Genomic DNA, 72,089 nt, shown 5'->3' with positions numbered 1-72,089 from the left:
GGTACGTCTTGATATGGAAGATTTTGGCTAGCTTTTTGATTAGCGAGGATGTGAAGCATGTCCCTTGATCAGTGAGGATAGCTTTAGGACTACCGAACTGGCATATGAATGAATTAGTGAATGCTCTTGCGACGTCCTCGGATGTGGCTTATACAAGTGGAACTGCGACGGAGTATTTGGTTAAATTATCCTGTATAGTGAGGATGTAACTGTATCCTTTATGCGTCATTGGCAAGGGTCCAAGAATGTCTAGGGACACCTTATCGAATGCGTCTGAAGGAGTGTCTGTGATAACCATTGGCTCCTTATTCTTCATCCTTACTAGCTTGGTTCGCTGGCAGCTTATACAGGATCTAACGTAATCGGTAATTTCTTTTTTCATGTTTTTCCAATAATACTTGTTCCTGATTCTAAGGTAAGTTTTTCTGATACCTTTATGTCCTGCGACTGGGCTTTCATGATTTTCCCTAATTATATTTTTCCTTTCCTCTTTAGGTGGAATTTGGACCGTTCCTTTGCAGATAGTGATGTTGATATTAGAGTCTGCAAAGACTATCTGGAGAATTGCTTTTAAACCCTGTCTATTTGGCATGCTGCACTCCTGGATTCCTTTTTGGAGTAATATTTGATGAAGAATTTTAATTTTCTGTGGTAATGTTTCTCTAGATTCTACTATCATTCCAAAAATTAATCTATTTTTGATTTTATATTGCATGATGTTACTTTGTGGTTTAGAAATTTTAATCTTTTCATTTTCCATAAATTGTCTTGATTGTATATCTTCTGGTTGTCCTTCTTTGTTAAGAAATATTATTGCTGTGCCTTTTTTCATCCATAGATGGTCTTCGGTTTCTTCTATTTTTAATATAATTGGTTTATTGCTGATTATTTTGGGTTTTATTTGTTTAATTTTTGGTGGTTGATTTTTTTCTTTTTTAATTTTGATGGGTGTAATCGGAGCTGATAGAGTATCGCTTGAAGTCTCTTTTTCTATTTTTCTTTTTAGTACTGAAGATCTTCCTCTTGTGCTTGAAGAAGAATCGATTTTAGGTGGTTCTCTGAAAATGTGTTTTGGTATAATTGTTTCTTCGTTGTATTCTTCTATTTCATCTCCAATTATTACTGGTTCCCTATTTATAGGTCTTTTCTGTGGAATGACATATTTTCGATCCTGTGGTGGTTGATGTACTTCTACAATGACTTGCTGTTCATTAGGTCTTCTTTTCTTTTTGATTTCTTCAGAGGAATATATTTTTGGATTTAAATTTGTTCTTTTTCTTGGTTTTGGTGGCTCTTCAGATACATCTGTCTCATAATATTGAGATTCATCTGAGCTTGTATAATCCTCTTTTACTCTCTTCTTTGTTGCGTTGTCCTCTTGAGAAAAACTTCTTTCTCGTATCCTATCTTTCCGATATTTTTTCCTTGTTTCGAAGTCTGAGGAATCGTCTCGTGGTCGTGTTAAATGTTTATGGCTTATTTTCCTTTTCTTAATATCCCGTGAACTAGATGAAGTTGTTGGCCTTGGTCTTCTAGGATATTGATGCCATTCTTTCTTCTTTTTGTGTTCTTCAGACTCAGTCGTAGTTGTTGGTCTGAGTCTGGTAGGATACTGGTGTGATTCCTTTTTCTTTTTGAATTCTCTTGATTCTGACGTGGTTGTTGTTTGTCTTGGGCGAGTGGGATATTGGTGCCACTCTTTCCTTTTCTTGTGTTTGCCCGATTCTGAAGTGGTCGTCGTTTGTCTGGGGCGAGTGGGATATTGGTGCCACTCTTTCTTCTTCTTACGCTTCTTTTTTGACCCAGACGTAGACGAATGCAGCCTCTTAGCATGTATTTGCAGGGCGTTTATATCTTCGATTGGATTTCTCGAAAGAGCGTCAGCGTTTATATTTTGTTTGCCTGGTTTGTACTTTATTTCATAATCGTACTCGCTCAATCTCAATTTCCATCGCATGAGTCTCGATGTAGGATCTGTGAGACTATTTAGCCAGATCAATGGTTTGTGATCTGTAATTAGATAAAACTTCCTGCCAAATATATATGGTCTAAAGTGATTTACTGCAAATATTACAGCAAATAATTCTCTCTCTGTTGCGGAATATTGCGTTTCCGGCTTATTCATTACTCTTGAGGCGTAAGCTACTGGCTGATCCTTTCCTATCTCTCCTTGACTTAGGACTGCTCCTACCGCTGTTCCGGATGCATCAGTGGTTATATTAAATGGTCTCTCAAAGTCTGGATATTGCAGGATCGGTTCTTCGCATAGTACATTTCTCAAGAATTCGAAGGCTTGCTGCTGTTGGCTGGACCACTCGAATTTTTGTTCTTTCTTCGTCAGGTCGGATAATGGCTTGGCTATCTTAGAGAAGTCTTTAATAAAACGTCTGTAGTATCCGCACAATCCCAGAAATTGTCTAATGTTTTTGACAGTCTTAAGAATGGGGAACCTCTGGACCGCTTCAACCTTTGCTGGGTCAGGTCTTACACCGTCTTCTGTAATTATGTGACCCAGGTACGCTACTTCTTTCTTCAGAAATTGGCATTTGTCAGGTTGCAAGCATAAGTTTGCTTCTCTGAGCTTTGCCATCATCCTATTGACTTTGGTTTCGTGTTCTTGTAACGAACTTGCATAAATTACAATGTCATCGATGAACACGAATAGCTCCAGTCCTTGCAGTCCGTCTAGGACGTTATTCATCAGACGTTGGAACGTAGCTGCAGCATTTTTCAACCCAAAAGGCATTCTGTTGAATTCAAAGTGCCCAAATGGTGTCGAAAATGCCGTCTTATGCTTGTCTTCTGGGTGCATTGGTGTTTGATGAAAACTGGACTTCAGATCAAACACGGAGAAGTATTTTGCGCTTCCCACTTGATCCAGGATATCTGTAATATTGGGTAGTGGATAAGCATCGCTGATTGTTTTTTCGTTTAGCTTTCGGAAATCAATCACCAATCTCCACAATTTGTTTCCCTGTGAATCCTGTTTCTTAGGTACTATCCACAAGGGGGAGTTAAATGGTGACGATGAATGTTTAATTATTCCTTTCTCAAGGAGATCATTTACTTGATGATTGATTTCGTCTTTTAACGCATGAGGATACCTGTATTGTTTAACATTTACAGGCATCTCATCCGTTGTGATGATTCTATGGTAGATTTTATTTGTTGCTGGGAGTTTATCTCCATCTATATAAAATCTGTCAGCGTGCTCTTTTACTATATCCTCTACATTGGCAAATTCTTCTTGATTTAGATAGTCTATCTGTAGTATCTTTAGAATCTTTTGGGCTCGCTCAGGTTCTTGGTGGACTGCATCTTCATCTTGTGGTGCTTCTTCATATTGTTGCAGTTCAACAGCTGGCATTTCAATTTCTATATCTTCTGCTCCAACGTTGATTGCGTATAGAAATGCTATGCCATCCCGGTTCGTGACTACAGCATTCCCCATATATAGTTGTGGGTGAAGTTGCAGTTTTGGGACAAAACCGGTTTTTATTTCTGTGTTTGACACCTTTATGGGTATCATGGTTTTTGTCCTGGATGGTATTACTACTGCTGGTTGTCTGAACGGTATTATATTGTTGTTTACGATCAATATAGATTTAGCGTAATTGATGCTAGCTCCACTGCTTTTAAAGTATTCCGTGCCCAAAATTCCGTCTTGTTCAATTGGTAATTCTTCAATGATGTGGAAGATGGATTCTGTCTCCAGTATTTTTACTTTGATGTATCCTGTAGTGTAAATGGAGCTTTTAGTTATCCCGTTTAATTGAAAAATTATATCTGTATTTATAGTTATTTTATTTGAGATTGCTTGTTTCTTAATTATATTAATGTCTGACCCTGTGTCGACCATGAATAACGCCTTTTGATTTTTGAAGTTTTCACTTAATAGTTCGACACTGGGAGACTTATTTATCTCTCCTAAGTTCAGGTATAAGTTCGCTTTCTTACGTACCTGTTGTACTTGTGGAGTTTGCTGGAGTCTTTGACTTTTGACACGCTCCTGATATGCTTTCTTTCGGCACTCTTGAATCGTATGGCCGATGTTTTGGCAAAATTCGCAAATTGGCGCTCTATTTTGTGTCCAATTTCGATTCTGCCTTGGCATAGGTTGATTCTTGTGGGCTTGATTTGGCTGCGCAAAATCCTGAGGGACCCCTGGTCTTCCTTGCTGGTCTTTAAACCAGCAGGTTTCCAAGGTGTGCCCGGACCTTTGGCAGTGCTGACAGTATTTTGCTGGCCAGTGGGCCCTCGACGTGGATTGTCTTTGGAACCTCTGACTGCAGCATACACTGGTATTGTGCCCATATCCGTAACAATTGTTGCATTGTTCGGCTGTAATGAATCCTTGTGGTAATTTAACCTTCGTTAGGTTCTCTATGCTCTCAGCTTCTGCTAGGATTGCTGCGCTTATTGCATCTTCAAGACTGTCAAAATTTTGATTTCTCATTCGACTATATACCTCTTGTTTTAAACCTGTCAGGAATGCTCTGACGGTATTTGTTTCCGAGGATTGGTTGTATCTTTCAACCTGATCTGGGAACTCCATCTCGTTGCAACTCTTGATCTGTATCAAGAGTCCCGAAACGCGGCTGCCGTAGTCTACGACTGCCTCGGTCGGCGCTTGTACCATCCTTGCCATATCGCCACATAGCTGCATTGAAGTGAACAGCGGGGCGAAACGAGACTTTATTACGGCAATTAATTCTTCAATAGTGTCGTAGTCTCCGTTTTGTACCACTCTTGAAGCTTGCCCGTAAAATTTGTTCTTGATCAGCTGCACCAATCCGTACTCAGCATTTGGGGAGATTATATTCTTCGCCTTAAAACAGCTCTTTGCAAATTGATAAACAGGTATATTGCGGCCGTTGAATGCTGGTACGATGTCCGCTGCATCACGAATGCTGATCGGTCGGCTTCCTTCGGTTGATCCGCTGGCTGATGTGCCGGCTGGTATATCGGCTGTTCCGTTGGGCATCTTGATGTTTGCTTATTAACATAGTATATGTATATATGTATAACTCTCTATATCTACCCTACTATATTTTTTTTTTTTTTTTATTTCTGTCTTTATTTTATTCTAGGCTTGACCATTAATGTCCGCAGAGATACGATTTTCTCATTACCACTCGAACAATCCCACCGCTGCCACCAAAATTTTCTCTTTTACTATCTACGTGTAACGACCCAGTGATAGGTACGTCACTGCACCGACGTATAGGGAGAGCGGTTCCCCAAGAAGGCGACTCGTATGAATGAGAATAGGGATTATAGGTTCGTGTGGTGTGCGGTTAAGGAGTGAAATCCAACATTAATGTATCAAACTAAAATTATCTTTTATTTAAGTAAGTAAATTAACTATAATTGCTCTAAGTAAGTATAATATTAAGTATAACAATAGGTACGGCTATAATATGAAATACAATAAGAAATTATAATAGGTACGCCCTAGATAATGAAATACAGTGCAAAATATATGATTAGTGGTTAGTAAGTATTAACGCGACTTGATCTTCGAATACAGCCAATACTCTGTACAATTTGCCAAGTTACACTAAGTACTGGAAAACTATATTCTAGTAGCTTGTATGATACCTTCGGACACGAGCGGACTATACCTACAGGTCGCAATCGGTTTCTGGTCTAGCCAGAGCTATGCTAATACAGGCCTGCTCAAGGAGCTCCGCTCCTCGCTAGCTCTTTACACTTGAACGTGTGGCTTAGTATTAGCACGTGTTCAACACGTTGCGTACCATGAGTAGGGTGTCCACAGATCCGAACTCTCGTACGTTGCTACTGAAAGAGAAGGATAGAGCTAATCTCGCGCTCTATAGTTGCCTAAGCAATTCAGCGCAAGCTTTTCCTCTACTTCCAGAGTATTGTCTGCATCTGACCGAAGCCAGGGAAGATCTGATCTGACTCTGCGTGGAACGCCTCTATTTATAGTCAGATTCTGCTGACTTAGCGCTTTTTTTTATTATAGGGTTCCTCTGAATTTCTGGAATTCCCCATCACGTGACGGCCGAGCACCCCTGCTCCTTAGTCTACGCGATCACCCTACTCTAGAATCTCACCCCACCGCGAGATCATCGGGGTTGCGCTGGCGCGTATGCATTCGTTTGTCGATCATTTATCGATAATCTATTTACCGACCGACTTACCGACTAATCGCTTATCGACTTATTCAATCAGACTATATTATCGATTAATGAAATTTATTTATTATAAGAAATATAATACAAATCAAACTAATTACTTTTTTTATAAATTCAATTAAACGTAAAAATTAACTTAACCATTTTGTACAACATTTAAACTAAAAATAAATTATAATAATAATAATGAAATGAAAAGGGTGCTGGGTCTTCTTAGCGGGTCGTTACAGCTTCCCCCGTGCGTTTGTCTCTTGTCCTCAAGAGACTGTGATTGCATCTTCTGAGATGGCAAAGGGCGCAGCGGCATTTCTCTTTGCTGTTCCTTGGGGATGCTGATAGGACTCCAAAGTAGCGAATAACTTTTCCATGTTTCCTTCTAGGGTCCTCTTTTTGTAACCGTCTGTATGCTTGCCAGTCGAATTCTGGTATGTCGATCACGTCTAACCTCCATCGTGGTGGTGGTGGTGGTTGCGGTGATTTTATTTTTTCTTGTACTGGCATCTTTGAAAATTTTGTAGAAAACAAATAATTAATAAATGAAATAAATTATTAAAAGTATAATTCTACCTCTTTGACCTGTTCTAATGCTCTTCTTAATCTTTTTAAACGTTCGCGTCGTCCTGCGCGTCGCACCATTTTCGCTCTTTACAAATTGAATGTAGCGGTGCGTGCGTAGCGTCGCTTTGTATAGCTTTCTTTGTTGCTCTTTGTTTCTATCTCTTTCTATCTTTTTTTATGCTAATATGGTGGACTTGCGATTCTGCGCATTAATAAATCGAAGGAAATGAAAATGGTTTAGGATTACGGAATAAGATATGCTCATAAGGTTTAACAAAAAGGATTTATTTATGAAAAATTATGGAATAATGCATGGATTAAATTAATTAAAGAAAAGAAGAGAAAAAAAAAGAAAAATGAACTGATCAGGGATAATTGGCTAGAGTACTTAAATAAAATGTTTCCTGGTCTCCCGCAGGTACCAGATATCCCTCATTGAAAATTTCAAAGGTTTCCGGATCAATAGTGTTCATAGCCTGCAAACATGTTGCACAGGCCATAGCTGGTCGAGTCTCGGCAAATTGGAATCCGCACCTAACGCAGGTTGTTTGTACGAGCCCCTCATTTCTTTGTATAAAATGATGTGTACCGATATGGACCCAGTGTTTTTTATTAACGGGGTGCACATGTAGTGCACAAGTTGTACATATTCGTCCCATCTTCAGATCAAAAACATATTCAAATGCTATCGTCTGATCCTTTACGTACAAGGCGTCTATTACATTTGCTGTCTGTTGGACCATTGTTCTGTAAATGAGAATTATTGCTGTACTATAAAATATTAAAATTGTAAATCTCATTGTCTATGCTTACTCTTCTTTTATTAATTTTTCTTTCTTCTTCTTTCTTTCTATCTTTTTTTTTTATATTTTATTACGTGGCGTCCTTTCTGCGTACCTTGCTTCTAGCGTTCTATGCGCAATATGGCGGTAGGTTTAAAATTCTGTATCTGCGCATGCGTATGTTCCGAAAATTATATAGATTGTCGTATCGACTTTTATTTTTGATTCGCGCTGTAGATTGGTCGATAGGCCCTCTTTAGTCGATCTTTGTGTACTATCCTAGTCTTTTTGGGACCTATCTGCAATTCTATGTTATTTTTTTCTATGTTTCTTAAAACAGTGTATGGCCCAGTATATTCTTTCTGTAAACTAAAAATAAATTATAATAATAATAATAATGAAATGAAAACGGTGCTGGGTTTTCTTAGCGGGTCGTTACAGTACTATATCTACATTCGATATAATGTAATATACTGATTCATTCCCACAAATCAATTTACATTTAATAACAATATCATTAGTCCTATATCTACATTCGATATAATGTAATACACGGATTCATTCCCACAGATCAATGTGCATTTAATAACAATATCATTGGTACTATATCTACATGGAATATAATGTAATATACTGATTCCTTCCCACACATCAATGTACATTTAATAACAATATCATTGGTACTATATCTACATTGAATATAATGTAATATGCCGATCCATTCCCACAGATCAATGTACATTTAATAACAGTATCATTAGTACTATATCTACAGTAGATATGTAATATACATTTACAAACAATGCCAGTATTATTATATCTCCGTTGGACATAATGTAATAGACTGATTCCTTCCCAAAGATCTATGTACATTTAATAACAATATCATTAGTACTATATCTACATTCGATATAGTGTAATATATTGATTCATTCCAACAGATCAATGTACATTTAATAACAATATCATGATTACTATATCTACATTAGATATAATGTAATATACTTATTCGTTCCCACAGATGAATGTGCATTTAATAACATTATCATTAGTACTATATCTACATTAGATATGTAATGTACATTTAAAAACAATATCATTATTACCATATGTACATTAGATATAATGTAATATACTGATTTCTTCCCACAGATCAATGTACATTTAATAACAATATCATTGGTACTATATCTACATTGAATATAATGTAATATACTGATTCATTCCCACAGACCAATGTACATTTAATAACAATATCATTAGTACTATATCTACATGAGATATGTAATGTAATATACTTATTCGTTCTCACAGATGAATGTGCATTTAATAACAATATCATTGGTACTATGTGTACATTCTATATAATGTGATATACTGATTCATTCCGACGGATCAATGTACATTTAATAACAATATCATTGGTACTATATCTACATTCGATATAATGTAATATACTGTTTCATTCCCACAGATCAATGTACATTTAATAACAATATCATTAGTACTATATCTATATTAGATATGTAATGTACATTCAATAACAATATCACTAATACCATGTCTACATTAGATATAACGTATAATACTGATTCCTTCCCACAGATCAATGTACATTTAATAACAATATCATTGGTACTATATCTACATTCTATATAATGTAATATATTGATTCATTCCCACAGATCAATGTACATTTAATAACAGTATCATTATTACTATGACCACATTAGATATAATGTCATATAATGATACATTCCAACAGATCAATGTGCCTACATTTAATACCAATGTCGTTATTACCATATCTACACTAGACATGATGTAATATACTGATTCCATCCCACAGATCAATGTACATTTATAAACAATATCATTATTTCTATGACTACATTAGATATAATGTCATATAGTGATACATTCCAACAGATCAATGTGCCTACATTTTGTACCAATGTCGTTATTACCATACCTACACTAGATATAATGTAATGTACTGATTAATCCCCACAGATCAATGTACATTTAACAACAATATCATTAGTACTATATCCACATTATATATGTAATGTACATTTAATAACAATATCATTAGTACTATATCTACATTATATATGTAATGTACATTTAATAACAATATCATTATCACTATATCTACATTATATATGTAATGTACATTTAATAACAATATCATTAGCACTATATCAACATTCGATATAATGTAATATACTGATTCCCTCCCTCAGATCAATGTACATTTCATAACAATATCATTGGTACTATATCTACATTCTATGTAATGTAATATATTGATTCATTCCCTCAGATCAATGTACATTTAATAACAATATCATTATTACACTATCTACATTCGATATAATGTAACATACTTATTCGTTCCCACAGATGAATGTGCATTTAATAACAATATTATTAGTACTATATCTACATTAGATATGTAATGTACATTTAAAAACAATACCATTATTACCATATCTACATTAGATATAATATAATATATTGATTCCCTCCCACAGATCAATGTACATTTAATAACAATATCATTAGTACTATATCTACATGAGATATGTAATGTACATTTAATAACAATATCATTAGTCCTGTATCTACATTCGATATAATGTAATATACTGATTCCCTCCCACAGATCAATGTACATTTAATATCAATATCTCTATTACTAAAGCTACATTAAATAAAATGTCACATACAGATTCATTCCCACATATCAATGTACACTTAATAACAATATTATTGGTACTATATCTACATTGAATATAATGTAATATGCTGATTCATTCCCACAGATCAATGTACATTTAATAACAGTATCATTAGTACTATATCTACAGTAGATATAATGTCATATAATGATACATTCCAACAGATCAATGTGCCTACATTTAGTACCAATGTCGTTATTACCATATCTACACTAGACATAATGTAATATACTGTTTCTTTCCCACAGATCAATGTACATTTAATAACAATATCATTGGTACTATATCTACATTGAATATAATCTAATATACTGATTCATTCCCACAGATCAATGTACACTTAATAACAATATCATTATTACTATATCTTTTTTTTTTTTTTTTTGTAACGAGGGGGGAAAATGCTTTATGCAGACCGGGAATGTGTTCAGCCGGTACTGTGGGACTCTAATTGTCTACCCACTAAAAACCCAACCTCGATTTCTCTTTCTAGGCGCCGATAACTCCGCCCCCGGAACCGCTGTCCAGCATTTCGTCAGGGGGGGTTACCTTCAGTGGCTGTCGGTCGCTTGCGGTATATGTTCACCCATATTTTGTTTATGCGCTGTTTGAGCATTTGATGTCTTGAAGCAAATCCACTGGTCTAATTAGTTAATATGTCGCCAGGAGTAAAAATAATAGTAAAGTATATAAAAAGCTAAGAAAAACACCAGTTTACGTAGTAACACTAATAATTAACTAAAACCACACAATTTTCATTACAAACTAACGCGGGGAAGAGGGGTATTTACGAAATATCTCCCTTGCTTCCCTCAAAGCAGCTTCTATTTCAAACAATCACGAAAACAAAAAGAAAACTGAAATCGTCGCTGAAAACTTATGATAAAAGAAAAAACAAAAATTCGCTGCTTCAGGGGTTTATATAGGACAGCAAAAACTGAGTATTCTGTTTCTTTTCACAGAAGATTTTGGAACAGTTGGGGGAAGCGGAAGTACAGGACTTATCTGTTGGGCCTCACAATAGACCTTTCGCACGCTTCTTTTTCTTCAAACTCCTGACCAGGAAATCCAGGACCTGAGGCTGAGTGTCTGGGTTTTTTAGCATAGACAGGAAGTTCTCTGACGCGAAATGGCCTCCAATACTAGCTCTAAGTGTTTTTCTTTCCGGTTCCCAACGTGCACAGTGGAAGAGAAAGTGACTGGGGTCATCCGCTTCTCCTGGGCAATACCAGCATATATTGGTGGCTTGTTTCCGGAATTTTTCCAAATAGGTACCGAAACAGCCATGTCCTGACAGAACCTGTGTCAGGTGATAGTTCAGGATTTTCGGTCCCCAAGGTAGCCATTCCCTGATGTTTCGTATGAGGCTATGCGTCCATCTACCCTTGGTTGAGATGTTCCACTCATTTGCGACTTTGTTACTAGCTCTTCTCTTATTTCTTCCCTATCTGGTACGTTAACCTGGTCTTCTTGGTTTTTAAGCCTGTATAGTTTCTCCCTTTCCACCACTAGTAGGTCTAACGGTAGCTGCCCCACTAGGACACACACAGCATCAAAAGAGGTCGTCCTGTATGCCCTTGTGAGCCCTAGTAAGGCGGTCCTCTGAGTACTACGTAGAAGCCTGATGTTTAGCTTGAATTTCAGGGCCCGGGCCCATATAGGGGCCGCATACATAATGACCGACTCTATCACCCTGCAGTAAAGGGTTCTCACCACCTGGCCCGCCCCTGCAGCATTTGGCATTAGTGGCGACAGGGTATGTATATACGTGTAGGCTTTGTCGGTGACCACTTTCAGATGTTGTTTGAAAGTGGAATTTGTTTCCAGGGTCACACCGAGGTATTTGGCTTCTTTCTTTGTCCATATTTGTGTGCCTCCACAACCAAAAATTAGCCCATTTGGTACCTTTCTTCCGGTAAGTAAAATGGACTCCGTCTTATGATGCGCCAACGTCAATTTTTCGGCGTCATACCACTTCGTTAGTTCTTGTACGGTCAGGCTAGCAATCTCGGTAATTTTGTCTAGGTCCTTTTCAATGATCATGATGGCAATGTCATCAGCATATCCAATTAAGTAGACATCTCTTCGTAATTTGATGCGTAGCAGTCCATCATACGCCATATTCCACAGTAGTGGCCCTATAACGGAACCTTGGGGAACACCTCCAAACACCTGGAAAGCTGTCACCCCCTCTGCGGCATCATATGTAATCCATCGATCATGCAGGTAATTTTTTATGAAATTTGTAAGCTTAGGGGGAAATTTTCTGTGTACTATGTCCTTTGTGATACTTTCCCAGGTGACCGAATTGAAAGCATTTTGGACATCCAAGAGCACTAGTAAACAGTGCTTCCTCTTCCTGCGGGCCATGTCCCAGAGATTTTGCACACACGTCATGGTATTCAGGGTGGACATCCCTTTTTGGAAGCCATACTGGTTTTTTTCAAAATCATGGTTTCGTAGCGCTGTTAACAGTTTCTCCTTCACCACGTATTCCAACATTTTCGCCACGCAGGAGATGACCGATAGGGGGCGGAAGGCCTTCTCTGGGGCGGTATTGTCTGTTTTACCCTTTGGGATAAGAACAAGTCTACCCGTCTTCCATTTTGCAGGCCAGTATCCAATCTTGTAACAGGTATTGAACACTCTTTCAAAAAATCTGGAGGCGCCAATCCCCATCTTTTTTGCGGCCGCAGATGGCACCCTATCAGGGCCCGGCGCTTTTTTTAGGCTTTAGCATTTTGGCTGCATCAATTACATCTCCTTCTGTAACGCTTTCTTCTTCTAGGTGTTCCTGCTCCTCAGGGACTAAGCAGTCTGCTGGGTCATCATTCATTCCCTCAGTCGGCATCGTATCCCTGGGTGAAAGGTAAGTAGATTCCTCCACTTTGTTTTCTTCGGGTGCCGTGGTGATAAATAGGCTCTTTACCACTCGTATTATGCCTTCTTTATCTAATTTTTCAGGTGGTGTTTTCTTTTTCAGGGTACGGATCACCGTGGCATAGGGTTTTCCCCATATATCATGATCCACGGTGTCTAGCTATTCTTTCCAGCAGTCTTTCTTGGCGGTGCTAATAGCGGCACCCAAACTCCTCTTAGCCTCTTTGTAATCTAAGAGGGCTTTTCTCAGCGCCTCTGGGTCGCCTTTGCGTTTACAACGGGTGTACTTTCTGCGGGTCTTATGTGCCTCTGCCCTCTTTCGTGCGACCTCCTCGTTCCACCAAGGGACCGATGATTTGAAATTTGACGGGTTTATCGGCTTACCGGTGCATTCAGTCACCATCCTCTTCAGATCTTCGAGGAAAAGGTCTACTTCTGCACGCGTGTCTACTGCAGGTAAGTTTTCAAAGTTTCCGTTTGCATACTTTTCTAGGAATTTCTCAACTAGTTTTTCAGCATTTATTTTTCCAGGTACTAGGTCAAAAGGTGAGACATTTGCGCCAGTAGGGCCTCTCTTCACATTGAACACGTGTTTGAGGTAACGATGATCTGATGCTGAGAATTTAACTAGCACAATACTGTCCTTCAAAAGATCTAAGGAAGGCCTATTACACAGAACGATGTCTATTTTTTTTTTCTTTTTTTGACCCTGCTCCCCTGTCGCAAGTATTTCCCCCCCTGGTAAGTACAGGTGTCAGTTCCAGGTTGATACAGAGTTGTTGTAGCATCCTACCTCTCTCACACCACCTATCGGAGCCTCAGACAGGTGATTTTGCATTAAAGTCCCCCGTAATAACGAGATTTAACTTCCTTAATGATGACAAGGACGTGTGGAGAACAGCAAGGTAATCTTCAAAATCTTTTACCGGAGCATTGGGTGATGCGTAACAGCTTCCGACGTAAAAGTCACCCATCCGTATAATTATAAACCCTTTCCCGGAGACTACGGGCATAATGCATCTATTTTTTTTCAGGCCTCGCATAGTTACCCAGATAGCTGCCCTCTTCGTTGGGTCAGTAAACCAATAGTCGGGGATAGAAGTGAAGGGCTCTGTGACCGCCACCACATCCACCTCCGTTTCTTCTGCTGTGAATTTTAACAAATCATTTTTTGCTCTGCAGTGGTTCATATTGATTTGTAGGATCTCAATTTTGCCTTCTGATTTTTAGTGCCTCCTTGTACCTTGGACATCTAACAGAGGCCGCAATATGCATCAACATTTCCTCCGGAAGATTATCCTTGAGGCATAGCCTACATCTTGATTGGGCACTGCATTCACGCATTTGATGGTCTGTGCTACCACATTTTCTGCAGAAGCCTGTAGCATTGTTTGCATTCTTACGATTACTCGCTATATGTCCAAACTCATGGTATCGAAAACATCTAGTCAGTCTGGGTATCTCCTTCACCATGACCACCGTCCAGCCTATTTTAATTTTAGCTTTTTTAACTAATTTCAGCATCACTGCTGCCGGGCCTTCCACAATGGCCACCTTATTTTGCCTGGGATCTACCCTCAGGACTTTAATTTTTACCTCCGGAGACACGTTTCCTAGTTCTTTCATAATTGCTGCTAGGATTTCCTCTCTATCCACGGAGGGGTCAATGCCGTTCAATTCTATGTCCATTTTTTGCTGAAGTCGTGCTACCTCGACCTCAGGCCTTAGTTTCTCATCTATATTATTCTTAAAACTTTCAAGGTCCGCGTTCGGTGTGAACTCAATCAGCAAATTACCTGCTCTGGTTTGCTTGACTGATTTAACCCCTTCGGGAGTTGGCCCAGCTGCTTCCTTTACTTTTCTCAGGATATCCGCGAAAGTAGCTTCCTTCCCGAAACGTACGGCAATCGCCTGAGGTCTTGAGGGCCTTCTACTTGGGTTATTACGCATGCCGGGTTTATTTACCTGGTGGCAATTTTCACCAGTTCTATTTCGTTGCCTTTCTGCAGCCGTTTTCCTTTTCCTTGGTTTAACCGTCTCCCAGTCCGAGTCTGTTGCTTCGGTTGCTTCAGATCTGGGTGTGCCCATAGTCACTATCCTATCTCTATGGCCGCTTTTTAAAGGCACAATGGCATTTAGTTGCATCTTCGATTTCTTCTCCATGTTTTCGATAGGTGGGGTAATATCTTTCCTCTTCTGCCTTATCCCGGGTAGAGGTGGAAAAGCTCTTTCAGATTCGCCCACCGTTTGTGTCGCTATGTTTTTATAATGCTTTTCTCTTTTTTTTCCAGGTACATCCATAGGAGGATCCAGCCCAGATGTCATCGCACCGGGATTGGTAAGTAGCTGTCTCGCTTTTTCCTTATCTTTTCTTTGTGTATATTGTGTATGTACACACCTATGGTCTCTGCCGCTTTTTCCAGGGCATTTCCCATATTTATATAAGTCTCCTTCATTTTTGGAGCTACATCACTACTCTTTAACATAACATTTTTTATCGTTGAATTATGGTCCAGGATGGTTCCTATCATACTCGACAGTGTTTCCAAACAGATCTCCATCTTTTCTTCTAACGTTAGAGTTTTTGTCTTTTCTTTTTTCTTTTTATTTTTAACCCCTAGGTTTACGCCACCAGTGGGGATTAACTCTTCCTCCTCGTGGCCGGTAAATTCCACTGAGTCCAATTTCTGTTTGCTCAGGTCACTTGGGATGTACTTCCATGAGGGGGTACGTTCCATCCTGGGCTTTGTATAGAAAGGGTCCGCTTCTCTTTGTGAACCGAGCTGTGGTTCTTCACTTTCGCCTGACGCTGGTAACTTTGCAGGGGCCTGGCGGCTCACCACCTGCGATGCACAGTTGTTTGATGACGACTCGGGAGGGCCTGTACAGACACCACCCACCGAGCCGGTACTGGAGATACCGAGAACTCCTGCACCGTAAACCTTTTTCTCTTTGTTTGTACTGTTCATATTTGTTAGTTCGTAGAAATGTCCCAAAAGAATAGCCAGTGTCGTCATGGTAATTAGCCGTCCAAGTAACACAAAAAACCTGTATCCAATACCGTAAGAACTTATCTGTACAGATTTTTATCTTTAACAACTTTATTTTACCTTTTACCGCTCGAAAACAGACACTCTTAGTCGATATCGGTTTCAGAAGATAAATTACCGCTGATGGCAAAGAAATTTTCGCCGTTACCGACCGCCGGTACAGCAGCTATCAGGCGTAAATACGTTATCAGCCGTCGAGTTACCGACCGTCGACAAGGAAGGTAACCACCTTACCAGTCGTTGCCCCACCACATGCGGGGGTATCGAGAGCCCCATCTGCCTACTGGGTTGCTATGAACCCCAGCTACGTCACTGCCTACGTCACTTCGGAATTCGCGATATATATCGAACTATCGAAAACTAGGATGATGAAATTGTTTCCGGAATCGTGCAATTATTTCATCATCTTCTTTACAGCTTCAAATAAAATTGTAAAAACTCGAATTTAGAGTTGTTTAATGGTTCCAATTACAGGTATGATCACCCCGCGGCCGGTGGAGTAGTCGCGGGTCATGTACGACTTTTATGGAAGGAGTTATAACAGATTGTCCGCATTCCACGTGTCACTTTCCGGCACGAAAAACACTGAGCCCGATTTACCGTCGAAACAAATCACTTTCTGAAGTTAAAGTATGGCCACCTCTAAGTTGCACTACCCGGTCACTTATGATCAAAAATTTTCCAAATCGAAGCACTTTTTTCACCGAAAAACGATTTAAATTAGACAGAGCTCACTCTCCCACGTCTGCTCACGTTCACGTCGCGGCACGCCCTCCATTATTATTACTATATCTGCACTAGATATAATGTCATATACCGATTCATTCCCACAGATCAATGAACATTTAATAACAATATCATTAGTACTATATCTACATTAGATATGTAATGTACACTTAAAAACAATATCATTATTACCATATCAACATTAGATATAATGTATGATACTGATTACTTCCCACAGATCAATGTACATTTAATAACAATATCATTATTACCATATCTACATGAGATATAATGTAATATATTGATTGCTACCCATAGATCAATGTACATTTAATAACAATATCATTAGTACCATAGTTACATTCGACATAATGTAATATATTGATTCATTCCCACAGATCAATGTACATTTAATAACAATATCATTAGTACTATATCTACATTCGATAAAATGTAGAAGGAATATCTCGGAATATGTCCGTGAGGCCCCTTCCCTTGAGCTAAATCTGCAAATATCTCGGAAACGATGCGAGCTATGGCAAAATATCAAGGGACCTTTTTTGTAGAGAATTAAGTTTCCTACTTTTTATGTTCTATGATATTTTTTGATCAGATGCGTAGTTCTCGAGATATATCAAGATATTAAAAGGTTCCGAAGCCGCTTCAACATAATAGAGATACAGAAACACCGTGGCCCCTTTCTGTGAGATAACTCTGCACTATTGCGTGCTGCAAATGCCAGTTCCAGCTTAGCTGTGCAGAGAAGCACAACAAGAACAAGAAATATCTCGGAATATGTCCGTCAGGCCCCTTCCGTTGAGATAAATCTGCAAATATCTCGGAAACGATGCGAGCTATGGCAAAATGTTAAGAGACCTTTTTTGTCGAGAATTAAGTTTCCTACTTTTTATGTTCTATGATATTTTTTGATCAGATACGTAGTTTTCGAGATATATCAAGATATTTAAAAGTTCCGAAGCCGCACCAACATAATAGAGATGCGGAAACACCGTGGCCCCTTTCTTTGCGATAACTCTGCACTATTGCGGGCTGGAAATGCCACTTCCAGCTTAGCTGTGCTGAAGAGGAACAGCAAGAAGAAGAAATATCTCGAAATATGTCCGTCAGGCCACTTCCCTTGAGCTAAATCTGCAAATATCTCGGAAACGATGCGAGCTATGGCAAAATGATAAGAGACCTTTTTTGTAGAGAATTAAGTTTCCTACTTTTTATGTTTTATGATATTTTTTGATCAGATGCGTAGTTTTCGAGATGTATGCAGATATTTAAAAGTTCCGAAGCCGCACCAACATAACAGAGATACAGAAACACCGTGGCCCCTTTCTTTGAGATAACTCTGCACTATTGCGAGCTGCAAATGCAACTTCCAGCTTAGCTGTGCAGAAGAAGAACAACAAGAAGAAGAAATATCTCGAAATATGTCCGTCAGTCCCCTTCCCTTGAGCTAAATCTGCAAATATCTCGGAAACGATGCGAGCTATGGCAAAATGTTAAGAGACCTTTTTTGTAGAGAAGTAAGCTTCCTACTATTTATGTTTTATGATATTTTTTGATCAGATGCGTAGTTTTCGAGATGTATGGAGATATTTAAAAGTTCCGAAGCCGCACCAACATAATAAAGATACAGAAACACCGTGGCCCCTTTCTTTGAGATAACTCTGCACTACTGCGAGCTGCAAATGCGAGTTCCAGCTTAGCTGTGCAGAAGAAGAACAACAAGAACAAGAAATATCTCGGGATATGTCCGTGAGGCCCCTTTCCTTGAGATAAATCTGCAAATATATCGGAAACGATGCGAGCTATGGCAAAATGTTAAGAAACCTTTTTTGTAGAGAATTAAGTTTCCTACTTTTTATGTTCTATGATATTTTTTGATCAGATGCGTAGTTTTCGAGATATATCAAGATATTTAAAAGTTCCGAAGCCGCACCAACATAATAGAGATACGGAAACACCGTGGCCCCTTTCTGTGAGATAACTCTGCACTATTGCGAGCTGCAAATGCCAGGTCCAGCTTAGCTGTGCAGGAGAAGCACAACAAGAACAAGAAATATCTCGGAATATGTCCGTCAGGCTCCTTCCCTTGAGTTAAATCTGCAAATATCTCGGAAACGATGCGAGCTATGGCAAAATATCAAGGGACCTTTTTTGTAGAGAATTAAGTTTCCTACTTTTTATGTTCTATGATATTTTTCGATCAGATGCGTAGTTCCCGAGATATATCAAGATATTTAAAAGTTCCGAAGCCTCTTCAACATAATAGAGATACAGAAACACCGTGGCCCCTTTCTGTGAGATAACTCTGCACTATTGCGAGCTGCAAATGCGAGTTCCAGCTTAGCTGTGCAGAAGAAGAACAACAAGAAGAAGGAATATCTCGAAACACGTCCGTCAGGCCCCTTCCCTTGACATAAATCTGCAAATATCTTGGAAACGATGCGAGCTATGGAAAAATGTTCAGACCTTTTTTGTAGGAAATTTAGTTTCCTACTATTTATGTCCTTTGATATTTTTTGATCAGATGCGAAGCTTTCGAGATATATCGAGATATTTAAAAGTTCCGAAGCCGCACCAACATAATAAAGATACAGAAACACCGTGGCCCCTTTCTTTGAGATAACTCTGCACTATTCCGAGCTGCAAATGCCACTTCCAGCTTAGCTGTGCAGAAGAAGAACAACAAGAAGAAGAAATATCTCGAAATATGTCCGTCAGGCCCCTTCCCTTGAACTACATCTGCAAATATCTTCGAAACGATGCGAGCTATGTCAAAATCTTAAGAGACGTTTTTTGTAGGAGATTAGGTTTCCTACCATTTATGTTCTATGATATTTTTTTATCAGATGCGTAGTTTTCGAGATATATCGAGATATTTAAAAGTTCCGAAGCCGCACCAACATAATAAAGATACAGAAACACCGTGGCCCCTTTCTTTGAGATAACTCTGCACTATGCCGTGCTGCAAATGCCACTTCCGGCTTAGCTGTGCGGAAGAAGAACAACAAGAAGAAGGAGTATCTCGAAACACGTCCGTCAGGCCCCTTCCCTTGACATAAATCTGCAAATATCTTGGAAACGATGCGAGCTATGGCAAAATGTTCAGACCTTTTTTGTAGGAAATTTAGTTTCCTACTATTTATGTCCTTTGATATTTTTTGATCAGATGCGAAGCTTTCGAGATATATCGAGATATTTAAAAGTTCCGAAGCCGCACCAACATAATAAAGATACAGAAACACCGTGGCCCCTTTCTTTGAGATAACTCTGCACTATTCCGAGCTGCAAATGCCACTTCCAGCTTAGCTGTGCGGAAGAAGAACAACAAGAAGAAGAAATATCTCGGAATATCTCCGTCAGGCCCCGTCCCTTGAGCTAAATCTGCAAATATATCGGAAACGATGCGAGCTATGGCAAAATGTTAAGAGACCTTTTTTGTAGAGAATTAAGTTTCCTACTTTTTACGTTCTATGATATTTTTGGATCAGATGCGTAGTTCTCGAGATATATTAAGATATTTAAAAGTTCCGAAGTCGCACCAACATAATAGAGATACAGAAACACCGTGGCCCCTTTCTGCGAGATAACTCCGCACTATTGCGAGCTGCAAATGCCAGGTCCAGCTTAGCTGTACAGAAGAAGCACAACAAGAACAAGAAATATCTCGGAATATGTCCGTCAGGCCCCTTCCCTTGAGCTATATCTGCAAATATCTCGGAAACCATGCGAGCTATGGCAAAATCTTAAGAACACTTTTTTGTAGGAAATTAAGTGTCCTACTATTTATGTTCTATGAAATTTTTTGATCAAATGCGTAGTTTTCGAGATATATCGAGATATTTAAAAGTTCCGAAGCCGCACCAACATAATAAAGATACAGAAACCCAGTGGCCCCTTTCTTTCAGATAACTCTGCACTATTCCAAGCTGCAAATGCCACTTCCAGCTTCGCTGTGCAGAAGAAGAACAACAAGAAGAAGAAATATCTCGGAATATGTCCGTGACGCCCCTTTCCTTGAGCTAAATCTGCAAATATCTCGGAAACGATGCGAGCTATGGCAAAATGTTCAGAGACCTTTTTTGTAGGAAATTGAGTTGCCTACTATTTATGTTGTATGATATTCTTTGATCAGATGCGTAGTTTTCCAGATATAGCGAGATATTTAAAAGTTCCGAAGCCGCACCAACATAATAAAGATACAGAAACACCGTGGCCCCTTTCTTTGAGTTAACTCTGCACTACTGCGAGCTGCAAATGCGAGTTCCAGCTTAGCTGTGCAGAAGAAGAACAACAAGAAGAAGAAATATCTCGGAATATGTCCGTGAGGCCCCTTTCCTTGAGCTATATCTGCAAATATCTCGGAAACGATGCGAGCTATGGCAAAATCTTCAGAATCCTTTTTTGTAGGAAATTAAGTGTCCTACTATTTATGTTCTATGAAATTTTTTGATCAAATGCGTAGTTTTCGAGATATATCGAGATACTTAAAAGTTCCGCAGCCGCACCAACATAATAAAGATACATAAACACCGTGCCCACTTTCTTTGAGATAACTCTGCACTATTCCGAGCTGCAAATGCCATTACCAGCTCAGCTGTGCAGAAGAAGAACAACAAGAAGAAGAAATATCTCGAAATAAGTCCGTCAGGCCCCTTCCCTGGAGGTATATCTGCAAATATCTCGGAAACGATGCGAGCTATGGCAAAATGATAAGAGACCTTTTTTGTAGAGAATTAAGTTTCCTACTTTTTATGTTCTATGATATTTTTTGATCAGATGTGTAGTTTTCGAGATGTATGGAGATATTTAAAAGTTCCGAAGCCGCACCAACATAATAGAGATACAGAAACACCGTGGCCCCTTTCTTTGAGATAACTCTGCACTACTGCGAGCTGCAAATGCGAGTTCCAGCTTAGCTGTGCAGAAGAAGAACAACAAGAACAAGAAATATCTCGGGATATGTCCGTGAGGCCCCTTTCCTTGAGATAAATCTGCAAATATATCGGAAACGATGCGAGCTATGGCAAAATGTTAAGAAACCTTTTTTGTAGAGAATTAAGTTTCCTACTTTTTATGTTCTATGATATTTTTTGATCAGATGCGTAGTTTTCGAGATATATCAAGATATTTAAAAGTTCCGAAGCCGCACCAACATAATAGAGATACGGAAACACCGTGGCCCCTTTCTGTGAGATAACTCTGCACTATTGCGAGCTGCAAATGCCAGGTCCAGCTTAGCTGTGCAGGAGAAGCACAACAAGAACAAGAAATATCTCGGAATATGTCCGTCAGGCTCCTTCCCTTGAGCTAAATCTGCAAATATCTCGGAAACGATGCGAGCTATGGCAAAATATCAAGGGACCTTTTTTGTAGAGAATTAAGTTTCCTACTTTTTATGTTCTATGATATTTTTCGATCAGATGCGTAGTTCCCGAGATATATCAAGATATTTAAAAGTTCCGAAGCCTCTTCAACATAATAGAGATACAGAGACACCGTGGCCCCTTTCTGTGAGATAACTCTGCACTATTGCGAGCTGCAAATGCGAGTTCCAGCTTAGCTGTGCAGAAGAAGAACAACAAGAAGAAGGAATATCTCGAAACACGTCCGTCAGGCCCCTTCCCTTGACATAAATCTGCAAATATCTTGGAAACGATGCGAGCTATGGAAAAATGTTCAGACCTTTTTTGTAGGAAATTTAGTTTCCTACTATTTATGTCCTTTGATATTTTTTGATCAGATGCGAAGCTTTCGAGATATATCGAGATATTTAAAAGTTCCGAAGCCGCACCAACATAATAAAGATACAGAAACACCGTGGCCCCTTTCTTTGAGATAACTCTGCACTATTCCGAGCTGCAAATGCCACTTCCAGCTTAGCTGTGCAGAAGAAGAACAACAAGAAGAAGAAATATCTCGAAATATGTCCGTCAGGCCCCTTCCCTTGAACTACATCTGCAAATATCTTCGAAACGATGCGAGCTATGTCAAAATCTTAAGAGACGTTTTTTGTAGGAGATTAGGTTTCCTACCATTTATGTTCTATGATATTTTTTTATCAGATGCGTAGTTTTCGAGATATATCGAGATATTTAAAAGTTCCGAAGCCGCACCAACATAATAAAGATACAGAAACACCGTGGCCCCATTCTTTGAGATAACTCTGCACTATGCCGTGCTGCAAATGCCACTTCCGGCTTAGCTGTGCGGAAGAAGAACAACAAGAAGAAGGAATATCTCGAAACACGTCCGTCAGGCCCCTTCCCTTGACATAAATCTGCAAATATCTTGGAAACGATGCGAGCTATGGCAAAATGTTCAGACCTTTTTTGTAGGAAATTTAGTTTCCTACTATTTATGTCCTTTGATATTTTTTGATCAGATGCGAAGCTTTCGAGATATATCGAGATATTTAAAAGTTCCGAAGCCGCACCAACATAATAAAGATACAGAAACACCGTGGCCCCTTTCTTTGAGATAACTCTGCACTATTCCGAGCTGCAAATGCCACTTCCAGCTTAGCTGTGCGGAAGAAGAACAACAAGAAGAAGAAATATCTCGGAATATCTCCGTCAGGCCCCGTCCCTTGAGCTAAATCTGCAAATATATCGGAAACGATGCGAGCTATGGCAAAATGTTAAGAGACCTTTTTTGTAGAGAATTAAGTGTCCTACTATTTATGTTCTATGAAATTTTTTGATCAAATGCGTAGTTTTCGAGATATATCGAGATATTTAAAAGTTCCGAAGCCGCACCAACATAATAAAGATACAGAAACCCAGTGGCCCCTTTCTTTCAGATAACTCTGCACTATTCCAAGCTGCAAATGCCACTTCCAGCTTCGCTGTGCAGAAGAAGAACAACAAGAAGAAGAAATATCTCGGAATATGTCCGTGACGCCCCTTTCCTTGAGCTAAATCTGCAAATATCTCGGAAACGATGCGAGCTATGGCAAAATGTTCAGAGACCTTTTTTGTAGGAAATTGAGTTGCCTACTATTTATGTTGTATGATATTCTTTGATCAGATGCGTAGTTTTCCAGATATAGCGAGATATTTAAAAGTTCCGAAGCCGCACCAACATAATAAAGATACAGAAACACCGTGGCCCCTTTCTTTGAGTTAACTCTGCACTACTGCGAGCTGCAAATGCGAGTTCCAGCTTAGCTGTGCAGAAGCAGAACAACAAGAAGAAGAAATATCTCGGAATATGTCCGTGAGGCCCCTTTCCTTGAGCTATATCTGCAAATATCTCGGAAACGATGCGAGCTATGGCAAAATCTTCAGAATCCTTTTTTGTAGGAAATTAAGTGTCCTACTATTTATGTTCTATGAAATTTTTTGATCAAATGCGTAGTTTTCGAGATATATCGAGATACTTAAAAGTTCCGCAGCCGCACCAACATAATAAAGATACATAAACACCGTGCCCCCTTTCTGTGAGATAACTCTGCACTATTGCGAGCTGCAAATGCCATTACCAGCTCAGCTGTGCAGAAGAAGAACAACAAGAAGAAGAAATATCTCGAAATAAGTCCGTCAGGCCCCTTCCCTGGAGGTATATCTGCAAATATCTCGGAAACGATGCGAGCTATGGCAAAATCATAAGAGACCTTTTTTGTAGAGAATTAAGTTTCCTACTTTTTATGTTCTATGATATTTTTTGATCAGATGTGTAGTTTTCGAGATGTATGGAGATATTTAAAAGTTCCGAAGCCGCACCAACATAATAGAGATACAGAAACACCGTGGCCCCTTTCTTTGAGATAACTCTGCACTATTGCGAGCTGGAAATGCCACTTCCAGTTTAGCTGTGCAGAAGAAGAACAACAAGAAGAAGAAATATCTCGAAATATGTCCGTCAGGCCACTTCCTTTGAGCTAATTCAGCAAATATTTCGGAAACGATGCGGGCTATGGTAAAATGATAAGAGACCTTTTTTGTAGAGAATTAAGTTTCCTACTATTTATGTTCTATGATATTCTTTGATCAGATGCGTAGTTTTCCAGATATAGCGAGATATTTAAAAGTTCCGAAGCCGCACCAACATAATAAAGATACAGAAACACCGTGGCCCCTTTCCTTTAATTAACTCCGCACTATTGCGAGCTGCAAATGCCAGGTCCAGCTTAGCTGTACAGAAGAAGCACAACAAGAACAAGAAATATCTCGGACTATGTCCGGCAGGCCCCTTCCCTTGAGCTAAATCTGCAAATATCTCGGAAACGATGCGAGCTATGGCAAAATGTTGACAGACCTTTTTGGAGGAAATTAAGTTTCCTACTATTTATGTTCTATGATATTTTTTGATTAGATGCGTAGTTTTCGAGATATATCGACATATTTAAAAGTTCCGAAGCAGCACCAACATAATAAAATTACAGAAACACCGTGGCCCCTTCCTTTGAGACAACTCTGCACTATTGCGAGTTGGAAATGCCACTTCCAGTTTACCTGTGCAGAAGAAGAACAACAAGAAGAAGAAATATCTCCAAATATGTCCGTCAGGCCCCTTCCCTTGAGCTAAATCTGCAAATATCTCGGAAACGATGCGAGCTATGGCAAAATATTCAGAGACCTTTTTTGTAGGAAATTATGTTTCCTACTATTTATGTTCTATGATATTTTTTGATCAGATGCGTAGTTTTCGAGATATGTCGAGATATTTAAAGGTTCCGAAGCCGCACCAACATAATAAAGATACATAAACACCGTGGCCTCTTTCTTTGAGATAACTCTGCACTACTCCGAGCTGCAAATGCCACTTCCAGCTTAGCTGTGCAGAAGAAGAACAACAAGAAGAAGAAATATCTCGAAATATGTCCGTCGGGCCCCTTCCCTTGAGATAAATCTGTAAATATCTCGGAAACGAAGCGAGCTATGGCAAAATGTTAAGGGACCTTTTTTGTAGACAATTAAGTTTCCTACTTTTTATGTTTTATGATATTTTTTGATCAGATGCGTAGTTTTCGAGATATGTCGAGATATTTAAAAGTTCCGAAGCCGCACCAACATAATAAAGTGGCCCCTTTCTTTGAGATAACTCTGCACTATTGCGAGCTGCAAATGCCAGTTCCAGCTTAGCTGTGCAGAAGAAGCACAACAAGAACAAGAAATATCTCGGAATATGTCCGTCGGGCCCCTTCCCTTGAGATAAATCTGCAAATATCTCGGAAACGATGCGAGCTATGGCAAAATGTTAAGAGACCTTTTTTGTAGCGAATTAAGTTTCCTACTTTCTATGTTCTATGATATTTTTTGATCAGATGCGTAGTTCTCGAGATATATCAAGATATTTAAAAGTTCCGAAGCCGCACCAACATAATAGAAATACGGAAACACCGTTGCCCCTTTCTTTGAGATATCTCTGCACTATTCCGAGCTGCAAATGCCACTTCCAGCTTAACTGTGCAGAAGAAGAACAACAAGCAGAGGAAATATCTCGCAATATGTCCGTGAGGCCCCTTTCCTCGAGCTATATCTGCAAATATCTCGGAAACGATGCGAACTATGGCAAAATGTTGTGGGACCTTTATTGTAGGAACTTAAGTTTCCTACTATTGATGTTCTATGATATTTTTTCATCAGATGCGTAGTTTTCGAGATACATCGAGATATTTAAAAGTTCCGAATCCGCACAAACATAACAGAGATACAGAAACACCGTGGCCCCTTTCTTTGAGATAGCTCTGCACTATTACGAGCTGCAAATGCCACTTCCAGCTTAGCTGTGCAGAAGAGGAACAACAAGAACAAGAAATATCTCGGAATATGTCCTTCAGGCCCCTTCCCTTGAGCTAAATCTGCAAATATCTCGGAAACGATGCGAGCTATGGCAAAATGTTAAGAGACCTTTTTTGTAGAGAATTAAGTTTCCTACTTTTTACGTTCTATGATATTTTTTGAGCAGATGCGTAGTTCTCGAGATATATCAAGATATTTAAAAGTTCCGAATCGGCACTAACATAATAGAGATACAGAAACACCGTGTCCCCTTTCTGCGAGATAATTCTGCACTATTGCGAGCTGCAAATGCCAGGTCCAGCTTAGCTGTGCAGAAGAAGCACAACAAGAACAAGAAATATCTCGGAATATGTCCGTCAGGCCCCTTCCCTTGAGCTAAATCTGCAAATATTTCGGAAACGATGCGAGATATGGCAAAATGTTAAGAGACCTTTTTTGTAGCGAATTAAGTTTCCTACTTTTTATGCTCTAAGATATTTTTTGATCAGACGCGTAGTTCTCGAGATATATCAAGATATTTAAAAGTTCCGAAGCCGCACCAACATAATAGAGATACGGAAACACCGTGGCCCCTTTCTGTGAGATAGCTCTGCACTATTGCGAGCTGCAAATGCCAGTTCCAGCTTAGCTGTGCAGAAGAAGCACAACAAGAACAAGAAATATCTCGGAATATGTCCGTCAGGCCCCTTCCCTTGAGCTAAATCTGCAAATATCTCGGAAACGATGCGAGCTATGGCAAAATGTTCACAGACCTTTTTTGTAGAGAATTAAGTTTCCTACTTTTTACGTTCTATGATATTTTTTGATCAGATGCGTAGTTTTCGAGATTTATCAAGATATTTAAAAGTTCCGAAGCCGCACCAACATAATAGCGATACGGAAACACCGTGGCCCCTTTCTGTGAGATAACTCTGCACTATTGCGAGCTGCAAATGCCAGGTCCAGCTTAGCTGTGCAGAAGAAGCACAACAAGATCAAGAAATATCTCGGAATATGTCCGTCAGGCCCTTTCCCTTGAGCTAAATCTGCAAATATCTCGGAAACGATGTGAGCTATGGCAAAATGTTAAGAGACCTTTTTTGTAGAGGATTAAGTTTCCTACTTTTTACGTTCTATGATATTTTTTGATCAGATGCGTAGTTTTCGAGATATATCAAGATATTTAAAAGTTCCGAAGCCGCACCAACATCATAGAGATACAGAAACACCGAGGCCCCATTCTGCGAGATAACTCTGCACTATTGCGAGCAGCAAATGCCAGGTCCAGCTTAGCTGTGCAGAAGAAGCACAACAAGAACAAGAAATATCTCGGAATATGTCCGTCAGGCCCCTTCCCTTGAGCTAAATCTGCAAATATTTCGGAAACGATGCGAGATATGGCAAAATGTTAAGAGACCTTTTTTGTAGCGAATTAAGTTTCCTACTTTTTATGCTCTATGATATTTTTTGATCAGACGCGTAGTTCTCGAGATATATCAAGATATTTAAAAGTTCCGAAGCCGCACCAACATAATAGAGATACGGAAACACCGTGGCCCCTTTCTGTGAGATAGCTCTGCACTATTGCGAGCTGCAAATGCCAGTTCCAGCTTAGCTGTGCAGAAGAAGCACAACAAGAACAAGAAATATCTCGGAATATGTCCGTCAGGCCCCTTCCCTTGAGCTAAATCTGCAAATATCACGGAAACGATGCGAGCTATGGCAAAATGTTCACAGACCTTTTTTGTAGAGAATTAAGTTTCCTACTTTTTACGTTCTATGATATTTTTTGATCAGATGCGTAGTTTTCGAGATTTATCAAGATATTTAAAAGTTCCGAAGCCGCACCAACATAATAGAGATACAGAAACACCGTGGCCCCTTTCTGTGAGATAACTCTGCACTATTGCGAGCTGCAAATGCCAGGTCCAGCTTAGCTGTGCAGAAGAAGCACAACAAGAACAAGAAATATCTCGGAATATGTCCGTCAGGCCCCTTCCCTTGAGCTAAATCTGCAAATATCTCGGAAACGATGCGAGCTATGGCAAAATGTTAAGAGCCCTTTTTTTGTAGCGAATTAAGTTTCCTACTTTTTATGTTCTATGATATTTTTTGATCAGATGCGTAGTTTTCGAGATTTATCAAGATATTTAAAAGTTCCGAAGCCGCACCAACATAATAGAGATACGGAAACACCGTGGCCCCTTTCTGTGAGATAACTCTGCACTATTGCGAGCTGCAAATGCCAGTTCCAGCTTAGCTGTGCAGAAGAAGCACAACAAGAACAAGAAATATCTCGGAATATGTCCGTCGGGCCCCTTCCCTTGAGATAAATCTGCAAATATCTCGGAAACGATGCGAGCTATGGCAAAATGTTAAGAGACCTTTTTTGTAGCGAATTAAGTTACCTACTTTCTATGTTCTATGATATTTTTTGATCAGATGCGTAGTTCTCGAGATATCTCAAGGCATTTAAAAGATCCGAAGCCGCACCAACATAATAGAGATACGGAAACACCGTGGCCCCTTTCTGTGAGATAACTCTGTACTATTGCGAGCTGCAAATGCCAGGTCCAGCTTAGCTGTGCAGAAGAAGCACAACAAGAACAAGAAATATCTCGGAATATGTCCGTCGGGCCCCTTCCCTTGAGATAAATCTGCAAATATCTCGGAAACGATGCGAGCTATGGCAAAATGTTAAGAGACCTTTTTTGTAGCGAATTAAGTTTCCTACTTTCTATGTTCTATGATATTTTTTGATCAGATGCGTAGTTCTCGAGATATATCGAGATATTTAAAGGTTCCGAAGCCGCACCAACATAATAGAGATACAGAAACACCGTGGCCCCTTTCTGTGAGATAACTCTGCACTATTGCGATCTGCAAATGCCAGTTCCAGCTTCGCTGTGCAGAAGAAGCACAACAAGAACAAGAAATATCTCGGAATATGTCCGTCAGGCCCCTTCCCCTGAGTTAAATCTGCAAATATCTCGGAAACGATGCGAGCTATCGCAAAATGTTAAGAGACCTTTTTTGTAGGAAATTAAGTTTCCTACTATTTACGTTCTATGATATTTTTTGACCAGATGCGTAGTTTTCGAGATATATCGAGATACTTAAAAGTTCCGAAGCCGCACCAACATAATAAACATACAGAAACACCGTGGCCCCTTTCTTTGAGATGTCTCTGCACTATTCCGAGCTGCAAATGCCACTTCCAGCTTAACTGTGCAGAAGAAGAACAACAAGCAGAGGAAATATCTCGAAATATGTTCGTCAGGCCCCTTCCCTTCACAGATCCCTTCCCTTCCCATCACAGACGGTAGACCGCCAGGCCGCTGTGATAGTAAATGCTTCTGGCGATGAATTGGACACATGGATGGGAAGCCTTGGGAAGGATGACGTGTTCTCTAGAAAACCCAGGATCTCACGATCCCCACCAGGAATTAGCGCGCTGAGAGACATCGAAAACCCGTTTGAGCGATTGAATTCGGTAGACCTCACTGGAGATGAGGACGAAGAATGCGCCAAGATAGTGGAAACACCAAAAACCCACATGGACAAGGGTAAAAGAACAACAAAGAAGGGGCTGACCCTAGAGGAAAAAATGGACTTTAGCATAAGAACAATATCTAAGATGCTCGAGACCATTATGGAACATAATACAGTGTTAAGAGACCATATCCTAAAGAGCGAGAGCGTAGAGCCGGAAATAAGAGAGGCTTTTATCTCCATGGGATGTTGCCTGGAGGAGGTAATGGATGCGGTCGAAGGAATGAAGGAGGACCGTTCAGAACAAAAAGTGGAAGAAAAAGGGAATAGAAGAAATAGTAGAGGTATACTCACCAGTGATGAAATAATGACGAATCCTAGGAATACTCTAGCGGCGATGGACCTTGGGGTATCTGAAAGAGAAAAAAGAAAAAATTATGCGAGTGTGGCTACGCAAACGGTTGAGGAGAAGGAAAAGGACTTCCCACCGCTCCTGGCCATCAGACAAAAGAGGAAGGAGATCTCCCCTCCCACAGAAAACGCGGGGAAAAAGACCAGGTTCCTCCTCTCAAGCGCAGAAGGGACCCCAGAGGAAAATGTAAGGAGGAAGAAGGGGACACAGGGACCACAAGATCACAGGAATGGGAAACGGTACAAACGAGGAGGAAAAGAAACGACTCTGAAAGGAAGAAAGACAGGGCTGAGGAAACCAAAAAAAGCACGGACGCAAAGGCAAAAGAGGATAGAGCGGGGTTGAAGAGCACGCCCAATAGAAAGCCTACCAAGCCTCAAGCAATAGCGGTTCGGTTTGGTAAAGAGATGTCATTTGCGGATATATTGAAAAAAGTTAAAGGCGCAGCTGGCCCCACTCCTGAGGGCGTGAAGTCCGTAAAACAGACTAGAGCAGGAAATCTACTAATTGAGTTCACCCCAGGGGCAGACCTGGAGGGTTTCAAAAAGAGTATCGACGGGAAACTCGGCCCAGATGTGAAAGTTGCAAGATTACAGCAAAAGATGGATGTGGAACTAAGGGGAGTAGACCCCTCAGTGGAGGAGCAGGAAATATTAGATGCAATGAAAAGGGAACTAGGACACAATGCATTGGATAGCAGGGTAAAAGTCCTCCGGGTTGACCCCAGGCAAAACAAGATTGCGATAATAGAGGGCCCAGCTACTGATATGGCGAAACTAATTAGGAAAGGTAAAATCAAGATAGGGTGGACAATCGTACCAGTAAAGGAGATTCCACGCCTTTTGCGCTGCTACCGCTGCCATGACCTGGGGCATGTGGCTAATAACTGCAAGAGCAACAAGGAAGGCGGGGGGGGGGGGGGGGGGGTACTGCAGGAAATGCGGTAGCCAGGGCCACCAAATGCGCGAATGCACTAAAGAACCTAAGTGCAGGCTGTGCGTTGCAGATAATCTGCCTGAAGAGATGGTTAGACACGGAGCGGCATCAGTCAAGTGTCAGAAATACAAGGAGGCCATGAAAAACAAAAGGGAAAATTAACATTTTGCAAATAAATTTAAATCACTGCAGAACTGCCCACGATTTACTGACGGCGACCACAAACAAATACGATGTCGACCTAGTGGCAGTTTCAGAACCCTATCGTGTGCCGGAAAATTGGTTTAGTGATAGTACAGGGCGGGCCACGATATATGTTACGGATAAAGGTATTGCAAACGGGAGAGAAATATCCCTCATAGTTAGCGGAAATGGTTTTGTCATAATTAAGTATAACGACTTGTTTATTATAGGTGTGTATGCATCACCTAACGTGCATACAAATGAGTTTGAAGCGATGCTAGTCTCGTTGGCTAAGTCGATTAAAACTCTAAAGAGCAACCAAGGCATCATCGTTATGGGGGACTTTAACTCTAGATCCCCACTCTGGGGTTCAGATAAATGGTGCAGTAGGGGTAGGATACTGTTCCAATTCTGCAACTCGGTAGATCTCCTTCCCACCGTCATGAAAGGAGGTGCCACATGTGACCGCGGCAGTGGATCAAAAATTGACATAATGATCTGCAATAAACTAGCCCTACAGGACCTACATGACTCGGTGGTCATAGGAGTTTATTCGGTCTCGGACCATAGGTACCTTCTTCATGCATATCATATGAAGCAAACAGTAGCGGGTGGTACCTCCCCTTTCGAACTAAAGAAAGGAGTGTTGGATGAGAAAAACTTTGTAAAAACCTTCCTCAATAAATACGGTGATGAAAAATACGATAAAATAGCGCGTACCGACACTACCTTGGAGGTGGATAGGTTCGTGGATGGTATAAATAAAATGGTAAACAAACACACCCGATATACAGGTCTAAGCAAAAATAACCGCACACCAGTACCGTGGTGGAATAATGAGATTGCAGAAAAAAGGGCGGCAGCAAACAGAGCTAGGAGAAAATATACTCGAGACAAGGCTAGGACCGACCATGATACCATTGAAATATCATGGAAGGAATTTAAAAGATGCAAATCAGAATTGAACCTGGTAATAAGGAAATCCAAGAGAGATAGCTGGGCCACATTGCTAAAAGAAGTTGACGCCGATATATGGGGCAGACCATATAAACTGGTCACCAGAACTATAAAAAACAAGACAACAAGACCGGATGTCCTAAATGAAAAGGAAGTGGACGAAGTAGTTAAAAAGCTATTTATATTAAATCCGGAGAACGTAAGTGACCAGGAAAATGAAAGTACCTATACAAAAGAAAAAGAGGAAGAATACGTACCTAGAGAAAAAGAAGTCATCACCCGTCCAGGAGATTGCGTCCAAGATGTCCTCGAAGAAGGCCCCCGATCCAGATGGGGTTACCTCAGCGGTGGCAAAGGAGCTAGGCCTAAAAGCATCAAGATGGTTGGCATGCATTTTTAATACCTGTTACACCCGAGGGTATTGGCCAGCAGCATGGAAGACCGGTAGGTTGGTGTTACTGCCTAAGGGGAAGGCGGCCACCGGTGCTGAAAGGGCCTATAGGCCTCTCACGATCATATCATGCATAGCTAAAATCTTTGAGCATGTAGTAAAGGAGAAACTACTGCAGGCACTAAAAGATGAGGATTTTGCACCAAACCAATTTGGCTTTCGGAAGGGCAGCTCAACCTTGGATGCCATGAAAATGGTGATGTCGCATTGCGATAAGGCCAGAAAAGTTAGAAGACACTGCCTCCTGGTGCTGTTGGACGTGAAAAACGCGTTCAACACCATCAGGTGGAGCAGTATTGTAAGAAATATGCGACAGAGAGGCTTCCCGGAAATGCTAATTAACATAGTACGTAGTTACCTGCAGGACAGATGGATTATATACAAGGGTAAGGATACTGACTGCAGGTACCAGGTGTTTGGGGGCGTTCCTCAGGGGTCGGTCATCGGCCCTCTTTTATGGAACCTGGTGTATGACGACCTCCTGAGGATTAGTACAAGAAGGGACGTGCACCTAGTTGGATATGCTGATGACATAGGTGTCATCATAATTGACAAAAATCTAGCTAGGATGACATCAGTGGCCGAGTCTACAATTAGAGAAATGGGGGCGTAGTACGAGAAGGAGGGGCTTAGCCTCGCACACCACAAAACAGAAGCCATCCTGCTTACAGACAGAAAAGTGGCAGGGGGCCTGAAAATAAAGTGTGGGGAACAACAAATTAAGACAGCGCGAAAAGCTAAATACTTGGGGGTCACGTTCGAGATGAGCAGAATATTTAAAATGCACATTATAACTGCCTGTAATAAAGCCCTAAAATACGCAAACACACTGGCACAGCTCATGCCAAACATAAACGGGGCAGGGAATGTGGCCCGCAAATTATATTACAAAGTGGTAGAGTCGGTTGTTCTCTACGCGGCTCCAATCTGGGCTAAGGGACTCGAGAGCACGGGTAATGCAGGTATCCTCCGTAGCACGCAACGTACTGCGTTACTAAGAGTCGCACACGCGTATAGGACGGTGTCTGCTGATGCGTTGTGTGTTATAACGGGGGAGATCCCGATAGAGTTAATTATCCGTGAAAGGGAGGAGATATACAACAAAAAAGAGGAAGAACAGGACAAAGACGGCGAGAGTACAGGGAGAATCAAAGAAAGTGCACGCGCCATCACGATGGAAAGATGGCAGCATAAATGGGAAAATTCAGATAAAGGAAGATGGACTAATAGTCTGATCCCGGTAATAAAGGAGTGGCGCGCCTGGGGGCCCAGTCTTCTTAATTTCCACCTGACCCAGGTGCTGACGGGCCATGGGTGCTTTGGAACCTTTCTCAAGAAAATAAAAAAAGGCGGTCAAAACGGAGCTGACTGCTGGTTTTGTCCAGGATGTGAGGATAACCCAGAACACTTTCTATTTGAGTGTAGTAGATGGAGCAGAGATAGGGCACAGTTGTGCTCCCTCCTACACGCAGAGTTTAACAAAGGTAGTTTCATGAAATTCCTCAAAGAAGAAGCTACGAGAAGTTTTGTAATAGCATACATAACCGCGACCTTGAGGGAGAAAGAAGATTATGAGAGGAAAAGAGCAAGAGAAGGAACAAGAAGAAGAAGAAGAAGAAGAAGAAGAAGAAGAAGAAGAAGGGGTAGAGGTTAAATAAAACATTGAAAGCATGAAAATAATGATGAATGGATGTGCACAATCTATTCTCCGCTTATTTATATAATTATGTATACTATGAAAAAACCTGTATGTTTGTCTGTTTTAATTATTTATTTATATTAGCTAATTTCTACTCACCTCTTAATATGCTCTAGTAATAGCGGTTTGTTCATCCTCACTACCTTTAGACCGGTCTTTTGAGACCCCCTGTATATAGAAAAATTTAGGTACTGCAGAGCAAGTTGATCTTACTTGTGAAACTGTAGACTCCTGAGGGTTAAGCCTTTTGATAAGTTTTTATTATTACTAATTGACAATGTTTGATTTTTAAAAATTGACCATTTACCTTCTTTATAAATGAAACATATAGATTTTATGGTTTTAAGTATCTTATTGGAGGACGGAGGGACACTCCTTTAGTATTTTACGATTTTATGACAAAAACGTACGAGTAAAAGGCTCCCTGATAGGTGATATATGGAGGCCAATAAAGGGCATTGGCCCAGGAAAGACGCGCCCTTTATTAAGGACTAGGGTATGGATAGTTAACCCGCTCTGTCTTGTAGCCGAAAATGTCGTCCCGCCCACGAAGTAATGCTCAATAGCGGTTCCGGGGGCGCGGTTTCTCCGCGACCGGCAGCACGATGGTGAAACCGAGGTGGGTTTTTTAGTGGGTAAGCTACAATTGTAGCAGCCCCACACTCCCGAGCGACCATCAGCTCGCCGTGCGTAAAGCATTTTTCCCCCTCGTAAAAAAAAAAAAAAAAAAAAAATGTTGGTGCGGCTTCGGAACTTTTAAATATCTTGATATATCTCGAGAACTACGCATCTGATTAAAAAATATCATAGAACATAAATAGTAGGAAACTTAATTTCCTACAAAAAAGGTCTCTTAACATTTTGCCATAGCTCGCATCGTTTCTGAGATATTTGCAGATTTAGCTCAAGGGAAGGGGCCTGACCGACATATTCCAAGATATTTCTTGTTCTTGTTGTGCTTCTTCTGCACTGCTAAGCTGGAAGTGGCATTTGCAGCTCGGAATAGTGCAGAGTTATATCAAAGAAAGAGACCACGGTGTTTCTGAATCTTTATTATGTTCGTGCGGCTTCGGAACTTTTAAGTATTTCGATGTATCTCGAAAACTACGCATCTGATCAAAAAATATCATAGAACATCAATAGTAGGAAACTTAATTCTCTACAAAAAAGGTCTCTGAACATTTTGCCATAGCTCGCATTGTTTCCGAGATATTTGCAGATTTAGCTCAAGGGAAGGGGCCTGACGGACATATTCCGAGATATTTCTTGTTCTTGTTGTGCTTCTTCTGCACAGCTAAGCTGGAACTGGCATTTGCAGCTGGCAATAGTGCAGAGTTATCTCACAGAAAGGGGCCACGGTGTTTCGGTATCTCTATTATGTTGGTGCGGCTTCGGAACTTTGAAATATCTTGATATATCTGGAAAACTACGCATCTGATCAAAAAATATCATACAAGATAAATAGCAGGAAACATAATTTCTTACAAAAAAGGTCTCTTAACATTTTGCCATAACTCGCATCGTTTCCGAGATATTTGCAGATATAGCTCCAGGGAAGGGGCCTGACGGACATATTTCGAGATATTTCTTCTTCTTGTTGTCTTTCTTCTGCACAGCGAAGCTGGAAGTGGCATTTGCAGATGGGAATAGTGCAGAGTTATCTCAAAGAAAGAGGCCACGGTGTTTATGTATCTTTATTATGTTTGTGCGGCTTCGGAACTTTTAAATATCTCGATATATCTCGAAAACTACGCATCTGATCAAAAAATATCATAGAACATAAAAAGTAGGAAACTTAATTCTCTACAAAAAAGGTCTGTTAACATTTTGTCATAGCTCGCATCGTTTCCGAGATATTTGCAGATTTACCTCAAGGGAAGGGGCCTTACGGACATATTCCGAGATATTTCTTGTTCTTGTTGTGCTTCTTCTGCACAGCTAAGCTGGAACTGGCATTTGCAGCTCGCAGTAGTGCATAGTTATCTCAAAGAAAGGGGCCACGGTGTTTCTGTATCTTTATTATGCTGCGGCTTCGGAACTTTTAAATGTCTCGATATATCTCGAAAACTACGCATCTGTTCAAAAAATATCGTAGAACATAAAGTAGGAGACTTAATTTCCTACAAAAAAGGTCTCTTAACATTTTGCCATAGCTCGCATCGTTTCCGAGATATTTGCAGATTTAGCTCAAGGGAAGGGGCCTGACGGATATATTTCGAAATATTTCTTCTTCTTGTTGTTCTTCTTCTGCACAGCTAAACTGGAAGTGGCATTTCCAGCTCGCAATAGTGCAGAGTTATATCAAAGAAAGAGACCACGGTGTTTCTGAATCTTTATTATGTTCGTGCGGCTTCGGAACTTTTAAGTATTTCGATGTATCTCGAAAACTACGCATCTGATCAAAAAATATCATAGAACATAAATAGTAGGAAACTCAATTTCCTACGAAAAAGATCTCTTAATATTTTGCCATAGCTCGCACTGTTTCCGAGATATTTGCAGATTTAGCTCAAGGGAACGGGCCTGACAGACATGTTCCGAGATATTTCTTGTTCTTGTTGTGCTTCTTCTGCACAGCTAAGCTGGAACTGGCATTTGCAGCTGGCAATAGTGCAGAGTTATCTCACAGAAAGGGGCCACGGTGTTTCTGTATCTCTATTATGTTGGTGCGGCTTCGGAACTTTTAAATATCTTGATATATCTCGAAAACTACGCATCTGATCCAAAAATATCATAGAACATAAATAGTAGAAAACTTAATTCTCTACAAAAAAGGTCTCTCATCATTTTGCCATAGCTCGCATCGTTTCCGAGATATTTGCAGATTTAGCTCAAAGGAAGGGGCCTGACGGACATATTTCGAGATATTTCTTCTTCTTGTTGTTCCTCTTCAGCACAGCTAAGCTGGAGGTGGCATTTCCAGCTCGCAATAGTGCAGAGTTATCTCAAAGAAAGGGGCCGCTGTGTTTCTGTATCTTTATTATGTTTGTGCGGCTTCGGAACTTTTAAATATCTTGATATATCTCGAAAACTACGCATCTCATCAAAAAACATCATAGAACATGAATAGTAGGAAACTGAATTCTCTACAAAAAAGGTCTCTCAACATTTTGCCATAGCTCGCATCGTTTCCAAGATATTTGCAGATTTAACTCAAGGGAAGGGGCCTGACGGACATATTTCGAGATATTTCTTCTTCTTGTTGTTCTTCTTCTGCACAGCTAAACTGGAAATGGCATTTCCAGCTCGCAATAGTGCAGAGTTATTTGGAAGAAAGGGGCCACGGTGTTTCTGTATCTTTATTATGTTGGTGCGGCTTCGCAACTTTTAAATATCTTGATATATCGCGAGAACTACGCATCTGATCAAAAAATATCATAGAACATAAAAAGTAGGAAACTTAATTCTCTACCAAAAAGGTCTATTAACATTTTGCCATAGATCGCATCGTTTCCGAGATATTTGCAGATTTAGCTCAAGGGAAGGGGCCTGACGGAAATATTTCGAGATATTTCTTCTTCTTGTTGTTCTTCTTCTGCGCAGCTAAGCTGGAACTGGCATTTGCAGCTGGCAATAGTGCAGAGTTATCTCACAGAAAGGGGCCACGGTGTTTCTGTATCTCTATTATGTTGGTGCGGCTTCGGAACTTTTAAATATCTTGATATATCTCGAAAACTCCGCATCTGATCAAAAAATATCATAGAACATAAATAGTAGGAAACTTAATTTCCTACAAAAAAGGTCTCTTAATATTTTGCCATAGCTCGCATCGTTTGCAAGATATTTGCAGATTTAACTCAAGGGAAGGGGCCTGACGGACATATTTCGACATATCGACTTCCCACATATCGATGTACATTTAATAACAATATCATTATTACTATATTTACATTAGATTTAATGTCATATACTGATTCATTCCCACAGATCAATGTACATTTAATAACAATATCATTAGTACTATGTCTACATTAGATATGTAATGTACACGTAAAAACCATATCATTATTACCATATCTATATTAGACATAATGTAATATACTGATTCATTCCCACAGATCAATGTACATTTAATAACAATATCATTAGTACTATATCTACATTAGATATGTAATGTACATTTAACACCAATGTCATTATTACGATATCCACATGAGATGTAATGTAATATACTGATTGCTACCCATTGATCAATGTACATCTAATAACAATGTCATTAGCACTATATCTACATTCGATATAATGTAATATATTGATTCATTCCCACAAATCAATGTACATTTAATAACAATATCATTATTACTATATCTACATTAGATAATTAACATACATTTACAAACAATGCCATTATGACTATATCTGCGTTGGGCATAATGTGATATACTGATTCCTTCCCACAGATCAATGTACATTTAATAACAATATCATTAGTACTATATCTACATTAGATAGGTAATGTACATTTAATAACAGTATCATTATTACCATATCTACATTAGATATAAGGTAATATACTGATTCCCTCGCACAGATCAGTGTACATTTAATAACAATATCATTGGTACTATATCTACATTCGATATAATGTAATATACTGATTCATTCCTACAGATCAATGTACATTTAATAACAATATCATTAGTACTATATCTACATTAGATATGTAGTATACATTTAATAACGATATCATTATTACCATATCTACATTAGATATAATGTAATATACAGATTCATTCCCACTGATCAATGTACATTTAATAACAATATCATTAGTACTATATCTACATTCGGTATGAAGTAATATACTGATTCCTTCCCACAGATCAATGTACATTTAATACCAATATCATTGGTGCGGTATCTACATTCGATATAATGTAATATAGTGATTCATTCCAACAGATCAATGTAGCTACATTTAATACCAATGTCATTAATACCATATCTACATTAGATATAATGTTATATACTGATTACTACCCACAGATCAATGTACATTTAATAACAATATCATTATTACTATATCTACATTAGATTTAATGTCATATAGTGATTCATTCTAAGAGATCAATGTACCTACATTTAGTACCAATGTCATTATTACCATATCGACAGTAGATGTAATGTAATGTACTGATTCCTTCCCACAGATCAATGTACATTTGATAACAATATCATTGTTACTATATCTACATTCGATATAATGTAATATACTGATTCATTCCCACAGATCAATGTAGCTACATTTAATACCAATGTCATTATTACCATATCTAAATTAGATATAATGTAATATACTGATTACTACCCACAGATCAATGTACATTTAATAACAATATCATTAGCACTATATCTACATTAGATATAGTGTCATATACTGATTCCTTCCAACAGATCAATGTACATTTAGTAACAATATCATCAGCACTATATCTACATTCGATATAATGTAATATAATGACTCATTACCGCAGATCAATGTACATTTAATAACAATATCATTATTACTATATCTACACTAGATATACTGTCATACACAGATTCATTCCGACAGATCAATGTACATTTAGTAACAATATCGTTAGTACTATATCTACATTAGATATGTAATATACATTTAGAAACAATGCCATTATTTCTATATCTGCGTTGGAGATAATGTAATATCCTGTTTGCTTCCCCCAGATCAATGTACATTTAATAACAATATCATTAGCACTATATCTACATTAGATATATTGTAATATACTGATTGATTCCCACAGATCAATGTACATTCAATAGCAATATCGTTAGTAATATATCTACATTCGATATAACGTAATATACTGATTACTTCTCACAGATCAATGTACATTTAATAACAATATCATTATTACTATATCTACATTAGATATTATGTAATATATTGATTCCTTCCCACAGATCAATGTACATATAATAACAATATCATTGGTACTATATCTTCTTTTTTTTTTTTTTTTTCGTTTTCCTTTACCTAGGCAGGGTAGGACCGGAACCGCCTTTCGGCATTACTTCAGTCCCACCCTTGAAGCCTACCTATATTAACTTCACCATTTATTTTCCCCTCTTTTATTTCTTTACATACCACTGTTTACGTTTATACTAAGGTCTAGTTCAATCATTAATCAATTAGTTAACCTCCTTATTCAAAACTCTTTTCCGAAAACTCTATATCGAAACTTTCGGGAGTTTTCCAACTTAACAGCTTCCTAACTATTTACCCTAGCAATAGTGTTCAATATAGCTCGTCTTAATATACTCGGGTCTCCTGATTTTAGTATTCACATGTCATGTTTCCTATCACAGCAAATAGTTTCTCCCGGGTCCAGATATACTGGACTCTCGTTTTCACCTATTGCCCCTATTTATTCTATGTTACATATTTTTTACCGGGCACAACCATCTAAGTACACCTATTCTATGGATTAACCCTAGACCCATCCGTGTCATAGACATGCCGCTCTATGTGCGTAGTACTGTATGGCCGATCGTAACGTGATGGTGTTGTGTCACACAGCACTATAACCTGTACGCAGTATCTGTCATTATTACAATAACTAATTTCAGTCACTCTCTTATGTTGTCCTATCCAGTACTCAATTACCACCCTTCCGGCTTTGCGAATCACTTAACAAGGTAAGTAATCCCGTAACATTATTTAATACTGTATATATTTCCACCTTATCATAGCAAGTATAAACTAATTTTTTTATTTGTTTTTTTTTTTATACCTTCATTTCCTTCCAATATAGTATAGTAACCATTACTCCCCTTATAGTCTAAATACCTTTTGAATTCCTGAAGATATATCCAGGAAAGGATGATATTATTTCCATGTACCACTGGTGAGTACACATATCTATTTTCAGTTTACAAATTATAGACCTACTTTCTCTTTATACACCTTTTCCTATTGCCTATCGGTGTAGGAATCCGTACTCTACTGTAGCTTGCTATTTTCGAGTTCTATACTCTCCTCTTTCTCATACTATTTTACTTGTAACCCCTTAGGTATCGTTGGACCGGGTCACCGCACTCTACATCGCACCGTTATGGTTTATACTTGTTCTTTTATGCTCCTCCCAGCAAAAGGAGAATGCAACACCAGCATACTACCAAAAGATGAGTTTCCGGTTACCGTTGTTTATTATTTAATATCACCGTTTGCTCTATTTAATTTATATTATTCTTCCTTTGTAGGTTATACAGGTAACTCTTTCTATTCATTACGCTTTGCCAGCCTCTACATTATTCAATTTCTTTCAGACTGCCACCACTCCTCATCACCTCCGTTTATTCTTCAATGGGAAGATAATGGGGTATACACCATGACGTCAATGTGCTTTACTGTCTTACGTGTGTTACCTCCAGTATCTGTGGTTATACCAAAATAATCGACGTACACGTAAGTATCATACCTTTGTCGTATCCGTTAGCTAAGAACCAGGAATTAAATGAATAATATCCAGTGCTTGTATAACTAAAATAAGCTATAAATAATGAATAAATAAATAAAGAAATAAAATAACATAAAATAAAATAAAATAAGATAATCCAATAAGTAAATGACTAGAATCCAGTATGTAATTAAGTAAAGTAAATACGTAAATAAATAAGATATAATAAAATAGAGTCAATAGGTAAAAACATAAAATCCGTCAAGTAAGTAGATAAAACCAAAATAATAAATAATAAATGTTCGAGCGAACTGTTTCCCGAATGTCTAACGCGACTGACTTCTGTCGTATTGCCATCCCTCTTTCATCGGCGCCCGTCTCTCTCACGCCGTTGGCCAGCGGTGTGGGGCGAGGACGCCGGGAGAGAGAGGGAGAGGTGCGAGCCTGTCGTCGCTCTGCGACGGGACTCACTCTTGTTTCAAAGAAACTCTCGCGAACGCTTTTCGGAGAATTCATATCCGCAAATCTCTCCTTTTTTCTTTTTCTGGCGCTTCGCTCGAACCAAGTGCTTCGGCGAACCGCAATAACGCGGATTAATTCAGTGAATAGAGGATTGAAATATAAACTTTTTATTCCTAAGACTACCTGTTAATTTATTAAATACAACGAGTTTTTGCTAAAACTACGCAACACGTTGCTGTGGAGTTCATTGCTTCCGCTTTTTCAAGACTCCTGCGCTTCGGTAAACGCGATCCGGCACCTCGCTCATTTTCCTACAGATTTCCAACCGCGGAAAATACGCCGCGGCGAAATTTGACGGAACAATAAATAAATCAGTATAACAAATTGATGGTAATTACGTAACTATTTAGATAAAATTATTGTCAATATATATAATAAGTAGAGTTGGATGAATAAGCTCTATTCATCCCCACAGATACTGTATCCACTGCCTTGTAGTTTAATTTAATTACCAATTTTTTTTAAGGCTTTAAGAATTCACATGCATTAGGTTCAGTATACTAATTACCTTAATTATTTTAGCACCACGTATACACCATACCATTTTTCAGGTGAGGACTCAATCTATCGCGGCCACCATCAGCGTTGCTGCTATGGAATATGAATCAACGGCAACGACCACGCTCTGTAACGTCACGCCGAGAGCCTAACGACTTTGGGTAAGTCAGCGCGAGTAATATTTACCAACATTACGGTACGCGTTGAAAGGCTTAGAAGTACGGTCTCAGTGGTTCTCTATCGAAATATTAAATTAAATTTCGCCTTGAATTGCGATCATGACTACGTCCTTTTCGGATCTTCTGCGTGAACAAGAGGAAGTAGCGGGGTGGATACAAAGATTCTGGGCTAACGTATGCAAGTTAGGAAAGGACAAGCTGACGGGAGCGGTTTTAGAGCAGAGACAGGGTTTGCTCAACCGATACTGGGACACGTTCCTTAGCGGACACCGTAAATTGATGAGATGCAAGGAGGCGAGTTCTAGTTCATACGTCAAAGAGGACGCCTTTTCGGTCACAGAAGAAGCTTACCTCGACGCAGCCTCCATGATTTCCCATCACCTGAAAGAGCTGCCGTCCCCTTGCTCCTCGCAAGTCCAACCGTCCAATATTGCGCCTCCGCCCCACCCGCAACTGCCAAAAATTGATTTGCCGAAATTTTCGGGCGATCCGTTACAATGGGAGAGCTTTCGCGACCTTTTTAAAAGTCTAGTCCATGACGTCAGCCACTTACCTGATGTACAGAAGCTACTCTATTTGAAGTTTAGTTTGACAGGTGAGGCCGCCGAGGTCATTCGGAATACGCCGACAACGGACTCCGGCTTCAGGGGAGCATGGGACGATCTGGAAGCCCCGTACGGTAACATTCGTCTGTTATCGTTTTCCCATCATCGAGCGCTCCTCTCGTGCCCACCAGCCCTGCAGCAGTCAGCTGGCGAATTGAAGCGGCTTTTAGACACTTTCCGCCAGGCGATTAGGGCGTACGTTGCGCTGAGGAAACCCGTTACTTCATGGGATGAGTGGTTTGTATACTTACTAAGCCAAAAGCTTGACAAAACTACTCACCTTGCTTGGGAGACTTCTTTGGCGGATAGCCGGGAAATCCCGCGGTTTCAGCAATTATCGCAGTTCTTGGAGAACCGGATCCAAGCTTTAGGCGCTGCAGGCATGACGGACCCATCGCTCCACGCTGTGTCGCCGACTAGTTCCAAGGAAATCAAACCTAAAACAAAAGGAGGAGCATCAGCAGAAGGCGTTAACTCTAACGTCTTAGCCGCAGCATCAAAGTCGCCCCCGGCCCGGAAATGTCCGGGGTGTTCGGGCACCCACGGTCTAGGATTTTGTTATAAATTCAAGGCGCTGTCGCCGGCAAAACGCAAGGAGCGCGTCCAACAGCTGAAGGCCTGCCTGAGCTGTTTGAATGTAGGACACGAAGTGGGTAAGTGTCCGTCTAAACAAGTCTGTTTAGCTTGTAGCAAGCGACACCATACGTTACTGCACGAGGCGCTGACGGCTCCACCGGCAAGCGCACCAGGCCGTGAAGGCGGACAGCCGGCACGAGAAGACGCTGCCTCGACGTCTGACGACGCAACTCAGCAGGTGACTACCCTCTCTCTATCGGTTGGTTCAAAAGCCGTGGCCTTACTCGCAACCGCCAAGGTGAGATTGGAGGCGCCATCAGGAGAAACCGTAGAGGTCCGAGCCCTTCTGGACACCGGCTCCGATACCTCTCTCGTCTCATCGTGGGTCGCTCAGGCGCTACGTCTTCCACGGCGGGCGGTGCGAGTGGCCATCTCAGGCGTTAAGGACAATGAGGTTGGACACGCGACCGGAGAGATATCACTTGTAGTTCGACCCCGACACACTTCGGACTTCCGATTACCAGTTCGTGCGTTGGTACTCCGCAAACTAACGTCGTTGCTCCCGAGCAAACGCATCGTGGCAAAGTCTTGGCCGCATATTACCGGTCTCACACTTGCTGACCCCGAGTACGGAGTTCCGGCTCGGGTAGATTTACTTTTAGGTGCGGATGTTTGCGGAACGCTCTTTGGTGACGACTCGCGCAGAGGGCCAGAGGGTACTCCAACAGCGAAACTCACCCCCTTTAGCTGGGTGCTTATGGGATCAGCCTCCGACGACAAACCCAAGGCGGAGACGGCCGCTCGGGTTCTTCACTGCCACGGCGAGGACTCCACAAGCCAACTCCTCCAGCGGTTCTGGGAGCTGGACGAGATTCGAGAACGGGCTCCGATGTCACAAGAAGAGGAAAAGTGTGAGCGTCACTTCCTCGACACCCATGCTCGAGATCCATCGGGACGCTACGTGGTGCGCCTTCCCTTCGTAAAGGACCCGCTGACTGCGCTGAAGTCCAACAGGACGACGGCGTTGAAACTCCTCTTCAATTGTGAACGATGCCTATCCTCGGATGCTACGCTGAAAGAGCAGTATCGAAATTTTATGATGGAGTACCTGACTTTACAGCACATGCAGGGTGCACCCGAAGGAGCGGATAAAGGGCCTGCGTATTACCTGCCACACCACGCCGTACGCAAGCGTCACGATCCTTCTGCCAAGCTACGGGTCGTTTTTAATGCTTCTTTTTGTACAGCCACGGGCCAATCGCTAAACGACTGCCTCGCCACTGGTCAGAAGCTCCAGGCTGACCTATGGATGGCATTGACCCGCTGGCGACTTTTTCGGGTCGTATTCACCACGGACATTGTCAAGATGTTCAGACAGATCCGAGTCCATTCAGAGGATACTAAGTGGCAAAGCATCCTTTGGCGCGCCACTCCCGACAAACGAGTGCAGGACTTTCGGCTTACAACGGTGACGTATGGCACGGCGTGTGCGCCTTTCCTAGCTTTACGGGTACTTGCCCAGCTGGCGAACGACGAAAGCAGCCGGTTTCCCCGAGCAGCTTCGGTGGTGCGTCGACACACTTATGTCGATGATATTCTCACCGGGGCGGATGATGTCAGCGAGACCCTGGCTTTGAAAAGAGAAGTGGTGGCAATTTTCACAGCTGGCGGTTTCGAACTAAGCAAATGGGCATCTAACATACCGGAAATTCAAGAAGCCGACTCTTCTGATACGCGCCTGTTTCAGGAATGGTCCGGCATCAGCACACTAGGCGTGAACTGGAATCCTAGGGATGATGCCTTCTCCCTTCGAGTCGCAGCCGCTGAGCTGGTGAGAGAATGTACCACCAAGAGGTCCATCCTTTCGGAAATCGCAGGCCTCTTCGACCCACTGGGCTGGGCGGCGCCGGTCCTAGTCGTGGCCAAGATTTTAATGCAGGACCTCTGGATCCTTGGAGCGGACTGGGATCAGCAATTGCCAGAGAACGTCTGCACTATGTGGCAGCGCTTCGGAGGCTCCTTGCCGCAATTGGATACCCTGAAGATCCCACGCTGGACATTTGCCTCATCAGAGCCGTCCACCCAGATGAAACTTCACGGTTTTTGTGACGCCTCGCAGCGAGCATATGCGGCAGCGGTGTACCTGCGGGTCAATAACAATGGGTCGGTAGCGACCTCGCTTTTGGTCGCAAAAACTAAGGTGGCCCCGGTAAAGACTATAACAATTCCGAAGTTGGAACTGTGTGGAGCCACCTTGTTATCTAAATTATTGATTCGGGTCAAAGAAGGCATTAATATGTCTGGCCCGACCATCGCGTGGACGGATTCAAGTGTAACCTTACACTGGATCCGCGGCCATGCATCTCAATGGAAACCCTTCGTTGCCCATCGAGTCTCCGATATCCAGCACGAGATACCGGCAGACAATTGGCGGCACATCCGCTCTCCGGACAATCCAGCGGACTTGGCAACCCGAGGAATGAGCCCAGCCGAGCTCGTCGACTCCGATCTGTGGTGGCACGGGCCGAAATGGTTGCCGGAACAGCCTGAATTCTGGCCGGCGACCTTTCCGGAGTCCAACGAGGGAATAGAGGCAGAGAGAAGAGGAGCCACGGTACACGTCGTCAAGGAGAAATTCGGAGAAAACTTCCTGTGCCGCTTCTGCTCCCTCTCGCACCTTTTATCTGTTATTGCCCAGTGTTTCAGGTTTGCCAGTCTAAGCCGAGGGCAGCCTTGCGAGAAGGGTTTTGTTAAAGCAGCGGAGCGCACCCACGCCTTCCTAGCAGTTCTGAGATTCTCTCAACACACCAGTTTCCTGGAGGAGATTGAACAACTGCAACGGCACGGCGAGCTACGCAAAGCTTCACCCCTTTCTTCGTGTCGACCTTTCTTAGACGACCAGGGCTTACTAAGGCTAGGAGGGCGCTTAGAAAACGCGGCTCTGCCGTACAATGAGAAACATCCTTACCTTGTGGCGAAGAGATGTCCGTTGGCCAGGCTTCTGATACGGGACGCACATTACCGCACGCTCCATGGAGGCCCACAGCTTACTCGCAGCCATCTGATGAGAAGAGTCTGGATCGTCCGAGGCCGCTCACTGGTTCGATCCGAAATCGCCGCCTGCGTCACGTGCGCCCGGTTCAGCGGACGTAGAGCTGGACAACTGATGGGACAACTTCCACAGGAGCGCACTGCAGCACGGAGGGCCTTTTTAACCACCGGCGTGGATTATGCGGGCCCGATTAAGCTACGTACCTCGCCCGGGCGTGGCCACAAAGCCTACAAAGGCTACATCGCCCTCTTCGTGTGCCTGTCTACCAGGGCAATACATTTGGAAGCGGTGTCAGATCTAACCTCAGCTTCCTTTCTTGCAGCCCTCCGTCGCTTTGTGGGCAGGCGAGGACATTGCGCCACTCTGTTTAGCGACAATGGAACGGTATTCCAGGGAGCAGACAGAGAGCTCCGCGCTATGTTCCGCCAGTCTACTTTATTCTACCAGGAGGCAGCCGCATCCCTGGCATTAGACGGCACCTGCTGGCAGTTCATTCCCCCTTATGCGCCGCATTTTGGTGGCCCGTGGGAGGCAGGGGTAAAATCCGTAAAGCACCATCTACGGAGAGTGATCGGTGATTCCACACTTACCTTCGAGGAACTGACGACTCTCCTCTGTCAAATAGAGGCGTGCCTAAACTCGAGGCCACTGTACGCACTATCAGAGGACCCTTCGGAGCTGGCCGCCTTGACACCGGGTCACTTCTTGATAGGGGAACCAACCACCGTCCCTCCAGAGCCAGAAGAACCATGCACTGCGCTTCACACACGCTGGCGGTTAATCTCACAAATGCGAGCACAATTCTGGAAAAGATGGAGACGCGAATACTTACAGCATCTCCAACAGTTTCCGAAGTGGCGTCGTTACCGGGAGAATTTGGAAATCGGCAGCCTGGCGCTTATCCGGGACGACTTACAGCCACCAACAAAGTGGTTGATGGGACGCGTCACCGAACTACACCCAGGACCTGATGGATGCGTTAGAGTGGTAACTCTACGCACTGAAAAGGGCACTGTTAAGAGGCCAATCGTCAAGCTGTGCCCCTTACCAGTATCGCCAACCGACGCCTCTTAGCATCGATACCAGCTAAGATACTTTAACTTTAACTTCCTTTTTTTCTCTTTGTAAACTACGACCGGAATTTTCCGCGTAATTCTTTTTGCTTTACTTTGGTTGGTCTAGTTTACTATGCTAATTGCTATTTGTTATTTTATATTTACTCTTTATTCACTTTGCTTTACTTGATTGCTTTATATTAAAATTATTATTAATTAGTTTACCTTTGTAACTAGCGTGTAAGCACCCATGATTTGTACTAGTAAAACTCTAGAGGTTATTTGCCTTGATTCACGTCAACCATTCTTCGTATCACCGAAGAAGGCGGGCGGTATGTTCGAGCGAACTGTTTCCCGAATGTCTAACGCGACTGACTTCTGTCGTATTGCCATCCCTCTTTCATCGGCGCCCATCTCTCTCACGCCGTTGGCCAGCGGTGTGGGGCGAGGACGCCGGGAGAGAGAGGGAGAGGTGCGAGCCTGTCGTCGCTCTGCGACGGGGCTCACTCTTGTTTCAAAGAAACTCTCGCGAACGCTTTTCGGAGAATTCATATCCGCAAATCTCTCCTTTTTTCTTTTTCTGGCGCTTCGCTCGAACCAAGTGCTTCGGCGAACCGCAATAACGCGGATTAATTCAGTGAATAGAGGATTGAAATATAAACTTTTTATTCCTAAGACTACCTGTTAATTTATTAAATACAACGAGTTTTTGCTAAAACTACGCAACACGTTGCTGTGGAGTTCATTGCTTCCGCCTTTTCAAGACTCCTGCGCTTCGGTAAACGCGATCCGGCACCTCGCTCATTTTCCTACAGATTTCCAACCGCGGAAAATACGCCGCGGCGAAATTTGACGGAACAATAAATAAATCAGTATAACAAATTGATGGTAATTACGTAACTATTTAGATAAAATTATTGTCAATATATATAATAAGTAAAGTTGGATGAATAAGCTCTATTCATCCCCACAGATACTGTATCCACTGCCTTGTAGTTTAATTTAATTACCAATTTCTTTTAAGGCTTTAAGAATTCACATGCATTAGGTTCAGTATACTAATTACCTTAATTATTTTAGCACCACGTATACACCATACCATTTTTCAGGTGAGGACTCAATCTATCGCGGCCACCATCAGCGTTGCTGCTATGGAATATGAATCATCTATTGTATTTAATTAACCAAGTCATCCGGAGTTTCCAGTTGGGAACTCCTGCCACCGTTTACGAACCGTTACCCATTTCGAGGCCGAACTAGCATATTGCGGCTTTTAACTCTTTATCTTTATCTGAATGGTACGATGATTTTCTTTCCTTTTGTTACTATTATTCTTATCTTTATTGTTTTCTCCTTTAGTATTATCCTCCTGTTCCTGAATTTGCATTTTGTGTTTGTCTTCCCCATTCTTTCCTAATTTTTTTCCGGTGTGTTTTCTCCCATTTCTCTTTTTCCGATATACATACAGCGCAGAATTTCCTAATTGATGCGTTGGTTTTATCCCTTTTCAGTAAGTGTCCGATGTTTTGAATTTCCCATTTTTCTGAATGTACTTCTTTTTCCAGCGCCATCCTCTCCATTTTCCATCTTGGACACGTGAAGAGAGTATGTTCTGCGTCATCGAACAAATCCTCACAGAACCAACACTCTCGTGTCCTTTCCTTACCAATCTTTGCTTGGAAAGCCCCAAAGCATCCATGGCCAGTCAGTGCTTGTACTAGCTGGTGATCTAAGAGAGGTATTCCCCCACTATTCCATTCACCAATGTCACTAACTATCTTGTTAGTTCATCTGCCTTTATCCATGTTAGTCCCTTCCTCTTGCCATTCTCTTTTTGTTGTTTTAGTCTCTTCTTCCACAATCCCTTTATTAATCCGGTTTTTATCTTTTCCGTTCTTTTGTTCAAGCTTCCCCTTTTCTTGTGCCTCCCTTATTTTAACGTATATACGTGCAATTTCCTTTGCTGTATAATCCCAAGGCACGTTCCCGGTTATTATACATAAGACTTCCGTAGACACTGTTCGGTAGGCCTTGCAAATTCTGTTTAGCGGTAGCCTCTGCGCGTCCCTTAGTTTTTTCGTGTTCAGTTTATATGTCAATGCCCTGGCCTATATTGCCGCACCATACATCACCACTGATTTCACAACATTATAATACAGTATCCTGGCTTTTGGACCTGCTCCTCTTGTGTTTTTCATCAGGAGGCTTAGATGCATCACGTATTTACTCGATTTTTCAGTCGCGTTCTCAATATGCTGCTTAAATACTTGGTTGCATTCAAAAGTAACCCCAAGGTATTTAGCCGCCTTGCACACCGGTATTTGATTTCCCTCGATTTCCACCGGGATACCCTCAGGATTTTTTCTTCCCGTCAGCAATATGGTTTCCGATTTTTGCGGCGCCAGGTCAAGGCCTTCCCCCTTGTACCAGTCTACCATATCTCTTATTGTGGCATTGGCCGTGTATTTCATCCTTTCCAGATCCTTATCAATTATTACAATACCTATATCGTCAGCAAATGCCACCAAGTAGACATTTCTTCTAAGACGTATTTTCAGCAAGCCATCGTATACGAGGTTCCACATAAATGGTCCAATTATCGACCCCTATGGAACCCCTCCAAATACCTCTATTTTTTCATGTCCATCATCTGTGTTTATGACTAGCCACCGGTCACTCAAATAAGACTCAGTCATTTTTATTATTTTCCTCGGAAATCTTTTCCTCTTCATCTCACGGATGATGCTTTTCCACCTCAGGGAGTTGAATGCATTTTTGACGTCCAGTAGGATCAGAAGGCAATGTCTGCGCTCTTTTTTTGGCTTGTCCCAATATCCCATCACCTTCTCCATGGCTTGAACGGTTCCTAAACCCTTCCTGAACCGATATTGGTGCGGCGACAAATCATCCCTCCTGATTGCCTCATGTAATCTATTTTTAACAATATGCTCCAATATTTTCGCGATATTGGAGGCAATGCATAGTGGTCTGTAGTCAGACGGCTTCACTACGTTAATTCCCGTGCCTTCCTTAATTGTTGACTTACCTTTTGGTAGAAGCACTAGTCTGGTGGTTTTCCATTCCACAGGCCAGTGACCCAGATCCATGCATTTGTTTAGTAATCTAGTCCAGAAAGAGGTTGCACCAAGTCCTACAGCCCTTGCCGCCGCAGCAGGGATACCGTCAGGGCCTGGTGCTTTTTTAACCGCTATTTTTCTACATGCTAGAATTACTTCCATATCCGTTATTTTATCCTCATTTTCCTCTACGGTTTCTATGCGCTCACCAGTGTTCATTTCCAACTCGTTCTCATTTCCAGCTATGTCTACGTTATTTGTCGGTGGCTTCATACAAAAGAGACCATCTACCACTATTTTAATCTGTTCTGAGTTTAATTTAATTGGTGGAGTACTCCCGTTGATTTGCTTAATCACTGTTTTGTACGGTCTACCCCATACATCCCTATCTACTGTGTCAATCAATTTCTCCCACGCCCCTTTTTTGGCCGTCCTAATTTCCCTATTAAGCTCCTTCTTTGCCCTCTTAAGCTCGTCTTGACGTAACGTTATGACCCCACTATTCTTTTTCCTATTTTCCCCGGTCACCTTCCTACGCGCACTGTTAGCTCTCTTCCTGAGGTTTAAGATTTCGACAGACCACCAATGCACCGGGGTTTTGTTAAACATTCTACCTTCCTTCTTCTTACACTTATTACTAATACTCTGGATCTCCCTCATCACAGCATCAATATCCTCTCTATTTTCCCCAATACTGTAACTATTGTTCTCACTATCTCCGAATTTCTTTAAAAACATTTCCACAAATTTGTCTTTATCTACCTTTCTAACATTATCGTTCAAGACTAATTTATTGCTTTTTTCAGGTTCATCGATTACTATAGTGTGCAGCAGGTATTGATGGTCCGATCCAGTAAATTCGGTAAGGACATTACTTGCTACTACTTTATGGCTCAGCCTTGTATCTGTTATTAAAAGATCTATTTTTGTACCTGCTCCTCTGGTGCAGGTGTTTCCCCCTTCAGTCATTATGTATATCAGATCTAGATTTGCCATAAATACTAATAATTTTCTACCTCTAGGGTTCCACATCCTGCCACCCCAGAGTAGGGACTTGCTGTTGAAGTCTCCGGCCAAGATCACTCCAGCCCATTTTTTAGCTTTAATAATATCAGCGATTTCGTCTAATCTACCATCGACTGTATTATCATCAATATTCGGCGATATATAGCTACTAATTATGAGATAGTTGTTGTAACTGATTGCAACCATTCCTATCCCCTGTTTAACTATATTAATGTCTTTAACTCTGGCTATACCCTTGCTCGTGATTCATATAGCAACATCCCCTTTACAATCCTTAAACCAATAATTTTTGCTTTTGCTTTTGTTTTGTTCTGCAATCATGATCACGTCCGGTGATACTTTCTCGACTGTTCCTCCTAGCAGGTCCTGCGCCAGCCTGCATTTATTCAAGTTAATTTGTAATATTTTAATTTTGAATTTTATTTGTTTTTCTTTCCAATTGCTATCGCCTCCTTGTACTGTGGGCATTTCAGCGAGCCCGCTATATGGTTCAGCTCTACTCCACTACGGCCTTTTTCTTCGCAAGGTCTGCACCTCGCTTTTTCAGCTCTGCATTCTGTCATTACGTGCCCTTTCTCGCCATACCTTCTGCATATCCTTATGCCTTCTGTGAGTGCACACCTAACCGCCACATGTCCCATATTGTGACATTTGTAACATCTTGTGACATTTGGTAGCTGTCTCACTCTACAGTATACCCATCCTATTTTGATCTTATTTTCTTTAATATGATTCATAATGTCCCCTGGTCCTTCGACTATCGCTACTTGGGTGCCCATGTAAGCCGTCCTAATGCTTTTCCCCCTGAAAGTTCCTTTTGCGAGGCCCGTTTCCCTTGCTATGCTCTCTATTACTTCGTCGAGCTCAGCTCCCGGGTCAATGTCCAATATTTCCAGTGTTGTCTTAGGGATCGATCTCCTAATCGCGGTCTCAGCTCCCATGCTTTTTATAACTTTATCGTGGAATTCGGAGCTATCTATTTTCTCCTCAAATTCAACCAGAATGTCACCGGCCCTGGTTTTCCGTATTCTTTTGATTCCTTTGACTTCCTTCCCCATTTTATTCCTAAGATCTTTGGTCACCTCGGCGTACGAGCGCTCGTTGCCCACCTTGATAGTCACTGCTTCGTTTCTTTTTGTTCCTATTGTCTTCCTTTGCTTATCCCTCAGCTTCTTATTGTCAATGCCATCTTTATTCATTTTCATTCCCGAATCCTCCTTATTCCCCATTTTCTTCCTCCTTATCTTTACTACCTCCCAATCGGAGTCCGACGAGACTCCTTCATTACCTTTTAGTATTTGCACATTCCTAATTATTGGTAGTGCTCTATTCTCCCTGTTTACTATTCTGGTCTTTTTGATCTGCGTTTCCATCTCTGGTGGTGTCGTTTTCTTCCTCTTGTTTATTCTTCTAGTATCTTCCCTATCGCTTTCCATTATATCATTATTGCTTCTCCACACATTATCATATTCCATTGTTTTCATTAGTTTTCCTTGTTCGTGTTCCTCTCTATTTTTGCACTATTTCTTTTCATCCCTGTACACTCTAGTAGCTGCTTCCAGCAATTCTTTTGCTCTGTCTAGCTCCTGGCCCATTTCTATACTCGCCTTTTCTGCCATCGGGTTAGCATTGTTATCCCTCTGCAGATAGATACTAACCATATCATTTGATGCCTTAAGCATCCTCAGAATTTGGTGAATTGCCATCAGAGTTATGTCAAGTCCTCCAATTTCATTCTTTTCGTCGGAGGGCACAGCTTCCTCTGGTTGGACTTCCGTATGAGTTACATTGATCGGCGTTTCCTCCGTGTTCTCGTTTCCACCTGTAAATACCATATCATCTTCATCCCCCGTTAAGTCTGGATCGGCACTCATGCTTTCCTGTCCAATATTGGTCGGGCTTCTTGAGAGTGTACGTGATGGTCTAAACACCGCCCTCAGATCATCGTGAACTCTATCACTGAGCTTAACCTTGGTTTCCTCCTTTGCATTATCTTTGTCACTACTGTCTCCTATGATGATCCTATTTATTTCAAACACATTGCTTTCTTCTGTTGCTTTATTCATTTCCTTTTTTCTACCTATGCTCATCGTCCTACATTCAGCTCTAGTCATTATTTTTGTCGTTGTTTTAGTTGTTTTGTTTGTTTTGTATATCTTATCCATGTATATCCCACGAGTAGGGCCGGAATTAATTGTCGACCCACGCAGAGCCGCCTTATGTGGGTAAGCCTGTATTACTCGGGGGGGACGGTAGGTACCCCCGAGTGACCGTTCGTGACTACACAATTTAAGTCCCTGTAGCCATGAGCCTCTCGGCACGGTACCTCACACCTTTAGCTAGGACTATAGTTAGAGCCCGGTCCGACTCTTTCCTTACTTACTTTTCTTTTCACCCGTTAACAGTTAGTTTGTACCTATACTCTGTCATGTATTTCAGTCCAATCCAAAAGGGTAGTTTGTCATTTCTTTTTAATAGTCGCTTTATTCTTTTGTACCTTTACGCATTTCTTGTATATTCCCTTTCCTTATTTGTATGTTCTAAGACCGGGTTACTCCTATTGTTACTATGCCCATTCATAATTCGCGGTTATGTCATGCGCATTGACGCAGTTTGGACGTGTGTCACTGCGCGACTAATACGCACTACTCTGACCCAGGCACGCACTACTTCCGATTTCATTCATAGTTTCATTGAATACGCTCTTACGAATGGCAATAATTTTTACGTCGCGATTTACTTCATATTAGACTTGGTTGTGTACATAGAATTAAAGGAGTATCCAGTACTGTGTCTAGATGTGTTAAAGTGATCATGTGCACTTTGTTCTTCAGTCCTCGCATTTGTATCAGTGCTAGTTGACCGAGTTTACAATATGTTTAGCCAGTGGTTTGGTTGTTTAGTTATCTAGTTTGTTCATATTAATCGCTGCCCTGCACTTGTGTATCCCTTCCAGTATAGATTCCCATTTTCCTTTATACTTACCTTGTCTTGCCTACCTTCTTTCTGTACGCTAGTTACATGTGCAGGTGTATGCTTTATGAGTATTATTTTATATAAGACTTCTTTTCCTCCTTGTATTACCCTATCTCAGCTGTACAATTCTTGTTTTGCCCCCAGTCACACCGACTAACAGGTTTACCTACTGGATTCTCAATATTTCTACTATTACCCTCCTCTTTATTCTCATTAAAGTTCAGACTTATCGTATCATACTGTCATAGTATGCATCCTATAACTTTCCCCATTTTCTTTAATTATTAGAGCATTATGTTGGAACCTTCAGTATCTTTTGTTACGGACCATGCCTTTCATCTATTCCCATAGCGCTCAATAACGCTACTTTTCCTATTACACGGTATCCCTGCGGCTTTAACTTCTTTGTGTATACAATTATAGTCTATTATATTTATCTTGATTAGTTCCCCGGTCTATAGTCTACTTTATACATCCATATTGCTGTTCAAAACTAATATACTGACCTTTATTATTTACTAGTTTATTCTATGACTTATGCCCAAGTCGCGTGATATTTCCTCTCTATACTGTCTGAAGTTTTTCTTAACGTACTTGATTTAATTTATTTATTTAGGCAACTTACTGTTCTATCTATCATCCTATTCTCTCTATAATTCATAATTACTTACTTTCCATGCTTTGCTTGTTTTAATATTTCTTACCCTTATTCAGAAGTTTATAACCCACTTCTTCTTTTACCAACCATACCTACAGTAACCACTCTTACTTTTTGCCTTAGTTTCAGGAAACTTTCCCTAGTTTCGTGTCAATTAGTTCTTACGCCTTTCCTTATCTCAGGTCCAAACCGCATTTAAATACTCTCCTCGTATACCGTATTACCGGTTCATCAAAGTTGCTACCTTTTATATTAGTACAGTTTCAGGCTGTTTTGCATTATCTGTTGGTCTACTCAAGCCTTGTTTTAGCTTATCATTCCGTTCACTACATTTATGGTAAATCTTTACTCCGTTTCGCTTAACCTGTTTGAATATTCTGCTCATTGCCCTATTTCTTCGGTCTGTTAGGTTATTATATAGTATTATCCAGCTCTCTCCATTAAATTGGTTGTCATCAGTTAAAGTAAAGCCTTCCTATCTGTCCTAGCCAACCTTTTGGGTTCAAAATAAGCGTTGATAGAAATTATAAACTGTGCTACATTTAACTTTCATTTCTTGTCTTTTTGTACACTTAACATGTTTTACCTATTAATTTGACCCATTTATGTTACCTATTATTCCTAATAAGGCTTATTCATTCGCTATTCCTGTTAATTTACTTTAATTTAACCCTTATTCATGTTTCAGTCAGCTGATATTATGACGCAGACCTCATATTACCATTTAATACCTTCCTACATTGAAAACTCATTAATTATCGGTTTGATTTTCCGCTGATGTAACTCAGTGCACCATAAGCTGTGTTTTAATGCTCTTTTTCCCCAATTTAAGTTCGATTTATGCACAAAGTTTTTAAACAACAGCACTTGTCATCAGTCAGTTTCCATGCACATATTGTGTATCAGAATTATTTCCTTAGGCCGGTTTTCTCCCTTATTCATCCAATTTTATGTTGACATATTATATGGTGGTGAGGTTACTCTGAACCGTGTTTTAAGTAGTCACTTTCATTTATGTATTGACTTAATATATAATAAATTATTATGTACATTGATGCTATAGGTGTCATTCTACCTATTCCGACCCTCTTCCCACCTGCTTTCAACTTCCATCGATATCTATCATGTTTACATACCCGGAGTGCTTTCTCGGCACGTTCGCACGCATAGATGGTCGGGACCGGACTATTGGTACTATATCTACATTCGATATAATGTAATATACTGATTCATGCCCACAGATCAATGTACATTTAATAACAATATCATTATTACCATATCTACATTAGATGTAATGCACTATACTGATTCATTCCCACAGATCAATGTACATTTAATAACAATATCATTGGTATTATATCTACATTCTATACAATGTCATGTACACACTCATTCCCACAGATCAATGTACATTTAATAACAATATCATTAGTACTATATCTACATTCGATATAATGTAATATACTGATTCATGCCCACAGATCAATGTACATTTAAGAACAATATCATTATTATCATATCTACATTAGATGTAATATAATATACTGATTCATTCCCACAGATCAATGTACATTTAATAACAATATCATTGGTATTATATCTACATTCTACACAATGTCATGTACACACTCATTCCCACAGATCAATGTACATTTGATAACAATATCATTAGTACTATATCTACATTAGATATGTAATGTACATTTAATAACCATCTCATTATTACCGTATCTACATTTGATATAATGTAATATACTGATTCCCTCCCACAGATCAATGTACATTTAATAACATTATCATTAGTACTATATCTACATTCGGTATAATGTGATATACTGCTTCCTTCCCACAGATCAATGTACTGTTAGGCGAGAACCTCTGCTAGCTTGACTAGCAGAGATAACACCCTGCATTCCCTATTCCCACGGTACGGCAGCCCAGAAACTGATGACACATAGAAGCATAAGAATCCGACGACTGGGCTGCTTCTTCGCGAACGAAACTGCGCAACATATTCATACATATAATAAAAAACCACACCCGGGCGGGCATTCTGCGCAAGGCGACTTCATAGCAAGGGTCGCGATCGCTTAGTAGTTAGTTCTCGTGCGAGATTCGAACCATTATCCGAAACTCAGTTACTAATTCAATAAACCTAACGTGTGTGGAAGTGATACCGTGTAGTTTTAATTGCCTCCCTGAGTTGCGACGTAACAGTACATTTGATTACATTATAATTGGTACTATATCTACATTCGATGTAATGTAATATACTGATTCATTCCCACAGATCAATGAAGCTACATTTAATACCAATGTCATTATTACCATATCTACATTAGATATAATGTAATATACTGATTCCTTCCTCCAGATCAATGTACATTTAATAACAATTCCATTAGTACTATATCTACATGCGATATAATGTAATATACTGACTCATTCCCACAGATCAACGTACATTTAATAACCATATCATTATTACTGTATCTACATTAGATATAATGTAATATACTGGTTCCCTCCCACAGATCAATGAACAATCAATAACAATATCACTAGTACTATATCTACATTAGTTATAATGCAATATACTGCTTCCTTCCCCCAGATCAATGTACCTTTAATAACAATATCATTAGCCCTATATCTGCATTCCATATAATGTAATATATTGATTCCTTCCCCTAAATCAATGTACATTTAATAACAATATCATTAGTACTATATCTACATTCGATATAATGTAAGAGACTGATTCATGTCCACAGATCAACATACATTTAATAACAATATCATTATCACTATATCTACATTAGATACGATTTCATATACAGATTCATTCCCACAGATCAATGTACGTTTAATAACAATATCATTATCACTATATCTACATTAGATACGATTTCATATACAGATTCATTCCCACAGATCAATGTACGTTTAATAACAATATCATTATTAATGACATTGTTATTAAATGTACATTGATCTTTGGGAACGAATAAGTATATTACATTATATCGAATGTAGATATAGTACTAATGATATTGTTATTAAATGTTCACTGATCTGGGGGAAGGAATCAGTATAGTACATTATGTCCAACGCAGATATAGTAACAATGGCATAGTTTCTAAATGTATATAACATATCGAATGTAGATATAGTAATAATGATATTGTTATTAAATGTACATTGATCTGTAGGAATGAATCAAGATATTACATTATATCGAAAGTAGATATAGTACTAATGATATTGTTATTAAATGTACATTGATCTGTGGTAATGAATCTGTATATGACATTATATCTAATGTAGATATATTACTAATGATATTGTTATTGAATGTACATTGATCTGTGGTAATGAATCTGTATATGACATTATATCTAATGTAGATATATTACTAATGATATTGTTATTGAATGTACATTGATCTGTGGGAATGAACCAGCATATTACATTATATCGAATGTAGATATAGCACTAATGATATGGTTATTAAATGTATATTGATCTGTTGGAATGTATCACTATATGACACTATATCTAATGTAGATATCGTAACAATGATATTGTTATTAAATGTACATTGATCTGTAGGAATGAATCAATATATTACATTATGTCGAAAGTAGATATAGTACTAATGATATTGTTATTAAATGTACATTGATCTGTGAGAAGTAATCAGTATATTACATTATATCGAATGTAGATATATTACTAATGATATTGTTATTGAATGTACATTGATCTGTGGAAAGGAATCAGTATATGACATTATATCTAATGTAGATATATTACCAATGATATTGTTATTAAATGTACATTGACGTGTGGGAAGTAATCAGTATATAACATTATATCTAGTGTACATATGGTTGTAATGACATTGGTACTAAATGTAGGTACATGGATCTGTTGGAATGTATCACTATATGACATAATATCTAATGTAGATATAGTAATAATGATATTGTTATTAAATGTACATTGATCTGTGAGAAGCAATCAGTATATTACATTATATCTAATGTAGATACGGTAATAATGATATTGTTATTGTATGTACATTGATCTGTGGGAATCCATCAGTATATTACATTATATCCAATGTAGATATAGTACTAATGATATGGTTATTAAATGTACATTGACCTGCGGGAATGAACCAGTATATTACATTATATAGAATGTAGATATAGTACCAATGATATTGTAATCAAATGTACATTGATCTGTGGGAAGGAAGCAGTATATTACATCCTATCTAGTGTAGATATGGTAATAATGACATTGGTACTAAATGTAGGTACATTGGTCTGTTGGAATGTATAACTATATGACGTTATATCTAATGTAGATACAGTACTAATGATATGGTTACTAAATGTACATTGATCTGTGGGAATGAACCAGTATATTACATTATATCGAATGTAGATATAGTGCTAATGATATTGTTATTGAATGTACATTGATCTGTGGTAATGAATCTGTATATGACATTATATCTAATGTGGATATATTACTAATGATATTGTTATTGAATGTACATTGATCTGTGGGAATGAACCAGCATATTACATTATATCGAATGTAGATATAGTACTAATGATATGGTTATTAAATGTATATTGACCTGTTGGAATGTATCACTATATGACATTATATCTAATGTAGATATCGTAATAATGATATTGTTCTTAAATGTACATTGATCTGTAGGAATGAATCAATATATTACATTATGTCGAAAGTAGATATAGTACTAATGATATTGTTATTAAATGTACACTGATCTGTGGGAATGAATCAGTATATTACATTATATCGAATGTAGATATAGTACTAATGATATTGTTATTAAATGTACATTGATCTGTGAGAAGTAATCAGTATATTACATTATATCGAATGTAGATATATTACTAATGATATTGTTATTGAATGTACATTGATCTGTGGAAAGGAATCAGTATATTACATTATATCGAATGTAGATATAGTACTAATGATATTGTTATTAAATGTACATTGATCTGTGGGAATGAATCAGTATATTACATTATATCTCATGTAGATATCGTAATAATGATATTGGTATTAAATGTATATTACATATCAGCAGATTTAGCTCAAGGAAAGGGGCCTCACAGACATATTTCGAGATATCTCTCCTTCGTGTTGTTCTTCTGCTGCACAGCTAAACTGGAAGTGGCATTTAGAGCTGGCAATAGTGCAGAGTTATCTCAAAGAAAGGGGCCACGGTGTTTCTGTATCTCTATTATGTTGGTGCGACCTCGGAACTTTTAAATATCTTGATATATCTCGAAAACTACGCATCGGATCAAAAAATTTCATACAACATAAATAGTAGGAAACTTAATTTCTTACAAAAAAGATCTCTTAACATTTTGCCATAGCTCGCATTGTTTCCGAGATATTTGCAGATATAGCTCAAGGGAAGGGGCCTGACGGACATATTTCAAGATATTTCTTCTTCTTGTTGTTCTTCTTCTGCACAGCTAAGCTGGAAGTGGCATTTGCAGCTCGAAATAGTGCAGAGTTATTTCAAAGAAAGAGGCCACGGTGTTTATGTATCTTTATTATGTTGGTGCGCCTTCGGAACTTTTATATGTCTCGATATATCTCGAAAACTACGCATCTGATAAAAAAATATCATAGAACATAAATAGTAGGGAACTTAATTCTCTACAAAAAAGGTCTCTCAACATTTTGCCATAGCTCGCATCGTTTCCAAGATATTTGCCGATGTAACCCAAGAGAAGGGGCCTGACGGACATACTTCGAGATATTTCTTCTTCTTGTTGTTCTTCTTCAGCACAGCTAAGCTGGAAGTTGCATTTGCAGCTCGGTATAGTGCAGATTTATCGCAAGGAAAGGGGCCACGGTGTTTATGTATCTCTATTATGTTGGTGCGGCTTCGGAACTTTTAAATGTCTCGATATATCTCGAAAACTACGCATCTGATCAAAAAACATCATAGAACATGAATAGTAGGAAACTTAATTCTCTACGAAAAAGGTCTCTCAACATTTTGCCATAGCTCGCATCGTTTTCAAGATATTTGCCGATGTAACTCAAGAGAAGGGGCCTGACGGACATATTTCGAGATACTTCTTCTTCTTGTTGTTCTTCTTCTGCACAGCTGAGCTGGAAGTGGCATTTGCAGCTCCGAATAGTGCAGAGTTATCTCAAAGAAAGGGGCCACGGTGTTTATGTATCTTTATTCTGTTGGTGCGGCGTCGGATCTTTCAAATATCTCGATATATCTCGAAAACTACACATCTGATCAAAAAATATCATACAACATAAATAGTAGGAAACTTAATTTCCTACAAAAAAGATCTCTTAATATTTTGCCATAGCTCGCATTGTTTCCGAGATATTTGCAGATTTAGCTCAAGGGAAGGAGCCTGACGGACATATTCCGAGATATTTCTTGTTCTTGTTGTGCTTCTTCTGCACAGCTAAGCTGGACCTGGCATTTGCAGCTCGCAACAGTGCAGAGTTATCACACAGAAAGGGGCCACGGTGTTTCCGTATCTCTATTATGTTGGTGCGGCGTCGGAACTTTCAAATATCTCGATATATCTCAAAAACTAAGCATCTGATCAAAAATATCATAAAACATAAATAGTAGGAAACTTAATTTCCTACAAAAAAGATCTCTTAATATTTTGCCATAGCTCGCATTGTTTCCGAGATATTTGCAGATTCAGCTGAAGGGAAGGGGCCTGAAGGACATATTCCGAGATATTTCTTGTTCTTGTTGTGCTTCTTCTGCACAGCTAAGCTGGAACTGGCATTTGCAGCTCGCAATAGTGCAGAGTTATCTCACAGAAAGGGGCCACGGTGTTTCTGTATCTTTATTATGTTGGTGCGGCTTCGGAACTTTTAAATATCTTGATATATCTCGAAAACTACGTATCTGATCAAAAAATATCATAGAAGATGAATAGTACGAAACTTTATTCTCTACAAAAAAGGTCTCTTAACATTTTGCCGTAGCTCGCATCGTTTCCGAGATATACGCAGATTTAGCTCAAGGGAAGGGGCCTGACTGACATATTCCGAGATATTTCTTGTTCTTGTTCTGCTTCTTCTGCACAGCTAAGCTGGAACTGGCATTTGCAGCTCGCAATAGTGCAGAGTTATCTCACAGAAAGGGGCCACGGTGTTTCCGTATCTCTATTATGTTGGTGCGGCTTCGGAACTTTTAAATATCTTGATATATCTCGAGAACTACGCATCTGATCAAAAAATATCATAGAACATAAAAAGTAGGAAACTTAATTCTCTACAGAAAAGGTCTCCTAACATTTTGCCATAGCTCGCATCGTTTCCGAGATATTTGCAGATTACCTCAAGGGAAGGGGCCTGACGGACATATTTCGAGATATTTCTTCTTCTTGTTGTTCTTCTTCTGCACAGCTAAGCTGGAACTGGCATTTCCAGCTAGCAATAGTGCAGAGTTATCTCACAGAAAGGGGCCACGGTGTTTCTGTATCTCTATTATGTTGGTGCGGCTTCGGAACTTTTAAATATCTTGATATATCTCGAAAACTACGCATCTGATCAAAAAACATCATAGAACGTGAATAGTAGGAAACTTAATTCTCTACAAAAAAGGTCTCTTAACATTTTGCCGTAGCTCGCATCGTTTCCGACATATTTGCAGATATACCTCAAGGGAAGGGGCCGGACGGACATATTTCGGGATACTTCTTCTTCTTGTTGTTCTTCTTCTGCACAGCTAAGCTGGAAGTGGCATTTGCAGCTCGGAATAGTGCAGAGTTATCTCAAAGAAAGGGGCCACGGTGTTTATGTATCTTTATTCTGTTTGTGCGGCGTCGGAACTTTCAAATATCTCGATATATCTCGAAAACTACGCATCTGATCAAAAAATATCATAGGACATAAAAAGTAGGAAACTTAATTCTCTACAAAAAAGGTCTCGTAACATTTTGCCATAGCTCGCATCGTTTCCGAGATATTTGCAGATTTAGCTCAAGGGAAGGGGCCTGACGGACATATTTCGAGATATTTCTTGTTCTTGTTGTGCTTCTTCTGCACAGCTAAGCTGGAACTGGCATTTCCAGCTCGCAATAGTGCAGAGTTATCTCACAGAAAGGGGCCACGGTGTTTCTGTATCTCTATTATGTTGGTGCGGCTTCGGAACTTTTAAATATCTTGATATATCTCGAAAACTACGTATCTGATCAAAAAATATCATAGAAGATGAATAGTACGAAACTTTATTCTCTACAAAAAAGGTCTCTTAACATTTTGCCGTAGCTCGCATCGTTTCCGAGATATACGCAGATTTAGCTCAAGGGAAGGGGCCTGACGGACATATTCCGAGATATTTCTTGTTCTTGTTCTGCTTCTTCTGCACAGCTAAGCTGGAACTGGCATTTGCAGCTCGCAATAGTGCAGAGTTATCTCACAGAAAGGGGCCACGGTGTTTCCGTATCTCTATTATGTTGGTGCGGCTTCGGAACTTTTAAATATCTTGATATATCTCGAGAACTACGCATCTGATCAAAAAATATCATAGAACATAAAAAGTAGGAAACTTAATTCTCTACAGAAAAGGTCTCCTAACATTTTGCCATAGCTCGCATCGTTTCCGAGATATTTGCAGATTACCTCAAGGGAAGGGGCCTGACGGACATATTTCGAGATACTTCTTCTTCTTGTTGTTCTTCTTCTGCACAGCTAAGCTGGAAGTGGCATTTGCAGCTCGGAATAGTGCAGAGTTATCCCAAAGAAAGGGGCCACGGTGTTTATGTATCTTTATTCTGTTTGTGCGGCGTCGGAACTTTCAAATATCTCGATATATCTCGAAAACTACGCATCTGATCAAAAAACATCATAGAACATAAAAAGTAGGGAACTTAACTCTCTACAAAAAAGGTCTCGTAACATTTTGCCATAGCTCGCATCGTTTCCGAGATATTTGTAGATTTAGCTCAAGGGAAGGGGCCTGACGGACATATTTCGAGATATTTCTTGTTCTTGTTGTGCTTCTTCTGCACAGCTAAGCTGGAACTGGCATTTGCAGCGTGCAATAGTGCAGAGTTATCTCACAGAAAGGGGCCACGGTGTTTATGTATCTTTATTCTGTTTGTGCGGCGTCGGAACTTTCAAATATCTCGATATATCTCGAAAACTATGCGTCTGAGCAAAAAATATCATAGAACATAAATAGTAGGAAACTTAATTCTCTACAAAAAAGGTCTCTTAACATTTTGCCATAGATCGCATCGTTTCCGAGATATACGCAGATTTATCTCAAAGGAAGGGGCCAGACGGACAGATTTCGACATATCGATTTCCCACATATCGATGTACATTTAATAACAATATCATTATTACTATATTTACATTAGATATAATGTCATATACAGATACATTCCAGCAGAACAATGTACCTACATTTAATACCAATGTCATTATTACGATATCTACATGAGATATAATGTAATATACTGATTTATTCCCACAGCTCAATGTACATTTACCAACAATATCATTATTACTATACCTACATTAGATATAATGTCATATACAGATACATTCCAACAGATCAATGTACCTACATTTAATACCAATGTCATTATTACGATATCTACATGAGAGATAATGTAATATACTGATTCCTTCCTACAGATCAATGTACATTTGATAACAATATCATTAGTACTATATCTACATTAGATATAATGTCATATGCAGATTCATTCCCAGAGATCATTGTGCATTTAATAACAATATCATTAGTACTATACCTACACTCGATAAAATGTAATATACTGATTCATTCCCACAGATAAATGTAAATTTAATAACAATAACATTAGTACTATATATACATTAGATATGTAATGTACACTTAAAAACCATATCATTATTACCATATCTACATTAGATATAATGTAATATACTGATTCATTCCCACAGATCAATGTACATTTAATAACAATCTCATTAGTACTATATCTACATTCGATATAATGTAATATACTTATTCCTTGCCACAGATTAATGTACATTTAATAACAATATCATTAGTACTATATCTACATTAGATATGTAAGGTACATTTAATAACAATATCATTAGTACTATATCTACATTCGATATAATGTAATATACTGATTCCTTGCCACAGATTAATGTACATTTAATAACAATATAATTGGTACTGTGTCTACACTCCATATATAATGTAATATACTGATTCATTCCCACTGATCAATGTACATTTAATAACAATATCATTAGTACTATATCTACATTCGATATAATGTAATATACTGATTCATTCCCACAGATCAATGTACATTTAATAACAATATCATTAGTACTGTATCTGCATTCGATATAATGTTATATACTGATTCCTTCCCACAGATCAATGTACAATTAATAACAATATCATTAGTACTATATCTACGGTCGATAAAATGTAATATACTGATTCATTCCCACAGAGCAATGTTCATTTAATAACAATATCATTGGTACTATATCTACATTCGGCACGTAATGTACATTTAATAACAATATCATTATTACCATATCTACATTAGATATAATGTAATATACTGATTCCTTCCCACAGATGCAAATGCAACCTCAAGCTTAGCTGTGCAGAAGAAGAACGACAAGAAGAAGAAATATCTCGAAATATGTCCGTCAGGCCCCTTCCCTTGAGTTAAATCCGCAAATATCTCGGAAACGATGCGAGCTATGGCAAAATGTTTAGAGACCTTTTTTGTAGGACATTAAGTTCACTACTATGTATGTTCTATGATATTTTTTGTTAAGATGCGCAGTTTTCGAGATATATCGAGATATTTAAAAGTTCCGAAGCCGCACCAACATAATAAAGATACAAAAACACCGTGGCCCCTTTCTTTCAAATAACTCTGCACGATTGCGAGCTGCAAATGCCACTTCCAGCTTAGCTGTGCAGAAGAAGCACAACAAGAACAAGAAATGTCTCAGAATATGTCCGTCGGCCCCCTTCCGTTGAGTTAAATCTGCAAATATCTTGGAAACGATGCGAGCTATGGCAAAATGTTAAGAGACCTTTTTTGTAGAGAATTAATTTCCCTACTATTTATGCTCTATGATAATTTTTGATCAGATGCGCAGTTTTCGAGATGTATGGAGATATTTAAAGGTTCCGAAGCAGCACCAACATAATAAAGATACATAAACACCGTGGCCTCTTTCTTTGAGATAACTCTGCACTGTTGCGAGCTGCAAATGCGACTTCCAGTTTAGCTGTGCAGAAGAAGATCAACAAGCAGAAGAAATATCTCGAAATATGTCCGTCAGGCCCCTTCCCTTGAGATAAATCTGCAAATATCTCGGAAACGATGCGCGCTATGGCAAAATGTTAAGACACCTTTTTTGTATAGAATTAAGTTTCCTACATTTTATGTTCTATGATATTTTTTGATCAGATGCGTAGTTTTCGAGATATATCGAGACATTTAAAAGTTCCGAAGCCGCACCAACATAATAAAGATACAGAAACACCGTGGCCCCTTTCTTTGAGATAACTCTGCACTACTGCGAGCTGCAAATGCGAGTTCCAGCTTAGCTGTGCAGAAGAAGAACAACAAGAAGAAGAAATATCTCGGAATATGTCCGTGAGGCCCCTTTACTTGACCTAAATCTGCAAATATCTCGGAAACGATGCGAGCTATGGCAAAATGTTAAGAGACCTTTTTTGTAGGAAATTAATTTTGCTACTATTTATGGGCTATGATATTTTCTGATGAGATGCGTAGTTTTCGAGATATATCGAGATATTTAAAAGTTCCGAAGCCGCACCAACATAATAAAGATACAGAAACACCGTGGCCCCTTTCTTTGAGATAACTCTGCACTATTCCGAGCTGCAAATGCAACTTCCAGCTTAGCTGTGCAGAAGAAGAACAACAAGAGGAAGAAATATCTCGAAATATGTGCGTCAGGCCCCTCCCCTTGAGCTAAATCTGCAAATATATTGGAAACAATGCGAGCTATGGCAAAATGTTAAGAGACCTTTTTTGTGGGAAATTAAGTTTCCTACTATTCATGTTGTATGATATTTTTTGATCAGATTCGTAGTTTTCGAGATATATCAAGATATTTAATAGTTCGGAAGCCGCACCAACATAATACAGATACAGAAACACCGTGGCCCCTTTCTTTGAGATAACTCTGCACTACTGCGAGCTGCAAATGGGAGTTCTAGCTTAGCTGTGCAGAAGAAGAACAACAAGAAGAAGAAATATCTCGAAATATGTCCGTGAGGCCCCTATCCTTGAGCTAAATCTGCAAATAAATCGGAAACAATGCGAGCTATGGCAAAATATTAAGAGACCTTTTTTGTAGAGAATTAAGTTGCCTACTTTTTATGTTCTGTGATATTTTTTGATCAGATGCGTAGTTCTCGAGATATATCGAGATATTTAAAGGTTCCGAAGCCGCACCAACATAATAAAGATACATAAACACCGTGGCCTCTTTCACTGAGATAACTCTGCACTATTCCGAGCTGCAAATGCCACTTCCAGCTTAGCTGTGCAGAAGAAGGACAACAAGAAGAAGAAATATCTCGAAATATGTCCGTCAGGCCCCTTCCCTTGAGTTACATCTGCAAATATCTTGGAAACGATGCGGGCTATGGCAAAATGTTGAGAGACCTTTTTTGTAGGAAATTAAGTTTCCTACTATTTATGTTCTATGCTATTTGTTGATCAGATGCGTAGTTTTCTAGATATATCGAGATATTTAAAAGTTCCGGAGCCGCACCAACATAACAAAAATACAGTAACACCATGGCCCCGTTCATTGAGATAACTGTGCACTATTCCGAGCTGCAAATGCCACTTCCAGCTTAGCTGTGCAGAAGAAGAACAACAAGAAGAAGAAATATCTCGAAATATATCTGTGAGGCCCCGTTCCTTGAGCTAAATCTGCAGATATGTAATGTACATTTAATACCACTATCATTATTACGATATCTACATGAGATATAATGTAATATACTGATTGCTACCCACAGATCAATGTACATTTAATAACAACATCATTCGTACTATATCCACATTAGATATGTAATGTACATTTAAAAACAATATCATTATTACCATATCTTTTTTTTTTTTTTTTATTTTATTTTATTTTTTTTTTTTTTTTATTACGAGGGGGAAAAATGCCTTACGCACACCGAGTTAGATGTTCCCTCGGTAGTGTGGGGCTGTTATCCCGTAACTTACCCACTAAAAAACCCACCTCGATTTCACGTCATGATGCCGGTCGCGGACCACGCCCCCGGAACCGCTGTTGAGCATTACTTCGGGGGCGGGGCGACGTAATAGCGGCTGTTACCTGGTTGGCGCCTCTCCACTTACAGGTGATACCCAGCCCGTGGGAATCTCACTACACTGGGTCACGTTTTTAAAATTGGAGGTTGTACCGTCAGTTTGTCGTTAAAATCAGTTTTAAACATCTTATGCTGTCGCTTGCGTCAAGTTCGTAAATTGATAAAACGAATAAATATATAAATAAATAAACGAATAAAATATATTTGTTAACTAATATTAAAACCAGGGCCTCGATTCACGAGGTGGCAGTCACTAACAGTTTGTATCAAACTTATTCAGGGTTACCTACTTGGTCTCTGTAATTTCGTGTGTCCATGAGAACAAATAAACATCTTATACTGGACCTCTCAACCTCGATAACCTCTCGTTTTCCAATAGATCAAGTGCACATCCATCACTTCTTTCCTTTTCCATTTATTTATTGCTCTTTTCTATTGGATTAGATTTTTGTTCTTCTTCATTCTTCTTCATCCTCTTGATATATCGCTTGCTGTTGTTGCTGTCGCTGCTCTTTTCCTGGCCCTTTAAAGCTCAACTTTTTCCTTTAGTGTCCCTTTTATGAACGCCAGCACTTCGTTCCTGGTCTCCTCCTTCCTTAGCAAATCCATCAGATTCTCTTTACAGAAGTCGACCTGCAATGTGGTGTCCAGATTATTCCTTTCCGACGCCCACCTGTCACACTCGAATAAAAAGTGTGCCGGGTCGTCCACCCTTCCTGGGCAGAACCAGCAACTATCCGAATCTTGTTTTCTTATCTTGTTTAAAAATGCCCCAAAACATCCGTGCCCTGTCAGTACCTGGGTTAAATGAAAATTTAAGGTGTTGGGGCCCCAGGTTAGCCAGTCAGAGGTTTTTGGTATCAGCTCAAACGTCCACCTACCCTTGTCCGAACTCTCCCACCTTTCCTGCCATACACTCACGGTGTAGGCCCGGGCATCTATTCTCCGTCTGCCTGTAGCACCCTCTTCTTCGTCTTCAATTTCCAGGCTTGTTCTCTTATTGAAGAGGTATTCTCTTTCTTTCACAATGAGATCTAAAGGAACCTGCCCTGTCAATACGCATAATGCGTCCGCCGAGACCGTCCTATACGCATGTGCTACCCGTATTAGTGCTATCCGTTGTGTGCTGGTTAGAACGCCTACATTACCTTTGTTGCTCAATCCTATTGCCCAGATCGGTGCTGCATATAAGATTACTGATTCAATAACCTTGTAATACAGCTTCCTGGCCGTCTTACCTGCACCGTGCGTGTTTGGCATCAGTAGTGCCAGTGCATTGGCATACTTTAGTGCCTTGTTACATACCGAAATCATGTGTCTTTTGAATGTGCTGTTCATTTCTAGGGTAACTCCTAGATATCTTGCCTCTTTGGCCGTCTTAACTTCTGCTTGCCCGCACTTTATTTTCATCCCCCCGGTTACCTTTCTGCCTGTTAGGAGGATGGCCTCTGTCTTTTGGTGTGCCAGGCTGAGCCCTTCCTTCTCATACCATTATTACCATATCTACATTAGGCATAATGTAATATACTGATCCCTTCGCACAGATCAATGTACATTTAATAACAATATCATTGTTACTATATATACATTCGGTATAATGTAATATAGTGATTCATTCCCACAGATCAATGTACATTTAATAACCATATCATTAGTCTTATATCTACATTCGATATAAGGTAATATACAGATGGATTCGCACAGATCAATGCACTTTTAATAACAATATCATTAGCACTATTTCTACATTCGATATAATGTAATATACTGATTCATTCCCACAGATCAATGTACATTTAATAACCATATCATTAGGGCTATATCTACATGCGATATAATGTAATATTCTGATGGATTCCCACAGACCAATGCACCTTTAATAACAATATCAACCGCATTAAATCTACATTCGATATAATGTAATATACTGGTTCATTCCCACAGATCAATGTACATTTAATAACAATATCATTATTACTATATCTACATTAGATATAATGTCATATACAGATTCATTACCACAGATCAATGTACCTACAATAAGTACCAATGTCATTATTACCATATCTACACTAGATATAATGTAATATACTTATTCCTTCCCACAGATGAATGTACATTTAATAACAATATCATTGGTACTATATCTACATTCGATATAATGTAATATACTGATTCATTCCCACAGATCAATGTACATTTAGTAACCATCTCATTAGTACTATATCTACATTCGATATAATG

The 72,089-nt window shown here is 39.8% G+C and overlaps 2 protein-coding genes and 2 long non-coding RNA genes across 5 annotated transcripts; all 4 read left to right on the top strand.

The window, feature by feature from the left end:
* The first annotated feature begins 31,938 nt into the window (after nucleotides 1-31,938).
* On the top strand, nucleotides 31,939-33,021 carry LOC143305346 (uncharacterized). The gene has a single exon (XM_076688428.1). The coding sequence runs from the start codon at nucleotides 31,939-31,941 to the stop codon at nucleotides 33,019-33,021; it is 1,083 nt and encodes a 360-aa protein (XP_076544543.1).
* An 8,311-nt stretch (nucleotides 33,022-41,332) lies between these two features.
* On the top strand, nucleotides 41,333-42,199 carry LOC143308266 (uncharacterized). Of its 2 annotated transcripts, none has more exons than XR_013065260.1 (3): nucleotides 41,333-41,431; nucleotides 41,548-41,640; nucleotides 41,807-42,199. It is a non-coding gene; the product is annotated as an uncharacterized LOC143308266 (long non-coding RNA). The 2 variants fall into 2 exon arrangements; XR_013065261.1 differs by having other exon boundaries at nucleotides 41,360-41,431; nucleotides 41,553-41,640.
* A 1,291-nt stretch (nucleotides 42,200-43,490) lies between these two features.
* Nucleotides 43,491-48,698, top strand: LOC143305344 (uncharacterized). The gene has a single exon (XM_076688425.1). It carries the CDS (start codon nucleotides 43,491-43,493, stop codon nucleotides 48,696-48,698), a length of 5,208 nt encoding a protein of 1,735 aa, XP_076544540.1.
* A 1,258-nt stretch (nucleotides 48,699-49,956) lies between these two features.
* Nucleotides 49,957-52,836, top strand: LOC143305598 (uncharacterized). Its single transcript, XR_013062665.1, has 3 exons — nucleotides 49,957-49,977; nucleotides 52,563-52,618; nucleotides 52,779-52,836. It is a non-coding gene; the product is annotated as an uncharacterized LOC143305598 (long non-coding RNA).
* The last annotated feature ends 19,253 nt before the right edge of the window (nucleotides 52,837-72,089 follow it).

Source organism: Osmia lignaria, chromosome 1 (genome assembly GCF_051020975.1).
Source record: "Osmia lignaria lignaria isolate PbOS001 chromosome 1, iyOsmLign1, whole genome shotgun sequence".
Classification (NCBI taxonomy): Eukaryota; Metazoa; Arthropoda; class Insecta; order Hymenoptera; family Megachilidae; genus Osmia; species Osmia lignaria.
The sequence above is the reverse complement of the archived record's forward strand: the minus strand, read 5'-3'. Positions and strand labels throughout refer to the sequence as shown.

What these genes read in the sequence shown, in the direction of transcription:
- LOC143305346 (XM_076688428.1), top strand. Translation starts at nt 31,939, where the DNA reads ATGCTAGTCTCGTTGGCTAAGTCGATTAAAACTCTAAAGAGCAACCAA.
- LOC143305344 (XM_076688425.1), top strand. Translation starts at nt 43,491, where the DNA reads ATGACTACGTCCTTTTCGGATCTTCTGCGTGAACAAGAGGAAGTAGCG.